This window comes from Cavia porcellus, unplaced genomic scaffold, assembly GCF_034190915.1.
Source record: "Cavia porcellus strain 051 isolate PalLab524CR breed Dunkin Hartley unplaced genomic scaffold, mCavPor4.1 scaffold_18, whole genome shotgun sequence".
Lineage (NCBI taxonomy): Eukaryota > Metazoa > Chordata > Mammalia > Rodentia > Caviidae > Cavia > Cavia porcellus.
Window position 1 is genome coordinate 50650939 of NW_026947501.1, and position 70652 is coordinate 50721590.

Genomic DNA, 70652 nt, shown 5'->3' on the forward strand with positions numbered 1-70652 from the left:
ATATGAGTGAAACTGCCACAGAAATAATCTGTGCTTCAATTATCACACCTGAACATGTTCACACATGAAAACAGCATGTTCTGTACACAAGTGTTGCTTACACTGAAGGTACATGTGTATGGCCTTCCTTTCCTGTCTGGCAGGCCACATTTGTCACTTCTCTTGTCTGCCCCTTTTGTCAGGAGGCTCCCATTATATTAAGTACACTTATCAGGAAAATAGGAATGAAATAAAATAAAATATTAAATATGTACCACGTGTTTAGAATAAACATCAACATTTTGTACATCAATTGTTTGCTTACTAAATCTAAAAGATAACAGAAATAAATTCCTATATGAACTATAATGAAAATACAAATAAAAACGCTACCAAAACGTTCTCTCTCCCTCCCTCTCTCTCTCTCTCTCTCTCTCTCTCTCTCTCTCTCTCTCTCTCTGTCTGTCTTTTGAGGCAGGGTCTCACTGTGCTGTTCAGGCTGGCTTGGAGCTCACTTTATAGCCCAGACTGGTCTCCAACTCACAACGATCCTCCTGCCTCAACCTCCCAAGCGCTGGGATTACAGGCACGCACCACCATGCCCGGCATGGAAATAACCTTTACTTCAGTTCTCACACCTTAGGCACATTGCACACCTGAAGACCATGTGTTCCAAAGTGTAACTTATACCTGTGGCACATGTGTTTTGTTTTCCTTTCTTTTTTGGCAGGACATACTTTACATCTGCCTGGCCTTCCTCTTTTAGGAGGCTTTCAGTGATGTTTCACCTGTGTTCACTGGTCTGCTCCGGAATCCTTTTGTGCGGTGCTTCAGGTAGATACATACTATTTCTCCTCTGTTATAATTGATTATTTATCAATTCTGGTCCCAATCCTCTAAGAAAATTTCTATTTTGTGCATATTATTTTCTTTGTAAACTATAAGATTACATCTTTAGGAGCGAGTAAAACAACCCCTGGCCAATGCTTTGTGTTTTGAGTGACACCATAGTTGCTGATTAACTCATATTTTTATAGCACATTTGGGAGGTTTACTTGGTGTATATTGCCAAAAACTACAATGACCACAAAATCATGCAAGTTTTTCTTAAATTGTCCTGTATTTGGATGGTATATAAATTGCTTGACAGTTTGAAACAAAGCTTTAAAAAAATGAGCAAGCAGCAGCCATATGGTCAGAATTTTTTCCTTCTTGGTGGGTCTTTCTGTAGTCAAGAGGAAGCAATTCTGAAGGAAACCAAATCTCTTGAGTGTCTTTGTTCTAAAATTTTCAACAACACATCTGTCTCTTCTCTATAAATCCTTCAGATTCTGAGGATTAGAATAATAAGTCCTGCCATGAAGGCTTTTAGTTTGGATAGTGATGTGCCATAATGAATATATTTTTGAATATTACTATTGATGCCTATGGAATGTTTTAATTATATTTCATCATTAGAATATTTCATGACGTCTCGCAGCATGTCATCTGTTACAACTTCCAACACTGAATCACAGTGTTGGCATTCTGTCCAGTAGATTTGACCACTGGAAATGACCTAATAATATTTTTTGACCTAGTTCTAATGTTGGATCATGCAGGTTGCCCATTTTGTAGCATTTTTGACTAGTTAAATATTTACTTACATTATCCTTTTCTTCCTTATCTGCACCAAGCTTTTTACCCTGTGCTGTTGGTCATCTCTTGCTAACTTCCTCAACTTACCTGATCCAAGTCATCATCAGTAGCTGAGTCATCTGGTGACTCCCTTTCACCTGCCTCCCCGAGGTGTAAAAATGGGTTTTCATGTGACATTGTACTGAGTTGGGGTAATTCTACAAGAAAAATCAAAAGAAAATATTTAATAAAGCAAATTATAAATACAGAAAAATGTAACATGGAGCATAAGGTGGGAAAACTCACCTGATACTTTGACACATGCGGGTACACCTGGCTATTTGTCTACCAAGCAGGTAAACAGAAAGGTTGCTTCCTGTGTTCCCCAGCACGACCCCTGCAATGCACAGCTGGCCACTGTTACACTTCAGTAAATACTTTCATTAGAAATGTACAGTATTAGTGTCTGTTACCCTGAGTGAGGAACCTGGGATAGAGGGGCTCACGGACGATGGGAGGGTGCTCCTGCCTTTATATCCACGGACGGAAGTAATTCTCCTCTTGAGAAGATGCACCAAAAGGCGCCATGTGGGAAGTAAACAGCAGCCCTCACCAGGCAGTGCCAGCACCTTGGCCTTCCCAGCCTCCACATTGTCTGGTCACAGGTGTTTTGGTATAGCAGCAAAAACAGACTGAGACACAGAGGTAGCTTCTGGCATGTATAAAGGAGGCACCCAGAGAAAGTGTGTACATCTCACAGATGGCTGAGCTACTATCGTCAGTAGAATCGAAGGGAAGAAGGGGATGGGGAAGCCTTGGAGATAGGAAGGGGTCCAGGAAAAGCAAAGAAATCAAGGAAAGGTTTATTTGGCATAGCAAGTCACTGTCTTCCCATTGATAAAGGCTCTAGTGATGCAGAGTCATCCTTCTCTTCCTGCTACAGACAGACGCCCTTCCAAAAGGAGATTTCCTTTATAGATGTGAATTTTCCTTACAAACGGAAAAGTTCTCTATTTTCAGAGCTTCTCCCACGTCTGCTATTTCCCAAAATAATAAACTCAAAATAATCCTTACGCAAAAGAGGCATATTTTGGAGTGGCATATTCTGAGTCCCATCAGCATCTATTTATATAGCAAGCATTCTTAGAAAGGTTTATTTCAGCTTCTGGCTGTCAAGTCCCCAGAAGCTGTTTGCTCTCAGAAGAGGCCAGCCTCCCCCGTCCCACTGGCTAATCTGCTACCCACCCACGTGAAGACACTCTCTTTTCTTCCCATCTTCTGGGCCCAAATCCTGTTATTTCTCTTGACCTTCACATCTACTTTGATTCTGGGCTACTTGGTGACAGGGGATGGGGAAGCTGAGTAATTTCAGGAAAACCAAAGGTACTAAGAGACAGGATCCATGCAAGTATCAACTGCTTGCCTTTTACTATTTATAGTTTCTTTTGTCAAGAGGCATAGATCAGCTGGATGCAACAGTCACTTGCTCTTTAGACCTCAGTTCCATAAACATCTTTCTTTGCTCCTTCTCCTGCAGAGTTTGAAACCAATAAATAAACTCTCTTCCCAGCTGGCTATCAGAGAGCTTCTGTCCATGGAAGAGGAGGTTGGGAGACAAAAGGAAGAACGGGGCCATTTCTTTCTCTGCCTGGGTGACGGCCTCCAGCAGCCGCAGTGTCTATGAAGGACTCAGCTCCCAGGGCTCTGTGTGGGAGGCTCTGCTCCCTGAAGAGGAACAGAGGGCTAATGGCAACAGGGTCCCACTGATCTCTGCGGCTGAGCAAACCTGGGCTCCATGCACATGGCCCTTCCAGCTGTTCCTCCAGCCCTGGCGTTGGGGGGGTCTTTCTGCAGCTGCTAATCCCCAAATTATGTTTCCTTCCATTATTTTGCAATTCCAGCCACCTTCCAGGGAGATTTCTTTCTTTCTTGTCTGATTTTTTGAGACATGGTCTCACTATGTAGTTCAGGCTGGGCTTGAACTCACTAAGTAGCTAATGCTAGCCTTGAATTTGGGATGATCCTCCTATTTCAGCCTCCCCAGTACTGTGATCACAGGCACATGGCACCACATTCAGCAAAATTTCTTTATTTTTTTGTTGAAGCATAATGACATGGACCAAATGGTAAATATATAAATTCAATAACTGGATTAAGCTTTGATGTAAGTATACGCTGATGCCACTGAAGAGGCATGGGAAATTTCCCTGCATTCTCTGAAGTTTTGCTGAAGTGAAACACTAAATAGATTAACAAGGGGGAAAGGCTTGCAGATTCACTCATGGGCATGGAGGGAATCATAGGAAAGGGTCACTCCATACCCGGGTAAGGCACAGATACTCATGGGGAGGGGGTGTAAGCAACTTGGAGGGGTAGTAAGCAATTTTTGGTTTGTAAACCAATTGTTTGTGAACTGTTCACCTTGGAGGAATGAATGGACTGGGGAGATGAACAGCAACTCCCGCCGAAGTCAGCCCAGGTGTGACTGCCTCCTCAGCCTTCCCGCCTGCCATGAGAGTTTAGCTAATGAACCCTGGGGGAGGAGTGCAAAGGGATTGCTGTCCTCTTTGGTGCATCTGGTCTTTTTGTGGGTATGGGAATATCAGAGCGGAGCTTCGAGCCTCTGCCACTCTCCAAATGGCTTTAATTCAAAATAATTAGCGTTCTGGGAGACTACAGTTTGTGTTTCAACCCCACCATCCTCTCAATAACGGTAACAAACATGTCCGCAGCCTTTCAGAGTGTCCTGTGCTCCTCTGCAATCTCCCTCTCTTTCCCTGCTCATTCCTCTGCTTTCTTTTGCAAGTAATTAGAAAGTACCTACCAGGATTAGGACTTCTGTTACCTAGGACTGATGGAAATAAGGCAGTCCTGCCTCAGTAAAAAAAATTTAAATGCAAGGAAGAAAAAATGGAAAGAGAATTTCAAACATTGATCTGAGGTGTGATTACAATCTCTGCATGCGTAGATATGATTTTTGATTTTTAAGCCATCCCTAACCCCCGGGTCAATTCTTTTATATATCTCCCATGAGGTGAGGGCCATGTCACTTAGTGTCACTTGGAGACAGCATCCACCTCGGTACAAGGAAATCCCTCTAGGTGTTACAATGCAAGGCATTACATCTTGCACTTTTTAAAATTTTATAAGTGGAACCATGTAGGATACATCACTCTTCTAAATTTTTAAATCTTTTATGCAGCATAATTAAATTGATCCATGTGGTTGTATATTTCAACCATGTATTCTTTTTATTACTGAGTAATGTTCTGTTATATGTGTGGATCAGATTTTTGCTTGGTTTTTTGCTCCCCCATTCACCTCTTCATGGACTTCTGGGTTATTTTCAGTTTTGAACTATTATAAATAAGGTTATCATGACCACGTGTGTGCAAGTCTCCACACCTGGAGAAGGAAGAACAGGAAGGAAGGTTCTGAAAGCTATGGAGAAGCAGAAGCCAACACGTGAAAGAACCTCCTTTTTAAAAAAATCAATCCCTTGGTGCAGTATCTTCATTGCTTCCTCATGTACTGACACCCAGCTGAGCTTCATTCTCCTTTTACTGTCACTGTAAGCCATCAGCAAGGCCACCTGATACACATAGCTATGACCCGCCTCTGCAGAAACAGGAGGCATAGCTCATAGGCGTCCCCTCTGAGCTGCTTTTCCAACAGTAAAGGTAGAGTGGCAAAGATCCAGCCCTTCTTTCTCACCAGAATCTCTTCAGTGCCAAGGGGGTGGCTCTGCAAGACCCCCAGATAGATTTCAAGGAGCAACCTAAGACTGGAAATGGAGAGACGCTAGACACCTTCTGTGGAAACTGAGAGCTGATCACTAGCTGCATTTTATAAAGATCAGCTGGTCTTGGGGCTCTAACTTTTAGTCTGTTGTTGCTGTAACAAAATACCCTAAGCTGGGAACTTGGAAAAGAAAATAGCTCACATCTAGAGCTCAAGGTCATGGTACTGGCATCAGCTTGGTCTGGCAAGGTCCTCGTGATGGATGGCATGGGATTGTGTGTGGGAATGGGAGGTTGCATTGTGAGACAGGAAGCTGGAAGGTGAAGAAGGCCTGTCTCATTCTTTTGAAAGCCTGCCTCCCACAGGACCTGACAGGTACCTTGAGCAGAGAACAACTCAGTCCCTTCCCAGGGATGTATGTGACTGCCCCTGCCACCCCCCTCCTTTGAAGTCTCCCACTTCCCACATTGAGCACCCAGCTTTCAGCTCAGGAACCCTTGGGGTCCATGTAGGGGATGCAGATTCCTCAGAGTAGATGAGCAAAATCCTGCAGGTCTTCATCTCCAGAGACCCCACAGTCTTGTCTTTCTGCAGTTCTTTTCATGAGCTTGTACCAAAACAACCATCCACCCTTGAGGGAGGGGTTTTCTGAACTGCATTCTCCAGACCACCTGCTTCTGTAGCTCCTGGGCCATGAATAAAAAATGCAGGTCTTTGCTCCCCATCCGAGTTTCCGAATCACAATTGCTGGGTGCAGTTTTGGAGGGGATTCTGCTATAGCCTAAACTTAGAACATGTAGGGGTTTCTGCTATCTTCTGATTTTGAATTTTAGAACCTTTGCCTCCAGCGTCATAGACACCAGGCAAATCATCACAGTGTAAGAGCAGAACCAGGAGATTTCCCTCACTCACTGGACAGCTCATTCCTGACCTGCCCTGGGCCCCTCTATGGACAGCCAGCAGATCCCTGGCTTACATCTCGCCCACAACTTAGGGATGCTTAGGACATAAGAATGTATTTTTTTTTTTTGGATGGTGCTGGAAAAACACCTACAAAGACCAATCTTATGACCAAAATGGATAAATACCAAAAGATTCCCCTGAAACAAAGTGAAATGTGTTGGATGATCTGTGCTGTGACCCAGCTCTGTCACAGTCACTGCCACCTACAGGAGCTGCATAGTCACTGACCACTTCAAATATCATCCAGGCACTTTTCTAAGCAGTCTTGGGGGACAGGAAGTTTCCAGGAGGCTCTAAAGCCCGGGCTCTGTCTCCTTCTGGGTCCTCTATCCCATGCTCATCCTGGCTTTTCCATTTTACAACCTGCCCTAAATCATCTTCACAGTGTTCCATCTGGCTCTTGATCAGATGTCACAGGCTTGTTTCTCCATCCCAGGGCCACCCTGGAATGTCATTTAGCCTATCCTTCAAAGTCCTCTTCTTCACAAATCTGTTTCATTACTTACCAGGATTCCATAGGAGCATGCTTCCCAGAATGCATCAAGGTACACACATTGGCCACTGTGGAAGAAACAATCAGTTCACAGGAAATAAAATTGAACAGTGATAACACATTTATTTTTCCAGCTCTCATGCAATAATTATTTTTTTGGAAAGCATGCAGTCCAATTCATAGGCTGACTCGGTTTCAGTTTCCTAATGTGAAGGACTGGATTGTTGCAATTATAATTACCTAGCTGTAATATCTGACACTATGGTATTCATCAGAAAGCAAAATTTCTACTCTGGAGTCCTTGTCCTAGGATTAGACATCTGTGTAAAAAGACTCAGCTGTCTTATGAATCTTTAAAGATTCAAATGTGTCATCAAATGGAAAATAAGGATTTATTTTTCTTTTGGGTCAGTTAGAAGTATTCAGTCTATTATTTCTTTTGGGCATTTGAGACCCACAGACCAAAATGATGATGGCCAATATTCGAGGTTGTCTAGTTTATATAGATTATCGCATTAGCAATCACGTTCATAAGGGACCCTGGCCTGTGGGGACTTTGGTTCAAGAGATATTAGCAAACATGAGGAGAGACCAAAACCCGAGTGTGAAGAAAATGTAGGTTAACTGTGGGCCTGGGGCCCAGGTTCTCTGGGTTTTTTATTAGGTCCAGAAGAAGCCAGCAACCCAGAAATATAAATGAGTCTCTGACACACGTACTGAAAAAAAAAAAAAAGCCCAAATTATTGTAAGCGTGTAAGACTGACTCAGCATCAGGAAGTTATTCACTGCAGTCTACCATATAAACAGGCTAAATAAAAAGCTCTAGAATTACGTCAATCAATGCATTTAAAAAGCTGGCAAAATTCAACAGGCACCCACGACAAACCAAAAAGACAAAAACAAGAACAAAAAGTAGGAAGAGTGGGGAGCTGCTCAGCCTGTGAAAGACGATCTACAATAAAACTCGCAGTGCACGTTCTGCGGAGTGGTAAAGATTGGAGGCTTTTCTCCCACTGCTTGGGAACACGCCAAGTATGTCTGTTGTTAACTGCTCTTATTTGATCTGGTGTTAGACATTCTCACCACACCAAAAAGGCAAGAATCTGAAATAAAAGACTCACACACTGGTTGAAAAGGAAGAAGTAAAATCTCCCCTGCTTCAGATGAAATGACTGTCTGCTAGAAAATCTCAAGGGGGGAAATTTCCCAGAAATAACTACAGTGGATCTCAAGAGCTTATTCTCGCTTAGCTGAAAGTTTGTACCCTTTGACCACTGCATTGTAAAATAAAAGCAAATACAAAAGAACTTCAGTAAAACATACAGCTTACAGAATTGTACCCATCTAGCAAGTACCGCCCAGGTGAGAGGAGCTTGGCCAGCCCTCTGATTTCCTCCTGGAGCCCCCTCTTAATCTGCATCTCCTAATTCTTTATGATTTATCCCTATCTCAACTCTCAGGGTAATCAATTGCAACTTTGTGGTTTCTTCATTGCTTTCAAACCCAGACTGGTTTTCTTTATTGAAGGTCAACTATGATTGTTCACATGGAAGAAAGGAAATTCAGATGCAAAAGCTCTACTCTGATACAACTGTGGGGGACCGGCAGCATCTGAAAAGATAAGAAGTATGAAATATAGATGACCTTTATTTTGAGAATGCGGGGAGAGTCACCCCCGATCCCCTGGGGCGCGGCATCCCCCCAATCTCTCTGTGGAACACGTGGAGTGGGGGCATATAAGTAGCCTAGGTTTGGGGTGCTGCCTGAGGGGCATTAGGGATGCAGCCCATTGGTATTCTTTTGGTGCCAGAGATAAATTCCTAGGGGTGGGGGAGATAGGAACTCCTTGGTTCTGCCTCTAAGGCTTCACCGGCTATAGTGTCCTGTCTGGGCCAAAACTCTTTCATACTCTAAAATTAAAACTGGGGGCCAGCAATTTAGCACAGTGGCATAAGGGTCTGCCTTGCAAGCATGCAGTCGTGAGTTTGATCCCCCTTACCAAAACTTTTTTTAAAAATTAAATTAAAACTGGAATCTCTAAAGCCACTTGTGAAATACATATATAATGTATTTTTCCTTAGCTTAGCTGAAAAGGCAAAAAGATAATGAGTAATCCATTTCCTAAGAGTCTAGAAATTAGATAATAGTCTTTCAAACTACCATTTATTATTGGAGAAAAAAAGAAATTCAGCTCTTTCTGGAAATATCTTTAAGAAGTACCAGGGTCATATCTGAAGCACCGGGGTTGTGTCTAAAGGACTCAGAGACCAGCTTGAAGAGACTGCAGCAGCCCAAAGATGACAAAGTATACGTTTCAGTGCTGTTGAACACATTATGCTAAAAACCCACTGAATACAACCATAAGCTCCTAATAGCATTTTAAAAATAGATTTTGACACCTTCAGGACACAATGGGGGAATCACTGAAATCTAGTGAGTAAACGGGAGAAAGGTCAAGCACTTCTGCCTTTTCCACATAAACTAGACCACTAGGTCACCAAGTAGCAGAGGGGAGACAGTGTCTCCTGGGAAAGCATCGTAATCAGCACATGCGCATGAGGGTGGTCAGCCCTCCTAGATGAAACCAAAGGCTGGAGCATCCATAAAGCCTGCATCTGGCTTTAGGTATGACTGTGCGGCCAGAGAAGGTGGCATGGGTCAGTGAACTGGTGAACACCCACCCTCAGTGCGGGCAGACAGGACCCCACCCATATGGGCCTGGGAGGAGCAAGAGAACCGAAAAGAGAGACTCACTGGCCCACTCCAAATCTTCCTTTCCTTCCTTCCTTCCTTCCTTCCTTCCTTCCTTCCTTCCTTCCTTCCTTCCTTTCGAGTATGTTTTTGCTGTTGTTGGCCCTGGACTTGAGAGCATGGGTTCTCGAAGCTTTGAACTTGGGGTTGTAGCCTTCCAAGAGATGCTTGTGTCTGCAGCCCCACACTGGGGTTGCATTCTGTGTCTCTTCCTGAGGTGCTTGGCTTCCCAGGCTGAGACCCTGTGTGCTTTTCTTCTTCTCCAGGTTGCGGTGGTCACTGCTGTAGTTTTCAGCATCCTTTGTAAGGGTAGAATTATAGAATAGCAAACTTATAGAATAGCAAACTTGTAGAGCAGAAGTTAAAAGTCAGTTCGTGGCCTGTGACTGTGCTCATGCTGCCCCTCCCAGTTAGACTGCTAAACTCAGTTAGTCTTGACTGTCTGCCTCCAGCTGTAGGGTCTGTGCTTTCCTACCTGAAAAATATATCTATATTCCAACTTTCTTCAAGGTCTTCCTGTCTGGGATGGACTGGCCCAGTTGAGGATGCACTGAACTCTACTTGCTCCACTCAAATCCTTCTCCTTCCCTCCCAGGATGTTCTTGCCTCAATTCTTTTTAAGTAAACCTGCTTGAAACAAGTCTTCTTGACAACGTATGACTCAATTCATGTAACTAATCATATAGTAACCCACTATCAGCCTTGTACTTCCTGCTTATAAAATTATTTAAACTGAACTCTAAGCTAACTCTGGGCTGGTGATTTGGAACAGATGCGCACCAGCCCACTAGCATAATAAAAGTTGCCTTTTAACTCCTTGGTGTGGAGTATCTTCCTTTCAGTTTGGTACGGGGGTGCTGCAACACAGTGATAGTATGAACTAATTTAATGAGTCTACTTTTATATAAAAATATATTCTATTGTTCTGTTTCTCCAGGGAATTGTAATACAATGGACAGAACATACTGAAACTGAATGTATTTTGCAACTCACAAGGAATGGCAACCAGTAAGCATCAATGGCTGAGAAGATCACAAGGGAGGCAGCTAGAAATTCCACACCTGCCAGGCCAAACACAGCCCAGGCACTCCCCAAAGGAACTGAACTGGATTCTAATCCATTCCTCAGAGCAGCCGCCAACTGGCAGAAAATATAAAGCATGGAGAAGATGGCAAACCAGATCATGAATGTATAAGCAGCAACTCTAGTCTGAGAAACTCTGCTGAACACAAGCCCAGGTTCTTAACAGATGCATTGTAGAGAAAGGAAAGGACAGGGTAGGAGCATCAAATTGGAAAAGGCTTAAAGGGACATCAAATGTTTAAGAAATTGTGAGGCACGTATGTGGATGTTTCTCCATTTTATTCTAACTTAAAGCACTGGTATCAAAATGTCTGATGATGATCTAATCTTCTTCCTCATAGAAGTCATTAGACTTTGTTTATTCTTAGAAGCTCAAATAATTTTTCTTTTTCAATAAAATCTAGTACCTTTACCAGAATTGACCTCAGTGTTGATCATATCAGCATGACCATAGGTTATATGGCTCTTTCATATGTAGTTTCCTTTTTTTCCTCTCCATTTTAGCAAAGTTGTCTTGAATTATACTTTTAGTACATGTGTCTCCCTTCCTCCTCCCCCTTGCTTTAGTTTTCTTATTCTAGGATTCTTTATTTTCTTCACTGCAGTTTATTTTTAGTGCTTGCCATTTTCCTTACAAATCCTTTTCTCCTATTTTATTTTATTTTTGAGACAGAACCTCACTGTGTAGTTCAGGCTGGCTTTGAGTTCACTATGTAATCCAGTCTGGCCTTGAACTCATGCCAATCCTCCTACCTCAGCCTCCTGAGTGCTGAGATTACAGCATACACCACCACTCCCAGCCATTTTCTCGCTTTTTAAATTCTCTTGTTTTTTAACTTTGCATTTATCTTTCCAAAGATAGTATATTGTTACCCATGTTCGTATTTTTTTCTACTTTCTTCTTCATTTCTGAAATGATTTTATTTCTAACTCTCTATGGGATTTTGTCTGCTCATTTCTAAGTACGACTAATTCTGATTTGCTTTTCTTTCATGGCTTGTATCAAAAGTATTTTATATCAAAAGTATTTTATGCATTTTAGCTTGCATAAAATACTTTTATTCTATTTTGTGACGCATCTTGTGGCAGTCATTTGTTGTCCGGTGGGATATTATTCAGCATCTTATTTCCCTCCTTCCTTCCTGGTGACTTCCATCTCTTTCTTCCTGTACGGTGCTGCTATACAGTCTGTGATCTGTCCCTGGTCACCTGGGGTGTCTGAGGTTTGCAGCAAACCTTACCATCTAGTTGTGATATAAACATTGTTTGTGGGACTCTGAGTTTTCTATCTAGTTTTTATGTGCATATTTTGAGAAACTCTGAAAATTGCTCTTCCCCCACCTTCATATTCCTGGAATCTTTCTTTTGCTTCTTCTGTTTTGTCAATGCCCACCTGTGGGATCACTTGTAACAGTCCCCCTCACTCCATTCCATGGGAGGACGGAAGTATCTCAGAGGACCCTTTTTCTGGACTTTTCGGCTGCCTCCAATTCTTTCATGCGTGAACAGCCAGGTAGTGAAGCTTGCAGCTGGATCGCAGGGCCCTTGGCTGGGAAGCACCCAGGGAGCTCTCCAGAGAGGCGGCCCCACCTGCCCTGCCCTGCCCGAAGCAGCACAGCACAGGTCTTGCTCCACATCTATGAGATGAAAGCCCTGTTATCTGTCTCAGCCACTGCTGGTATTACAGACCTCTTCTCCCTGGGGTTCTCTCTTCAACCCTCTCCAGCATATTCCCTGACCCCATAACATTCCTTTAAAATCCTTCCCCTCCCTTTGCCCTCTGGGGCTCCTGTTCTGTGACCAGCAAATCTCCCAGGAGGTTTCCAGCTACTTGGTGGTAGAATTATATATCTCAGAATTCCTTTTGCTTTTCTGGGTTAAGACAGGCCATAAGAATCATTCTTCAGCATAGCTTCAGGCATAGAAATGCAGCCAATGTCACCTGGTCCCACACTCATCCTCGCAACCACAGCTTCCCTCAAAATTGGCCACCTTGGCTTCCTTCTAAAGAGCCACACAGAAGTGTCACATGGAGCCTGTGTCATCACGTGGCCTGAGGGTGAGCATGGTGCATGGAACTGCTGCCAACCTTGCTTTCCCTATAGGAACTGGAAATCTGACATCTTCTCTGTGGGTTACATTTCCAAGCTGGGATTTCCCCCAAAGGGTTGGCCAAAAGATGCCAGGTAGCTATCACTGTGATGGATGTCCTCTGTTAATGTTACATGACTGTCATTGCTGCGATGCCACCCAGGCTCTGTCATCTCCTAGTTCAGGGAGGGTTTGGGGAAGTAGGATTTGCCTCTGGAGGATGTAGAGGAAAAAAGAGAAGAACAAGCCACCTGCGTGTCAAATATCTATAAATTCTCACTGCGAGGGTCCATTTTCTTTCATCTCTGAATTGCTTTAAAGCAATTTGCAAAGCAATAACATCTATTTTTCAATATTACAAATACAAGGCATGGATTCTTAAAAAGTTATTTTAAACTGCAGGAACAAAATCCCCTACAATCCCCACTCCACTGTCAACATCCGTTTTTTTATCCTTCCATTCTTTTATCAGGGCAGAAATATATAATATACCATGTGATCTTTTTAAAAAAAGACATATATATATAATATGTAATAGAACATGAATGCTTTCTTACATCATTAAATCTTTAACATCATCTTTCATTCTATCAGATTCTAATGCAGTCAGCTTATATTACCTAAGTGAGAACACTTAGGCTTTGCACAGATGTTGTAGAATTGTAAGCAGCATTTTGACAGTCATTTTTGCATGCAAGTCTTCACACATATAAAAGGTTACTTCCTTAGAATAGTTTCTAGATGTGGACTTCTGGAGTCAAAGTATATACAAAATATTACGACTTCTAAATCAAATGTTTTTATTCCTAACAACCAAAATGATTTCTAGCTCCTTCCTGAAAACATGGTACTGTTGCTAATCACTAAGTAGGTGGTTTTCATCCCACCCTTTGCCATGAGCCAAGAGATGACTGTATAACAAAGTAAAATTAATCTTTAAGGAGATTCCATACTTTCAGAGACCCAGAATTGTAGAGGCAGAATATTATTAGTTCCACATTTCATTTACCCATAATTCATTTCCTCCCTCTTGCCATATGCAGGACTGAATCTCCCTGGCCTGACTTTTACTTCCTTTTTGTGTTTTATTTTGTTTTGAGGTATTAGGGACTGAACCACTGAACCTAGGGCCTTTGCTCTGAGTTCCATCTGTAGCTCTATTTTTTATTTGGACACAGGGTTTTGGGGGTTGCTCAGGCTGCGCTCATGTTTTCTATCTTCCTGCTTCAGCCTCTCAAATGTTGGAATTTCAGGAATATGCCCCCTTGTCCAGCTAGAACCTTCCAACTGTACCTGAAAGACATCTCAGGAAGAAAGGAGAAAGAAGCTTGTTTTCCACCACATCTCTGGGAAATGAGAGTCTGCTTTGCCGTAATAAAGCTGTTCTTACTCACATAACTGGACTTCAGAGAGTGTTACTTTGAAAGTATATTTTTATATACACAGTGTCTATAATTCTGATTGGTTTAATATTTAATATTGCTTTTAATACTTGGTATCTCCATTTTCTGAAAAATTTGAATACTTTGAGTTTATTTATTAAGATAAAGGAGGATCATTGTCACTTTCCTATTTATGCAAATAAATACTGAATAGTTAAGAATAAGTAATAAGTGAGCCAACTCAATCTTCTTCTCTAAGAAAGAAAGAAAGGAAAAAAGGAAGGAAGGAAGAAAGGAAGGAAGAAAGGAAGGAAGGAAGGAAGGAAGGAAGGAAGGAAGGAAGGAAGGAAGGAAAAAAGAAGGCTCAATTTCTCAGAGACTTTATATAAGCTGAGAAGAATCAAAACACATTCTCCTGGTCAAAACCATTTCAATAATCAGTACTAAAAGATGCTCAGTGTTTTGTTATACAGCTCTGAAAGCTGCAAAACTATGCTACCTACTTTTGACCCCACCCAAGAAAACCCCCAAAACTGGACATTGAAAGGAAAAGCTACCAAATTATACAGATCAAGCACTGAGCTGTGACATTACACATTACAGTTATGAGGCACAGCCAAGGTAGCACTACACAGCTTTAAATGGAAGTGTTAGAAAAGAGAGAGGCCGAAGCTTAAATGATCTGAATTTCTCTCTCAAAAAGAACAGCAAAGGGCTGGGGGTTTAGCTCAGCAGTGTAAGAGCCTGCTTGGCAAACGCAAAATCATGAGTTTGACTCAAAACAGCAAACAAACCAAAAAACAGAAAACAAATGAAAAGATAAGTTGAAAGAAACAATAAAGATAACACCAGAAATTAATAAAACAGAGGCAAGTGTGCCATACAGAAAAATCTATAAAACCAAGAGTTTTGCTTTTATATTAACCAAGTTTTAAACTTTTGCAGGACTGGACCAGCAAAAAGACAGAAAATACAAATGTCCATATCAGGGATGAGAAGAGAGACATTAATTCAGATTACATGGATATTAAAAAGATACTAAGATATTATGAATAAATTTGGAAAATAAATTTGAACTACATGAAAGAAAACATTTTCCCAAAACACAATATCTCAAAACAGAATTAAATTAAAAATTCTGAATATTCTTGTATCTGTTCCAGAAATGGAATCCATAATTAAACATTTTCTCATGAAGAAATTTCCAGTTAGGTTTCCCTAGACTAGGGAGCAGGTAAAGAAAAGATAATATTAATCTTATAAAATCTCTATATACATCATGAGATTGTAAGGAGAATTAAAAGATTATATATAATAACATTCTATATATTCATTATATATATTCACAATACATATTCCTCTGGATTTTCTCAATACTCATTCTATCAGTAATTAAAACTCGTGTTACAATTTAGATCCAGAATGTTCCCCCAAAGTCTCATGTGAGTGGAAGGTGACTGGATCAAGGTGGTGCTCTACTCCTCAGCGGATTTATCCCTTACGAGTTCATAGCCGAATGAGATGTTAGGGAGTGGAGAGATAAGAGGTGGGTCCCTTGCTCACTCCTCTATTCTCTCTACTTCGTGAGTGCCAGAGGTGGAGCAGCTGTTCCTCTGCCTTGGAGAGGAACCGAATCCTCCAAACCATGGACCGAATCCTCCAAAACTGTGAATCAAATTAAACTTGTTCCCCCTTAGGTTGTTGATGTTGGGCATATTGGCCCAGTGATGGGAAGGTGACCAATACAGACAGTTTCACTTCTGCTTTCTCATAGACATAGTGATAATATTTAAGTCTTTGATGTGTTTATCCAAAATATCTGGTGGTAGCTGTAAAAGATTTGTGTTTCTTTTTGGTTTATAGGCAAGCGTGGTAGTAATTGTCTGCCAAGAATTTTATCAAGATGAGATTTGAATCCTGTCAGATAGTGATGAACATAGCTGCCTTCAAAACTGGGTATTGACTGCTTTACAGTACTGAAAATGGAACTCAGGGCTTGGACACATGGCAGGTAAGTGCTCCACCACTGTGCTACACCCTAGCAGAGTCTCTTTTATTTATTGCAGTGCTGGGGGTTGAGTCCAGGTCTTCATACACCTTAGGCAAGCACGTTGGCACTGAGCTGTGTTCCCAGAGCGTGTATTGGATTTTATTAAATGCCTTTTCTTCATCTACTGATCAAACTGTTTTGCCCTTTGTGCTTCTGAAATGAATTATACTACTTGTTTTTTAAATATTAATATTCATCCCCCTTGCACTCCTGGAATAAAGTCATGATGTATTACTAGTTTTCTATACAGCAGGATTCAATTTGTTGTTATTTGACTTAGAATTTTCTGTGTTTTTGAGAAATATTGACCTGTAAGTTTCTTTTCCTGTGAGATACATGCTGATTTCTGCAGTTAAAAATGTGAAAACATTGCATATTTATGCTTGTTGTTGAGCCACGTGTGGTGGTGCACTCTGTAATCCCAGCACTCAGGAGGCTGAAGCAGGAAGATAACTAGCAGTTTGAGGCCAGCCTGGGCTACATTGTGAGCTCAGAACCAGACTGGATCACATGGCAAGAACCTGTCTCAAAAAGAAAGAAAAAAAGCTTCCTGAAATAATGGTCTAGCTTATTGGTTTTAAAACTGTTTTGACTCAAACAATAGGAAATACATTGTCTGTATGTATTAAAAAGAAGATTTTTGGGGGGAGTTTTGGGGATGGAACTCACAACCTCATGTTTGCAAGGCAGGTGCTCACACTGCTGAGCTAAATTCCAGCCCCTTAAATAGAAGTTTTATGAAATGATTGTTGTTCTCATTCGAAGGGAAGCACTTTCCTATTTCCTAGTTATTTCCCCCCTGTTTCTCCTGGGTTTACTATTATTATTATTTTGAGACAGGGTTTCACCTTGTAGTACAGACTGACCTTAAACTCATATGTAGCCCAGGCTGGCCTCAATCTTGCAGCGATCCTCTTGCCTCAGCCTCTCAAGTGCTAGGATAACAAGCATGTGCCACTATGCGGGCTCTCTTCTGTTATTTTAATGGTGGTTGTGAAGCACCAAATTGATTTCATGTCCCAGGAATCGTGCTATGCACACCCTGAAAAACTTTGCTTGCATACGCTAGTCCGTCCCTATATTGGTGTTCCTATTGTTGCTGTTATTGTTATAAATTATGTATCTCCAGCACATTGTATAATACCTAGCATGTAGTAAGCATTTGATAGATATCTATAAATGAACAAATTTGGCTGTTAGCGATTTTTAACGAGGTGGTCTAAATAGAAGTTCTGAGGCAACGTCCCCTTTGAGACATTCCTTAGTCTGTTACAAAGAACAAAGGCATCACGTAGATCCATGCTTCCCTCTAATAGTTAATAATGAAATTTCCCAGTCACCAGCAGGGAGAGAGGCTGTCACAGAATTGCCACTGCCTGCACAGGCGCTGACTGGCTTGTGCAGGACCGGTCACCCCACTGTCCCTTCAGTTAGGTAAATTACTTTGGTAGCCCCTTTAGCTTGAATTTGGAGTCCTGAGTTTCCTTAACAAAGGGAAGGCTTAGAACCACAATGCATCATTAAAACCTCCGTCTTTGGGTATTCAAAGCAAGGCAATTTAAAGGCAGCAGTAACCATCAGAGCTCTCCCATCACAGAATGTCCAAAGCCCAGAGCGGGTATCATAGCCACCATTTGCAATGGTCTCTCTCCAAATCCTCCAGCCACTTTGGAAGAAGAGCTTTTGAACGCCCAGTCATGGGATCTAATTAAGAGGCGGCTGGAGAAATAAAAACGGTTTTGGCTAAAAGACAAATGCAGACAAAATGCTGGTACTCTTTCATGTGTTTCAGAGGCACAGAGGCCTGAGAGCCTCTGTGATAAGATCACAGGCTCCGGTTTCCCGCGGCAACCGGTTCCCAAGACACTGCTTGTCACTGCCATGGAATCAGGGCAGTCTTTAGGCTGCACACAAAGAGGACTGAGCCTACGACTTTGAATGCGAATCTAAAAAGAAAGAGTAATGTAAGGGCTGGGAAACATGATGACTGTTTTCACTTAGCAAACAGTTTCAGCACAATGACTACAGTTTCTTTGTTGCTTTCCTGCTTAGGATCTTATGATCACTGATAGCTAAGTACTAAACATATCCTATAATTCAGGACATTGATTAAATCGGTGTTCCCAAAGGAAGTTTACATCCCACTCATGTGAGGAACCCCCTCCTCACTTGGCATTGGGGATTGAGCCCAGGGCTTTGGGCCTGGGGTACTACACTGCCAGCTGTTATGGGTCATACACTGTGTCACCTTGAGAAATTTAGAAGCTTAACTAAGAGATTCAGCAGGGAGCCAGGGTTCTTACTTTGCAAACATCTTCATTCTGTGCAAGGGGAGGGCACAGAGATTTTGTGAGTGCTACACTGACCCTGGAGGTGGGAGGTGGCCTGTGTACAGTATAAGGGAGGAAAGGAGGCTTGCTCTCCCATGTGCTCTGCCTGCTTTTGAGGCTGCTGCCTTGAAGGGCTGCCCCTTAGCTACGCCTCCCTGCCTTGGGACCAGCTGATTAAGAACTGAAGCCTCCACAACTGTAGGCAAAATAAACCTTTTCTTCCTACATCTGGGGTGTCAGGTATTTTGTCCCAGCAATGAGAGAAAAGTAACAGAGACATAAGCCCTTTAACATTTTATTTTGAGACAAAGTCTAGTCTTGAACTCTCTCCTCCTGCTTCAGCCTCCCCAGCAGCTGAAATGCTAAGCTTGTGCATTGTTATCAACTATATCTGGAAACTTGAAAACTAGCATCTCCAGGCTTTGTCTGCTTGAATAAGATTTCCAGGAGATAGAATACAGGGACCTGTATTTTCTGTATGCAACCCAAGTGGTTTCCTTGTGTGTGGAGAATCAATGCACTTTTTTGGAAGCTAAATTATTATGAGGAAGAGATTTGCAGGGTAAAGAAAATAGAATTCATACATGGTGAATTTATGACTTTCTACTCCATGTAGAGCTATGCTGATAAGGGCCCCAAAACAATCTTCAGGCAACAGACAGAAGTCTGTCACTCCTTACGGTCTATTTGCACTTTAATATCAGTTGGCCTTATCTGAGATGGATACATTTTTCCATGCTATGTGAACCCAGTGTTAGAAGAAGGATAGGACCAGTTTTTTCAAATTGCCAACCCAGCAATACATTAGTTTACTGGAAGAACTTGCCCCACTATTGCATCCTGAGCAATATACCCTGTATAAAAACAGAAAATAGTAACTTTAGTTGGATTCACATTCTCTTTACCAGTTAGGAGGCATAAAAGTAGGTCCCATTCTTCCACAAATGGAAAGAAAATAGTAATTTTATTTTCAACCAGTTAGATGGGTATTAATTATCTAACTATATACCCCCCACACGCACACAAAATCAACGTACTTGTTTCTGGTTCCCCTCTTTTCCTCTTTAGTGTTTTCTTCTTAGATAAATGTCTCCTAAATTTCTCCTTCTACACTTTGCTACATTTGAGACCACAATATAAATGTATATTTCCTCCAGCAACTGCCAGTTTTCTCAGAATAGGCATCTGAAGCTGGAAGGACTCACACGACAGTCGTTCAAAATAGCAGGCTGATTTTCTATTAGAAAACTAACTAGGGTCCAAAAGTTAGCTGACTCACCGGCGTCCACAGCAGGGCTAGAATGGCAATCACAGCTCCTGACTTCTAGCAGAACGTTCTCCTTGCCTATCATTCTGTTCACTAGCTACACCAAGATCCAACATTCTCTGGAATGTAGCAGGATCCTGCAGCCATGGGCCACACAGACAGCACAGGGAAAACTGGTGTAGACACATCTAGTCATCCCTGCTAGTGCCAGGTCAGTGGGAGGGAACACAAAGCTCCTTCGTGAAAGAGTTGACGACATCACATTCCGGTGACCCATGCATACCCATGCTCGTAGCAGCACAACTCACGCTTACAGGACAACTTGAGCTTAAAGCTAAATGTTGGAAGTAGCCTGTATGTCCATTGACAGATGCATGGATTAAAAAATGTGTCATTCACAATGCAGCACTGCTCTGCCATAAAGAGAGCTATAGCTGAGACATTTCTAGACAAAGATAAAGAAAGGAAGGCAGGAAGGATCAAAAACAGTGTTCTATGAAAGACCAGTTTGCACTACAAGCAATGACCCAAGAACTTTGACCCCAGATGGCCACCAACTTGTGGTAGGCAGCAGGCGAAATGCGCCCTTCCTGTGTGTCACAAAGCATGGCCGCTTCCTGGAGGACATTCTCAGTGGTACTCTCTTTGCTGCCAGCACATGCATGTAAAGGATGAAGCGGTACTGATGTGGATTTCTTTTGCTGCTGTCATAGGAATTAGTGAGACAGGAATAATTAGGGTTCTGTAAGTTCAGTCACCCCCAGATGGGGTCAGGAAGGCCAAAACAGTCTGCCGAGTCAGGACCCTCCAGGGATCTCACAGGAGCATCACGAGCTGTCCTGCCGCCGTCTGGCGCCTACCCAGAGGAGGAGGAGGAGGAGGACCATCAGCTCCAGGGATATAGACCCTGTGTGGCCCTGTAAGGACGCTGCACGGATTGGACCCTGAGAAGCACATAGACTCCTATGGGGTAGAGATTCTACTGCTTGCACAATGGCCTGAGCTCCCTTCTAAACTCCTTAAAAACTCCTAGTAAAGAGCCTCTTGGAATATCCCACTCAGGACCCCCTTCATGGCTGGCAGGAGATCTGCTGGCTTGCTTTCATATCTATTACTTCCTTGCCCTTACAGATTTCACTTCCTCGCCTTTATAGTTTTTAAATAACTTTGTTTTCTCTCTGTGCCCTCTGCCCGCAGTTTTATTCTTTCACACTGTGGGACACAACCCAGTAACAGGAGTCTTCCTGTCTCACCCATTTTACCCACAGTTACTGCTTTACCAGAAGAGCAAATGTCTAAAAGGAGGATGACATAGAACACCCTGGAGTACCATGAAAGTAGGTTTGTCCATGCAGAACCCCTGAAAGGAATTGGGAGATGGCCCCCCACGAGGTCCCAGGATCACACTTTGAGAGCTACTCCTGCTATTAGAGTCTAAAATGAATCCTTTCCCTATGTGTGGTAGATCATATTGAGGTAAATAATGACCCTGCTTTAAAGGAAAACTTAAAAATAGTTTATTTTGAGCCAACTATAAGTAACCATGGACATGGATTCATGCTCCCCTGAAGGACATGAATGCCACAGTTCTAAAACTCCTGAGGGAGCACAGTGGAGGATGAGGAAAAGAAAAGTCAAGATGCAGAAAGCCACAGTCAGCCGGGCTGCTCCTGATGGGAGAAAGGACCTGCCCAACGCCTGTAGAGCATTTACCTAACGGATCAGCAGAAGACTCATGTTCACAGAGAACTTAAGGGGATAATTTAAGATTCAGAACAGGAAGAACATTTCATCTTCAACCAAACATCATGCCTTGGCCTGGGGAACAAGAGAGGAGCTGTCTGTATTATCGCAGGGGGAGGCCAAGACACTGTGTATGCCTGAGCTGGCATACACGTCTCAAGGGGCCCCACCAAACTCATGAGAAGCAGTGACCTTGTCCTAGATCCTGACACAAGAACTTTCATAGCCACAGAGCAAAAGAAAGTCACAGCCAGTATGTTCAATAAATGCATGGGGGGAACATCAGAGAGGTGGGCAAACAAAGCAGGGAGGTCCTTTCCCTAGGCTTCTGACGTTACCTCACAGCATTGTTCACTTTTGGGCTAGTGGAGGCTGGAGGTCTGCTAAGCTTACGGAAATAGCTCAGAGGTCACCAGGACGCTAGGTCAGATATCCAAGTTGAGAGAAAATGGCAGCTAAAGAGTCCAAGCCCGAGATCATCTGGCTCACAGCTTTCCATCTCTGTACAGTCCCAATGCTGTGGACAGTCACTGTCACAGGGTCTGCAGGATCTCCAATAAGATGCAGCTTGTTTGGAGGATCTGAGTCCATGTGGGCTGATTCGCAGAGCTTGGATCCTGAATAATAGGCTATGCCCCACTGAAGGTCCAAATTTACTTCTCAGTTTTTCTCCCACCTATATTTGTCCATTCAAGTCTGCAAAGAGAAAAAAGAATCTGTCATTCCAGCCACAGTGACCAAAGAAAGGGCTCCACAAACATCTCTGAAAGGAAGGAGGTGGAAAAAAGACTGAGGGAATCACTGAACCAGGATGGTCGGCATGGTGTAAAAAGTGAAGTTTTCAGTGAGCCTACTAATGTTTACTCAATAAAGGAACCAACAGAGGTGACAAAAATGCAAACAAACCTACAAGCTCATTCCTTAGAAGCTTGATGAACATTTTATATTTTCATGCATTTGTGTGTGTAGAGTTGTACCGATTTTATCTGCTCATTAAACAGCTATATAGTTAGGTAGTTAATTAGCATGCAGGTTAGAGCAAAAAAAGTCAGTTTACTTTCATCACAGATATAAACCCCCAGTACTCTAGGCAATGACTTCCTTCACAGGAAGGAAGGAAGTCAGGCTTTCTCCCTTTCAGTAGGTTAGGAAGTTACCAGTCTGTAGAACCATGAACTATTCACCCCTTTATCCGTTGTCATTTGTCACACACAATACCTTGACAGTCATATCTCAGAGTGCTCTGATATCCAGAAGAGATGCCAAAAAAACACCTGTGGGTTCTAAGACTAACCTTTAACAGTGGAAATGCACAGATGATGGCTGAAAATGAGAAAAGAAGAAATATGAGAAACTGGCTGCCCTGGTGATCATCATCCTCCAACCCACTCCAGCTAACCTGGAGGGAAGAAATAAGCTGTCACTGGTGAGGGACCCTGGCCCCCAGCGGAGGACCCATCAGCCATGACCAAAGTTGGGGCAGAACCATGCGTCCTTCACAGACAAGGGCAATGCTGCAGGGGGGAATACCCAAGTGTCCCCAGAGAGGGGACGCTGGGGACCAACCCCAAAGATGGAGGGGGCCAAGGGACCCCATTTGGCTCCCTTTGATATGATCCTGCCTTCCTCTTTGGAGCCCCAAGTTACCTTAGATACAGCTGGTGTTTATTGGATACAAACCACATACTCTGTTGACAACCAAAAAAGGTACTCGAAAGGTTGATTTTGGCTCTCAGTTTGCAGAGGTTTCTGTCCACAGGCAGAGCAGCATATGGCAGAGGGGCATGGAAGACGAAAAACAGCTTCTGACTGGGCAGACAGAAAAAAGGAGAGATGGGGAGGAGGGAGCAGGATACTGCAGAGACCACTGACCTGACCGGGTTTCATCCCCTAACACCACATCTAGCTATAAACTAACTCATTGGACTATAAGCTCCCCAAAGCCCCACCTATGAATGCATGAGGCTTTGGGGGTCATCCAGATGCAAACCATAACACAAGTCATCACATGCCAACAGCTGTCCCTGTGAATGTCCCGCTGTAGCACAGGGCTGCAACCTGTGTCCAAGCATCAGCCGGGAGGAGGAAGCAGTGCCAGGGCTGTAAAGAAGGCCTTAAAACACAGGAACAGCTGTGAAGCACCACCCCAGAGCCCTAGGGCTGGAATCAGGCTGGCAACCTGGGCAGTGCTCAGGCAGTCTCTGTGGATTGTCTCTACTCTCCCATCCCGCTAAGAAACCGGAGGCCTGGAATATGGGTTTGCGCAGTAGGCCCTTCCCCGACCCCTCGTGCAATGTGTCCTGTCTCTAAGAAATAACTGATCTATTTCTTGCGCTTTTCTAAACCAAGGGTTCTGTTTCCCTTGCAGACAGGCAGAGCGCGCTCTTTTGGATGCTGACCCAGCGGGAAGGCGCCAGCTCCGCTAGGCGGAAGGCGCTCTGCGCTGCAGGAAGGGAGGTGCGGTTGCTGCGCGCGGGATTAGCGACCCCTTTGCAGGCGGGGCCTCCTCCTCTGCTCCTCTCCTCCCTCCTCCCCTGCCGGCGGCGCGCACGGAGCTCGGGGGCGCGCACGATCGGGCTCGGGGGCAAGGCAGAGGCGGGAGAGTGAAAGGGGCCGGAAGGTGGTGGCGCCCTCGCCCCCTGCCGGCGTCTCGGCCTCGGCTTTCTCCTTCCTTCCGGCGCTGCCGCCGCGTCCTCTGGGCGCGGTGGCGTCCCCGCAGGCGTGGTCCCCGCACCGCGCGCGCTCAGGCCCAGCGGCGAGCGGAGCCTCCGAGACCTGGGGAGCCCAGCTGCTCCGAGGTGAGCTGGGGGCCAGGGCGGGCCGCGCGCGACCCCAGGTGGACGGGACCGGGGTTGGGAGTAGCCTTCCATCCCGCTGGAGCGACAGAAGGATCTCGCGGATGGAGGGAGGCTCGGGCAGGCTCCATCCCATAATTATGCAATAAGGAGGCGACCTTGTGCGCGATGCTGGGGGGCGGGCGGAACTACTGACCCCGGGCCCTGCCCCCCATTGGCTTCTTTCACGCGAATCGGAAAATGTGTGTTTGTCATTGGGGCGAAGAGAGGAGGAGAAGGCCCCCGTGGGGGTCCAGACAGCTATCAGCAGCCTGCGCGCTTCTCCAGAGCTCCCTCCGCGCAGTGGGCACCCCCCGGGGTTGGAGATGCCAGGTTCCGCGACCTGCCCAGAGTGCCTGACTTTCACAGTTGCTGGGAGACGCGTTAGTCGCTCCGGTCCAGATGCTGTCGGGGGTTTTTGTTATTGTTTTGTTACCCAAGTTTGTTCAAGCCAGGAAAGGGCAGGGCAGTGACTGGAAAGCAGACCGGCCAGGTTCTGGGTCGCTGAGTCGGGGCGGCGCTGACATAAAGGGTTATTTGTGCGCAACACCCAAAGTCTGGAGTTTTGGGCTAGGAGGGATTGGATGATTGCATTGGTCAGTTTTAACCACCAGACCGAGAAGTGTCTCTGTCAAGTCTTAACTTGGTTTAGCTCTGGCTTGCTGATCACCGGCCGCGTACCTCTTCATCTTTTTATGTGATTGGATTAAAGAGACACACAGAGAGAAATTCCTTTTCCCCTTCCCCCCACTATAATTGGGACATAGTCCATGTTAGCTCAGAATTGGAATTTAATAACGGGAAGACAAATCTTTCCATCTTTGCTCTGGACTCAGAAGGATAGAATCTTAAACACCTGAGGGACCATTCTCTCTTTCCCTGACATTAAAAAAAAAAAAAAAATAGGGCTTGCAAAAGTGAACAAAGAAAGCTTTAAAAATGTCCTGGGCAGTTTGCAGTTATATGCAGATCTTTTCAAAGGCTTGAGGAGGTTGCACAACAAGAAGGTGGGAGGGAACTAGAAGTGTGGAGCAGACAGGTGAATGCAAATCCTTAGAGAGCAGAGCCAGGAGAGCCCTCTGGCAGAATAACGTGGGTGAGAGTGCGTACAGCTTGGTCCTTCCAGCTGCTTAACAGGAAACTGCTTTTAATTTTAGCGTGAGTTTTTGGAAGAAAGACAGGTCTAGGCTTATTTTGCCAGCTCCTCCTATCAAATCTGTAATCTAATTTCATGAGTTTGACCTCCTTCCACTTACTCATTCATCATATGACACCTGTCCGGAATCATCTCCTAGGTGGAAAGCTTCAAGAAATACAAAACCAAGAACGTCCTGTATTGGGGTAACTGATAATCTTATGCAAGAATATTGTATCCAACAGCAAACTTGGAAAACAAGTAGAATAGGGTTGGATTATTTTAGCTACAGAAAATGTCACATTAAGCTGCCTGAAGGGCTTTTAAACACATCGCTCTTTTAGCACAGGTAGAATATTTACTTGTTCACCGAGGAACCCTAATATCCTGCTTTGGTGAGAGATTCATCTTACACAATACACTTGTGTGATCAACAGTGGTTAATGGTTTTCCCATTTAGAAACCCAGAGAGCTGACCTCCCTGCTTTGAAAGATTCCTGTTGTTGTGTGTGCAGTGGCAAGAGGAACCAGGACCCTCTGGCAGGGCACATGTGGCAAGGAAATGTGACCTCAGGTCAGAAGGTGTCATGGTTTATGTGGGTGGCCCCCAGGCCTCATGCATCTGCATTATGCATTTGTGATTGGTTCATCGTCTAGTGCTTAGATTGGGGGTGTGAGTGCTACACTGGCCTAGGGGTGGAGCCAGGATATGATTTAGTGGCAGGAAGAAGGTGTGTCTCGAGCTCTTTTGTGGGTTTTTGCCTTGCTGTGAACAGCGGTCCTGCCATGCCAGCCTGCCTTGGAGCCAACTGAGTATGGACTGAAACCTCCATAAACTGTAAGAAATAAACCTTTCCTTTCCCAACTTTGTTTGGGCTTCAGGTATTTTGTCTCAGCAATGAGTAAAAAGTAACTAAGACAGAAAGTAAGGAGGGAGAACGTGAGCTTACCAGGTCCTTGTGTGTGTGCTATTCAGTGTCCTGCTGCCCCTTTTCTTGCTCGTATGTAAATTCTAGGAACTTGGGAGTCAGACAGGAAGGAATATGTACAGAGACACTTGGAGATGTTTCCTTAGCTGCAACAGCAGGGCACGCACTCAGGCCGTACCACTGCAAGGAGGCTGAGTAGGTCTGCAGTTACTGTTCCTCATCTTGAGATTCCATCCTAAACACAAATAGGTTCCTCCCTGGACAGAGCTGTGTTTTTCTTTCTGCTAACCAAGAGTGACCCAGGGTGCCAAGGCAGTAAATGGAAAAGCAGCCATAGAAAAAAACAAAAGAGATTCCTGATCTTAAATTGAGAGAGACCTCTCCTATGAAGGGTTAAAAATCTTAGTGACATGAATTTAAAGAGCTCCAGGTCTGGTTCTTCCTCCCCTGAAGTTTTTGCAGAATGACAGTGTCTTGCACATTACTGAGTTGTTCTGTGCAGAGTCTCCCCTATTATCTAGATGTGTTTTAAAAGCTGAACTGTGGGTGGGAGAGGCCCAGGTCCGTGTGTGTGTGTGTGTGTGTGTGTGTGTGTGTGTGTGTGTGTGTGTGATGTGGGGGTAACGGGTTTCCCTCTTAGTGAGGGGCTGTCCACAGCTCTCCTGCAGTGTCTCCTCCTGAGTTTTGTTCATGCTGCAGGAGGCGTGGTGGCGCCTGTGCCACTGTTGGATCCAGACCAGGTGTTGCATGGTTTGGTTTACTCCCTTGCTCTGTGCCGCCTCTCTCTGTCCTGTCTCCAGGGCTCTGGATAAGCTGCTGCCAAGTGAATGGCTAGCCCAAAGGAGGCCTATTTAGACCGAGTTAGATGAATTGTTTTCCACAGGACTTTTCAAAACCTTTACTAAACCAATGTGGGTCTGAAAAGTAAGGTTCAGCGGCCTCCAACTGTTCAGCACCAAATAGCAGGACAGGCTTAGTGTTTCTGGGTGATAGCTCAAACTGGGGAAAGGACTGCCGGCAAGATCGTTAGACTGCTGAGCAAAATAAATTTACAGCGTCTGTTTCAGAATGCAAGAGTGGGGAGGTTTGCAGCAGAAGGTGGCAGTAGTGCCATAGCCACTGCAGAGTGATACACAGGCCAGTGTTTGCCATTTGCTTTTTCTTGGGGAGACAAGAAAGGTGAGGGCTTCTGATGGGTTCAGTGTCTTCCCCCTGACCCTGCCTTCCCCCTAATCAATCACCAGCTCTGCCTCCAGGGATTTCAAAGAGCCAACCCTCTAGTGGCAGATTGTAACATCTTGACATCCCACTTAGTGACTGAAAGTGGGAGGTTCCGGCAGATGGATGTGACCCCAGTGATGGCAAGGGGTGGGGGGGAGGGCAGAGGGACCTGGTCCAGGCAACACACTGTGACTGGAGGGGTGCTGTAGGCTTGGGGCTGCCGTCTTTGTCTGCTGCTGCTGCAAAAGAGAATTGTCACTGCTACTTCAACAAAGGGAAGTTAATTACAGAAAATGTCAGGCTTTTAAAGAGCCATTTGTCACCTGGCTTTGGGGAGAGCAGTGCCCTATAGCAGATCCCCAGAGAAAGACCTGGGTCTGTCCCTTGCGGAGGGACACAGTGAGTCTTTAGTATGTCACCCCGCAGGCCTCACGGAGAACTTGGCATTCAAGGACACAGGGCAGAGTGGCACGGTGGAGGAGGAGGAGCTGGGGCTGGTGGATTTGGAGCACTTCACTTCTTGTTTATAAAATGAGTCAGAGTATCGTGGAAAGGTTCGACCTGCACAAAGGTGGACAATCCCTAGTTCTATAGTGTAGTTAGTTTCCCCAGGATGGCAGAGGTCGGGGAGAGTGACATAAGGAAAGGGCTGGCAGGGCTTAGGTTCTAATTAAACTCTTTAAGCTGTTTATGCAGAACACATGTGGCCGCTCACTGTGGGCTGGATGTGCTTTTTGCTGCCAGTTCCTCTTTTAGGGAGGGAGGTGGAGGTGGGTGAGTGGCTGTTATGCTGCTGCTTGGCACCTGCACTTTAACTGGTACCCCAGTGGGCTCAGGGGCAGCAGAAGCTGAGAAGGCTGGAGAGCCTGACGGCTATGCCTGGGCAGGGCTCAGGGAGTTCGAGCAGGGAATAAGCTACCCTCCACCCCAGGCATGTGCACAGACTTGGCTGGGGGATCTGGGCTTTGCCATGAGTCTGAAGCTCCCCAGGGGACTGTCACACAGCCCTAGAGCACAGAACTCAGTCAGGCACTGCCAAGCAGATGTTGAGGATCAGCATATGTGCAGAACAGAGCAGATCACTCAGGGTGAGCAGGGCACACCAGTCTTCCAAGCCATCCAGACCCCATGTGTTGTACCCCAAAAATGAGACCTCGAGATGTCATCCAAAAAACAGGGCAAGACGTCTTTTAAAAGAAAAAGGAGGGCTTTATTTAAGCTGACACCAGTGACGCGGTGCAGTTGGGGGTTTGCAAAGCTGTGTAACTGGGTTAAAATTTTGTCAGATTTTTATAGAAGAAAATCACAAAACCGATGATGGGAGGGGAGAACAAAATTGAGGAAGACCTTTGTTCCCTTTTGATCGAGGACAGGGAATTTACGGGAAGTTTCACAGTTGCTGGCCAGCCATTTCCTTCTTTATAGGAATTTGGTGACTTGTGGTCAGCTAATTCCTGGAACAACTGTCTTTCACAAAAGGGGGACAAAGGTTGAGAGGAATATAGGTAACTCGAGGTCCACTGATTCCAGGAACAATTGTCCCTCACAAAGGGAACAAAGGTTATCACAGCAAACAGGTTATCAGTGAGCGCATACAGAAAGTATAGTGGCACTTTTTAGTTAGAGCACAACACCAAAGTCCAGAATCCTCCTTCAGTCTTCCTAGCTTGGTCATTGATGCAGGGTGTGGTCTCCCTGCCACCTGTGCCTGAGCCCAGTTGGAATGTGCCTTCTTCCTCCTGCATGGTACAGGTCACAACAGTCCTCCTGCTTTGGCCTCCCGTGCATTGAGTCTACAGATGTGCTTCCCCATGCTGGGCTGCTCTTTGCATCCTTGGCTGCTGCCAGAGAGGTTCACAGAGAAACTGAAAAGCCGACACCCCACCTCTCCCCTGCTTCCCGCGACACTCCACTCGGCTTCCACATTCCCCGAGAAGACTGCACTACACAGCCAGCCGCGCTCGGGGCCTGGCAATGTCTGACCTGTGCTGAAGCTCCAGCCTCACTGACCCTCCACTTACACAAGGCCTGTACCCTAGACCCCAGTCCCTGCCCCTTCCCCTGAGGGGCATCTGCTGTCCCCGCCCTCTTGCCCGGGTCACACCTCCTTCTGCTGTCTTCTCATGGTGGGGGGTCCCTCTCCAATCCCCATGGACCAAGTCTCAAGTGGGCTTTCTGAGTCTGTAGGTGTCTTTGTGAGGCTTCAGGCTCTGAGGGGTGTGTGTGTGTGTGTGTGTGCAGAGTGGATGCACTGCTGTGCCCTGACCTCTTGGATGCACGAGTGGATGCTTCCTTTCCTGGTGACCCTTTAGGTCATCCTGCCCTAGCCTTGTGTACATCTGTACACCTGCTCGGGTCTGAGAGGAGCATGTGACAGTTGTACAGAGACAGGCCCTGAGGAGTGGGGTTTTGGGTGGGGCTGAGGTACAGTCTTGCTGGTTCTGTTGGGTGAACACCTGTCGCTGGTGACCTAGAGAACAAGCCCTGATTTTGTGAATTTTTGAGTAGGTAACCTCCACAACTTTTTCACATACTCACCTAGATCACGAGGGGAAAAAAACTAAGTGGTTCAGGATCGCCTAACCCTTCATCCTGGGTCTTACCCTGGAGAGGGCCTCTCTGGAGGTAGCCGTGTGTAGCGTTTGCTTGCGGGAGAACTTGCCTTGTACTGTGCCCCGCCCGGCCCTGCCTTTATCTGCCCAGGAAGACTTGCGACTGCTTCTTCAGACATGTGCATCTCTGACAGTGACGGCCTGGCCACCTGATGGGGTGGATAAGTGTGTGGGAACCCCCACACTTAACAACACTCAGGGTCCTTTGAAAAATTCAAGCAGGTGCAGCAGAACCGACATGACAGAGCGCGTGTCGCTGGGTGTTTCTTGTTCTCTGCACTTTATGCTTTAAGTGTAGCATCTACTTTAGAAACTGTGAAATGATGCAGCCAGAGTTGTTCCCACTAAGTCCTGAGATACGTGTTGGCTGGATCAGTTCCCCAGGTCATCCCTGGCTGTGGAAGTCTGTGCCATCCTTTCCCACACTGTAGAAAATGCCAAACCCACGGATGCTTTGAGATTATCTCAAAAGTTGAGCTCAGAATCCCTAACTGGGGCAGGGATATGGTTCGATGGTAGGATGTTCAAATAATAAAATATTCTCCCATTTGTTTACCTCGTGTCTACTTGCATCGGGTAGAATTTCCAAAACAACATTATGTAATAGGGATGCTAATGAGCACTTTCAGCTGGTTTCTGTCTGTAATCGGATTGATGCTGTCATTGGTTTTCACCTTTAAATATAACGCTGATTGTTGGTTTGGAGAATATGGGGCGGGGGTGTTATGTTAAAGGATGAATGTGAATTTCATCAAATGCTCTTTGGGTTTCCATTACAGAATTTTATCTGGCTTTTCTTTCATTTTAGTTACCTTAATGGAAGAAACTGTAGCCCGTGGTCCTGGTTGAAGTGATTAAACAGCAGAAAGAAATGCCAGAGTACATGTATATAGTTTGTATTCTTAAAATGTTGTATTTTTTTATCTCTTTGTGGTCCATCTCTCAGATTGGTTTCTTGAATACATTCCCTCTGGCTTGAACCCCAGTGGAGCATCCACGACCGTCTGAGGGCTGCTTGCATCTGTACCATTTTGGTACAGATGCATCTGATCACTTTTATCAGTCTTCTTGCTAAGAAGCTGAATCAAAAGCCAGCTGATAGGACTTCATGCCGTACCACCGGTGCTTCAAGCCGCCCGGCAGTGAACTTGGAATGACGGCCCTATCACAGCGCTGTGTCAGTCAGCATTGTAAAGCGTGGAAAGCACTGCTGTCTGTCAGCAGAGACTTTGAGACCTAGCCAGAGCGAAGTGCACTGTTTCAGGAATCCTGGTGTTTTAGTTCTATCTTTATTAGCACACGTGTGTGGTGTGTCGTGCTCATGCTCATGCTGGGGAGTGTGTGCATGTGTGTAACACCTCTCAGTTCCTTTTCCAGCCCCTGCCCCTCTCCCTCTCCCTCTCTCTTTCCCTCTCTTTTCTGGGGCGCAGCATACTGCTGTGGTCCTGTCTGGTGACTAAAGTGAGAAGGCCGTAGATGAAACAGGAAGTCACAGAGGTGCCAGGTGACCCCGCTCAGTCACTGAGGGTCTGCTGGAGCCCGTGGTTCTGGGCCTTCCTGTCTCAGGGACCTGTGTACTCCTTCCAGTGCCCCTGGAGGATGGGAGCTTTTGTGTCACTTGGGGGCAAAGTCGAAGAGCCACCAAGTGGTGGAGTGAGGATTTGAACCAATGCTGATCCTCCCCACTTTGTGCTTTGCTCCAGGAGCGACAGAGATGAGGAGTAGGGACAGAGACAAGACAGCTGGCCCTGGCAGGTAGAGGGTGATATTGCATAGGAACCAGATTAGCTGCAGGGCACTCAGTTAAATTTCCATTTCAGAAAAAAACCGCATTTTTAGTGTGTCTCGTGCAGTACTTGGGACAAACTTACACTGAGAAATTGAAATTTAAGCATAACTGGATGTCCCATTTTTTCCTTCTTTAATCTGGCAGTTCCACGTGGGGACCCAGGGAATACTGAGCCTGGTGTGTGGGTACCACAGGTGGCCCTCAAGCCACCTTGCAAGGGCAAAGGTATCCTGGCAGGTGGTGAGCTCCCCGTCATAGGCTATGTTCAGATGAGGCTGGAGAACCACTTTTAGGTGCAGTGGGGGGAGTTCAGGTTCAGACATTGGGTTCCAGTGGATTCTAGAAGAGAGGAGAGAGAGTTACTGCTCTGGGTCCTCCTGAGTCTTCCATGCACAGGTAAGAAACTGTCTCTAAAGTTATCTGCCCTTAGCACTGCATGGAAGACAGTTGTCCTGCCCAGGGGGGTGGCCGGCCTCCATCAGCCAGGGTGACAGTCCTGCCCAGTGGTGTCCTTAGCCGCATGGCCTGACCAGAAGCAGCACTCAGTGGTGACTTTCTGTTTCCTTCTGTGTCTCCTGCAGCTGCGGCAGAGGGTGACTCGTGTGATGAGCTGAGGACCGACCAGGGTGCCCCGCGTCACTCCCGGGCAGGAAGAACATGAAAAGCACCCAAGCCCACCATTTCACCCAGGCCCACGTAGGCAAATGAACAGTGGTGAGAAGCCTAGGTGTCTACATTGTTTTATATTTGGTACTGGGAATTGAATCCAGGTCCTTGGCATTGAGCTACATACTCAGCTCTGTTTTTTGGTTTCTTTTTTTTTGTCTTTTTGAGACAAGGTCTCACTAAGTTTCTGTGTTGCTGGGGCTGGTTTTGAACTTGTCTCAGCCTCCTGGAGTGCCAGGATTACAGGTATGTGTCACCATACCTGGCTGCTTTTTGTTTTTAGATTCTCTAGGGATGTCTGCATCGTGACGCCAGTGAGGGTCTTACACAGCATTTCTTCAGCGTGGATTCTGCCCTCTGTGAGTTATCTCCAGCCACAGTCTAGTCCTCAGCAGACATCCAACGGCCCACTTACCTCTGCCACCCTGAGCTGGGCCATAAGAGAGCCAGGAGGCAAATGTGCAAGAAAAAAAGTCTCATCCTGTGTTGCAGAAACAGGCACAGCCTCCTCTCAAGATCTCTCCTCCACTGACATGTTTCAAATTTGATCTAATTGCTAAATGGATCTTGCAGTATCATTAATGAAATATGAAATGTTAAATTAAACACCAAGCCAAAATACCCACCAGTGTCCAGAGAAGACCATGTACGCCTTTGTGTGGATTCTGCTCATCGGGGTCACCTGTTCTTCCTGTAACCTTTTGCTGAAGCAATTTGCTTGTCAGTAGCAGAGCCATCTCGCTTGTGTTTTCCAGGGAGAATCGTTGGATGTCTGATGTGTGACACCATGCACCATCAGTGGCTCCTGTTGGCCGCATGCTTTTGGGTGATTTTCATGTTCATGGTGGCAAGCAAGTTCATCACGCTGACCTTTAAAGACCCAGATGGTAGGTGTGCTTCCTGGTGCAAGGGGCTCTGGGTAATGAAGTCCTGGCTGTTACACTACTCCCAGGTATGAGTGACAGTGGTCCCATGCTTTACAGAGATACCAGAGGTCACGGATGCCTTGCAGCAGGGTGTAGCCCAGCTCCTGGTTTGGAAATCTGCTCTGCTTCATGCCCTTGAGAGACATGACCATGGTCACTCAGCATGGCTCTGTACCAGATAGCTGTCCCACCTTGGTGGCACACGTTTAATGTTCATTTTCAGTGCTGCGGACGGAGGGTCACTTAAATGTGTGTTGTCCAATTGTCTTAAGGGATTGTCGATTCTGCTTTACAGAGTAGGGCTCCGAGAGGTAGAGGTATGGGAGCAGTGGGTCGAGTCTCGGTGAGCTGCGTCTGTCTCACATTCTTGTCCCTTGCTTACCTGGGTCGTGATATCTTCTCTACCGCCTCCCACCCTCTACTCTGATGGCTCCTGGGGCCTGACCCAGGCATGCTGAGTGCAGGCCACTGGGGCCCTGTGCTCCAGCCCAAGGCAGCACTCTTCCAGGGCTGGGTGGACAGAACGAGGCCATGGGGACATGGGACAGCTCCTTGGCAGGTCCAGACTGGCTGAGTGCTGCAGCCTGGGAGACAGATCCTGGGGTCAGGACCCGGAATGAGGATGGCATCTCTGCCCTATGTGCTGCCTGTTTGAAGATGATTTTGTTTTTGTGAATCTGGGTTTGCAGTACTTGATGGCTGCGTTCACTGTAGGGAGTTGGCGCCTGCGCAGAGCACATCTCGCTTTTGTCCTCCTCCTCTTCCCAGCCTCTCGCTCCGTCTCTGGGGTCCCCTCCCATCTGCAAATGATGTATCTTCCGGCTTCCTGTTATCTTTTACTTTACTCTTTATTTATGCTTTGGGCTTTCCGTGCAGTATTGAAGCTTGTGGGTCTGATGTATTTTACTTTACTTGGTGGTCTCAAGGTATAGCCTACAGATGACTACTTTATGGTGCAGAAGTGTTCCTGGGTGTATAGATACCAATTTTTTTAGTGCATTCATTTGTCCGTGGACCTAAAGGCTGCCTGTAAGGTTTAACTGTTACGAGTCATGCTGCTCTAAGTGTGAGTGTGCAGGGATCACCCTTATGTGATGTCTTAAAGTGTTTCTGGGAGGGAGCTTTGCATATCCTGCTGATATGGCCCTCAGAGGTGTGCTAGGAGTCTGTACCCCACGTTTTTCCAGTGTACTCCTGCACTGTCTGTGTGATCTGTGGACTGCAGGCTCCTGCTACACACTTGGGGCTGTTTATTACCAGGCACATGGCTCTGGGGGTCCTACCTGGCCACCACTGCTGGTTCCTCTGTTGTCTTCCAGGAACTTTTGGGAGAAAATCAGTGTGGTTTGCAGCCTCAAGAATCTGTGTTCCACCTGCTGCATAGGGCGGCAAGTTCACATTGGGGACCAGGGGCTCCACGGGAAGAGCCAGGGTAGAGTCTTGGGGACGGTAGTGGAATTTTGCCATGGCATCAGCGTAGTCACATGCCACCCAAAGTGACCACCCTCGTTAAGACAGCAGTGGTCCTCACCCTGGGGGTGCTTTGGGATCTCCCGGGAGACTGGGTGTGTCACAGTCTGCAGGAGTGAGGCCGGGTGACACACACCGGTAGAGCGTAGCTGAGAATTTGAGCAACACAAAGTGCTGCTAAGCATCAGTAACACGCGTTCCTCAACACTCCCTAAAGGTCCCCTGTGAGGAAGGAAGGCACCGTCCTTGCTTATAAGACTGCTTTGCTTGTGGTTTGTTTCATTTAAAAATAGGGGCATATGGAATGCGTTTTAGTGAGACTTCTTTCTATAGTAGTTAAATAAGGCAGACATGGTGGCGTTCACCTGTAGGCTGCTTAGGAGGCTGAGGCTGGAGGGTCACTTGAGCCCTGGAGTTTGAGACCAGCCTGGGTACCTGGGTAGCAGATTTTGTTACTCATAGTGAGACCCTCATCTCAGAAAACAATTAATAATAGTTAAGTAAAGTGTGCACCCTTGGGTTTTACTGTTCTCTGGTAGGAGAGCTTTTAAACAGGTCTAGTAAACTAAGTGTGTCTGCTAGGATGTGCCAAGGTTTATCTTGGGTGTTTTCACAGAGGTGCGAGTGCCTAAGAAGGCTTTGGAAAAGGAGGCGAAACTTAGACGGGTCTTGGGTGAAAGCAGTGCGGGAAGACGGAGGCTCTGATCTCACCCAGCATCTCTGCCAGGCCGTCCCAGTGACAGGAGGCCTTTCCTCCAGCCTCTGACATTCGGGGCAGCCATGTGGCCCTGGTGGCCTCAGAGTCACAGCCATGTGGCACAGTTGGCCCCGTACCGCTTTTTCCCAGAGCAGGTTCAGGTGAGGATGCTGTGGCCTGCAGTGTTTGAACTTGGAGAGAGCGAGGTCCTAAAACTGTGGGCAGTCACCACGGCGCAGCTGACCTGTCCTGAGCTGAGGGGAAGGACCCATTTGTCCTGAGCTCCCGTTGACAGGATCACTTTTCGTTCTGCACTGCGATGGTTTCCCTTTTGGTCATATTGGAGCCGTGATTTATCCTCAGCACATTGCAGCATCATGTTAAAACGGGAGCGGCTAGACTTTTATTAAGGGAGATTAAATTCTGCCCAGTGATGGGTGTTTGATGGTGTGCTGACGACATCTTGTGGGTCTGGTGTGCCTTTGTAGTCACTGACTGCTGCTGTCTCATGTCTGACATCCTCTTCCCGTCTTGTATCCAGTCCCAGCCCCTTACCTTCCTTGTGAGTCTCTGGTGTACATGGCAACTTGAATGTCCCTGCCTCCCGTCCCCTCACAAGTACATGGGACAGGGCTGCAAGACAGGGTGATCAGTTTCAGTGTTAGGTGAGACAGGATTATGATCACTTTTAGAAAAAACAGAGCAGTGCCCATTTTCATTGGCCAATTTAGACATTTTGTTAAAAAGTAGAAGCAGCGATAGCTATAGCAAAAAGAGGGTGTTTTGGACATACTGTCCACCCCTTGAAGGGCGAAATCCTGTACCTCGAAGGTGGAGAATCACTCAGTGCGAGAGGCAGAGTAGACAAAGGATCTCTGTTGTCACGGTGGTGATAGTGGCATTTGTCATCAGCAAAGAATCAATGGCAAAAGAAAGCCAGACATAATAGCCCATGCTGTAGGTTTTATCTGAATCTAGTTGAGTCATCGTTGGACACATTGGGAAGCAAATGCCAGGAAGCTTCTTATCATAAAAATGTTAATTTGGAGGACAATTGGTCCTCAGGGCTCTGGTAGGTCTTTTCCACCCCTGTTGCACAGGGTAAAAGGCTGTAGGCGGAGGGTGCTGTGTGCCAGGCAGGGGCGTGGGGGGGAGTCTGCTGGCCCGACTACGCAAGTGTGTGGCTGCATATGGGCAGTGTGGATGTTAATGACCCCAGGAGAGGAAGTTTTGTTCTTTTAAAAATAAAACATGTTCTTGTGTAATCAGTTTTGATACCTACTTTTCCTTTCTGATTATGAGACTTTGCAAAATGTTGGAAGTGAATGCTGCTTTGTTCACTGAGAGATGAAGATGACCTTCATGTTCTGCCCCTGCAAAACCCGGAATAAATCATTGTTCCGGGCAAGCACTTCGGATCCTCTGGCCTGATTTTGAACCCCATAACTTTTTAATGGGAAAACACTGACTTGATTGCTGGTTAGTTTTCTGTAAATTAAACTAGTTATTAGATCATTGTAGAGTGCCTTCTGTTGTAAGAAATAGCGCAGAGTGGTCCTGTGTTCCTCTTACCCAGCTTCCCCAATGGTGGCATTCTACAAAAAACACTACATGAAGCAGAGCATCTGCAGGGATACAGCCAAGAGGCGGAGCATGTCTGTCATCCTGGCAATCCATCCTGCTGCCCTCAGCCACGCCCACATCCCCTTTCTCCTGGACCGCTTACAAGCACTAATCCATTCTCCTCTCCATAAGCTTAGCATTTCCAGAATATGATCTTTTGGGATTGGTTTTTTTCAGTCAGTGTAATTCCTTGGTGAGTCACCCAATTTGTTGTTATCTGTAGGTCTTCAGTTTGATGAGTGTATTGTATTCCATGGCTGGTAACTATGCATGTGTTCTTTTTTTTTTTTTTTTTTTTGTCTTTTCATTTTTATCGGTACCGGAGATCGAACTCACGACCACCTGCTTGCAAGGCAGGTGCTTATGCCGCTGAGCTAAATCCCCAGCCCCGACTATGCATGTGTTGAATGAAGGGCGCAGTGGCTGGTTTCAGTTTGGGGCTATTACAGATAAAGCTACTATACTCATTTGTATTTAGGTCTTTGCACAAATCTTAATTTCTCTGAATTAAATCGCAGCAAGTGTGGGTGCTGGGTCCTGGTGCTGGGTGGTCATTGCACACTGGTTTTTTTCCCCAAGTGGCTGGTTTTCCAGAGTAACTGTGCCCTATTTCCTTCCCACAGGTATTACAGAGGGTATCAGGTTTCTCCATATCCATTTTTAATTGGCTTCTGTTTTTAGCCTTTGAGTTTTGACTTTCTATACTGTAAATACAAATCCTTGGTCAGATGCATAGTTTGTAAATATTGTTTTCCTGTCACTTGTTTTTTTCTCCTCCTCAGGAAGAATTTTACATTGCATTTGTTTTTAATGTTAATCAAGTTCAGTGTTTCCCGAGACTTTTCTCCTATACCGTTTAGTGAAACTGTTAGGACTGAACATTTTTAGTGAAATCCACGTTCATTTTGAGTTCATCTTTGACTAAAATGTGAGGCTTAGACAGAGCCTTCTCTTTGGTCTCTAGGTGTCCAGTCACTGCAGCTGAGTGTTCTAGGGAGACTGTCCTCCAGTCAGCTTGCTTTGTTATGTCACCCATGTGTCCTGCTCTGCCCCATCCATCTGCATGCCTGTTCCTGTTCCTCCTTGAGAAGACACCTTACCCTCTGTGTTTTCCAGGGTACAGCGCCAAGCAGGAGTTTCTGTTTCTGACGACGGTGCCGGAAGCGGGGAGGTTCGCAGAAGAGAAGCACTTTCCTGGGGAACTGAAGGTGGGTATGAGCCCAGTGCCCTCTGACATGGGCACAGTTGTCCTCAGGGAGCCCTGCACAGGGTCCCTACTCCCCGCCTGTGCAGCCAGCTGCAGTAGTTCCCATTTGTCACTGTTGCTTGCTCCATGACACAGGTCGAGCACACCCAGAATCCAAAATGCCCCAAAATCCCAGTTTCTAAGTGCTGTCGCAGCCACTGGTGACTGAGTCTACAGCACGATGGCTTTGTAGCGTACATAAAATTATGTCAAATGTCAGATGCAGCTACCTTCGGGCTGTGCCTCTGAGATACACATGAAGCTTAATGAACTCTAGGCTTGTGTAAAGAGCTTATTATGTGTCCATAGATATTTCAAAATCCAAAAGCACTGTGGCATTTGAAGCCCTGTGGTCCCAAGGTGTTGGACAAGGCAAAGTAGCCTGTGGCTGCTTTTGCTACCTGTATATTTATGATCACCTTTTAGCTTCCATCTGGGGAGGGAGGAAGTCATATTTATTTTATATTCCTTGCTCGTGGAGGTGCTGTAAAGGTTTCGCTAAATTCCTGGCCCGCTGAGTGGGAGCCTCAGCCTCACCAGAGGGGGAATGCGCTGGGCAAGGTCAGGAGAAAACCAGGTGAGTGAAAAAGGGTCTCACCCAGAATCCTGGGATTTTGGAGAGCAGGGGCCTTGGACAGCAGAGAGGTGATCTGGCCTCTGGGCTGTGTGGATGGAGGAGCCCATCCTGGAGAAAAGGCTGGGGCTCCTGTCACGTGGAGTCACAGGCAGAGCCAAAGTGGCCACAGTCCCCAGTGCTCACCTGCTGTGACATCGACCCCATGTCCTCCTCATGGGCCCCTTTGGCACATAATTTCTTTGTGGTTCCCTGCCAGAAAGAATGAGAGCTGTGCTCTCATCCTGCTGAACCCCATCCCAAGACTGGACTCTCCCCTGTTGACCCCTGTCCCGAGACTAAAAGGTGGGGGTCATGATTGCACTAAAAGCATCCGTGGGTCAGGGGAGCCCTAAAGATGTTCATCAGCCTGAGTGAAGCCAAGCCGTCCGTGGCTCACAGTGCTAGATGGAGAATCAGAGCCCAGGAGCATGGAAAGCAGTCCCGGTCAGAGTGGAACAGAGCTGGTGAGGGTGAACTTGTCCAGATGTCAATGTGATAGAGACCCAAACTGCAGAGCTCTTGAGAAACCCAGGCATGTTGCTTTGGGTGGCGGCATCCAGGACGAGAGAAGAACTCGGATGGTTTACAGAGACCGGAAATCATGGCACCTGTATAGAATAGGGGGCTTCAATAGAATGGGCTAAGGAAGTCAATGGTTAGCTGCAGGGATAAAGAGCACCCACAAGGGCGCTGCAGCAGCAGCCGTGAGTGGAGCAGAACACTTTATGGTTCACAGAGCTCTTTGCAGGGTTTTAAGTGTGATGGTCTCTTAGTGGAAGCGTCTGAGTCTTAGGTATTTTTTATTCTTGATAGGTAGTGGGAAACCATGAGGCTCAGGGATCTTTGCATACTGGCCCTGTGTACCATGGGTAGGAGCTCGTGGGCCTGGCTCTGAGCCCATGTTCTTTTGCTCCTGGGACTTTGATTCTCCTGCCACCCAGCTTCAGCTTGAAGGAAGAAAGTCACTTCCATGTAAAGTCCACTGGGACCAGGACTTGTTGAACAGTGGTGGAACTCCATGTGTTTCCCACCAGAAAGTGTGATCGATTAAGGGACCAGGTTCCCATGCCTTCCTTTAAGTTTATCTTGCACATCCTGAACCCCCGTGCTTGAATGGAAGAGTGTAAAAAAGTATATCAGTAATTAAAACTTGTTTTATGTATTAGCTGGGAAGGGGCAGAAAATGATGCTGCATGGTAAGCAATTGAATTCGAAGTTTCTTCTTTGCATTTAATGCTTCAGCTTGAAGCAAAGCCCAAGTAACAGAGGCTTTTGTGCTATTTCCAGAGAGCTCATTTGGGGCACCATTCCGGGGGTGGCCACTGCTCATCTGGGCTCAGTTTGGGTTTCAGTCAGTTTGGGAAAGAAGCATTCCAGAAATGCCTGGGCTACAGGCACAGGAGTGAGTTCGCTCCTGGGAGGCTGGGTGGCTCCTGGGGCAGACACGCCACTGCAGTAGGAGCCTCGGAGGAATTGTAACTCACCGAGCATCTGTGTGTTCTGGTGTGGCCCCCTCGCCTCTCTATGCCCTCTGCTTTCCCCTCCAGCCCCCACCCCCACACACAGATGACACATGTGCACACTCATGTGCACACACACACATGCTGTTCGGCTTGGCTGTCCAGGTTTCTGTCTGCCCCAGACCCTGCCAAGACTCAGTGAGCAGCTACAGGCTGAGTGCCAGCCCCAGAGGAGGAGGAGCTGGACTGAGGACCAGCCAGAGTCCCCTCATGTTGGGGACATTCTCCACCACCCTAGGGTGTGTGCTCTGCTTTGGGTGTGTGCTGGGCTTTGGAACTTGAGCTCTCTCAACTTTTCTGGTTTGGAATTCAGCCTTCTCCCTAGAAGCAAGTCACAGGAACCTGCGCATCGCTGCCCTGGCCATGGTGCTGATTTGCCTGTGTCACTTGGTACTGCAGTGGGAGGGGCTGCAGGAAGCCATGAGTAGTGGTTTGGCTCTGTAGAAACAGGAAGGAGGGGACAGGGTGAGCCAGCAGGAGTGGCTCCTATGTCCTCCCTGTATTCCCTTATGCCCTTTCTCCCTCTCCTCCACAGCCAACGGGGAAGATGCTTGGGGACAGCCGGCCTGCCCAGCCCCTGGTCTACCTGGAGCGCCTGGAGCTCATCCGGAACGTGTGCAGGGACGAGGCCCTGAAGAACCTCTCACACACAGCCGTCTCCAAGTTTGTCCTGGACCGGATATTTGTCTGTGACAAGCACAAGATTCTTTTCTGCCAGACTCCTAAAGTGGGCAACACGCAGTGGAAGAAGGTGCTGATGGTGCTCAATGGTGCGTGTACCATGTGCCACTGGGGTAGGGGAGTCAGTCAGGAACCTCAGGGGTCTGCCTGGGAGTGGGGAGAGCGCTCCGAGGAGAGGGCAGGCCTTCCTGTCCTCCTGAAAGGTCCAGCCACTTTCCAGGTGGTTTTTGGGTTTTCCCTACCAGGGTTGCACTTGAAAAGTTGATGGAGTTCTTTTGTTGTCTTTTTTTTTTTTAAACTCTTTTTCCTATTCTTCCTCATCCTCTTTTTCTCTACCTCTTTCTCCTCCTCTTCCTCCTCTTCCTCCTCTTCCATGCAAGGATCAGCCAGGTCTTTGTGCATGTTGGCGGAGGGGCTTTGCCTCTAACCCTGAGCTATACCCCCAGCCCTTGGTGGGGTTCATGCAGACACTGACCATTTTCAAAGATACCCTGCATGGTCAGGTCAGGATCTCTCCACTTCTCGTAGATCCCTGCCTTGGCTAGCCTGCCCATCCCGCTGATCCTTGCTCTGACCCTGTGACTCTGCCTGCTGGTTCTTGTGGCCACAAGCTCTGTCCTGAGAGCATCAGACCAGGACACTGCCTCCCTAGTCCAGAGCCTGGGAGGTGACCCTGCTCCCCTGCTCCGTGGGCTTGGGGTCCTTCACCTACAGAGTGCAGGTTCTGTTCGTACTGGACAGGAAGACATTGCACTCTCTTTTCCACTGTGTTCAGAGGCTTAAATTGGCTCCATTCAGGAAATGTATTTATGGGAAGCCAGTGAGATGATGGAAAAGCGACCTCAGACACCGTAGTTCTGATTACTCAGAGCTCTTTCCAGAGGCCTGGTCGGTTTGTTTAAACTCCAGTTAGTCTGCACTGATCTGGGGTAATCATGGGTTCTGGTAAAGTCTGCTTTAAAAGGAACTTGGCTCCAACCCACTGCAGTAGGACTCTTGCCTGGCACCGCAGGTTGGTGGCCCGGGGATTCCTGTCCCCCAGCTCAGGGTTCCTGAAGCAGCTCGAAGGGTTGCCGGTCAGTGTTGGCTATGTGCCCTCTCCAGATACCGTGGTAGTGAGGAGGAAAATCCGGCAGGCAGCATGCAGGGTTTGTGAATGGAAGAGCAAGGTTACTGATCATTGAAAACAAGGAATATAGGGACAGGCTTGCAGGGCGGCCCTGGCAGCGGGAATGAAAGAGAATGTAAACACCTACGTTCCAAGGTGGGCAGCGGCAGGAGCAGGCTGCCGCGTGTGCGTGGAGATGCCACCTGTCACTCCAGCGAGGAGTACAGATTTGGTTATTTTCACTTCTGGTTAAAAATTAAGCGCTGTGCCATGGCACACACCTATAGTCCCAGCACTCAGGAGGCCGAGACGGGAAGATCGCCGTGAGTTTGAGAGCAGCCTGGGCTACACTGTGAGTTCGAGGCCAGCCTGAAATACTCAGTGTGATCCTTTCTGTTTTTTTAATTTAAAAAAAAAAAAAGGAACCTTCTTCTGTGACTTCAGCACCTGCTGTGTAGTCAGATGCTTGGTGAGAAAATGAAACTCATTCTAAGAGATCCTTGATTGTCCATCTTACCATTTCCTGAAGATTTCTCAGAAATCTTCAGCTGTTTCTAAAACAGCAGGGGCTTTTCTAATCTGCTCCCCTTCTGGTTTCTTAAGGAACAGGCGTGCCCGGTCGCATGCTGAGGTCCCATGTCTTTGGTTTTGTCCCTCAGTGCCCTGCAGCCCCAGATTGCGGGCTCTTCTGCCGCCCCCTTGGCCCTTGTAAAGCTGTCAGCAGCACCAGCAGAGTCCCGGCCTGGGGCTTCACTGTTGGGGAAAGAATGCATGAATAAAACAGGCAAGCCATGGCCACTGCGCAGATGGATGCCCCAAGAGGGGTTCTTTTATGCCAGGATGGCAGGCAGGATGGGCACCGAATAGCAACCCAGGGGCATGGCTGAGCCCCTGGCCCTAGGACAGACACCTCCCCCGAGGTACCCACAGCAGTCCGTGGTTCTGAGTGACAGACCATGGCTGCAGGCGCTGCTGCACCTCCTGTGACACACCTGTCCCCCATTCTGTTTCCTGGAGACTGGGGTGCCCATAGCTACAGCTAGAATCTCCTAGCATCAAACACCTTTGCCACTCGCTAGTCTGGGCTGCCCAGTGGGCTCCTGAGGACCACTGCTAGCCCGGAGCTGGGGTGCTGCAAGAGCCCAGGCTGCCTTTGAGACAGGAACAGTGGCATTTCTGTGGGTGCTGCATCTGGCTCTGCCCCCTGGCATCTCCCTGGGGTCAGAGGAGAATAGTGTTACTAGTTTTAGGAATTCTATTCGCAGGCCTTATGCTTTCTTCCCGTTTTATTTATTTTGTGGTCCTAGGAGTTGAACTCAGGACTTTCACACTGAACCATATCCCCAGCCCTTTTCTTCTTTTTTCATTTGGAGACAAAGTCTTGCTAAATTGCCCAGGCTGGGTTCAAACTTGGGATCTTCCTGTCTCAGCCTCCCAGAGTACCAAGCTTTCTCTAATGGCAGTGTTAGCCCAGGTGCCCTGTTAGGGGTAGCTGCTGTCAGTATTTCTATACTGCTCCCTCCCCTTCTCCCTCCCACCATCCTCTCTCCCTCCACTTGGCTTGAGGGTTACCTCTTGCTGGTCTTTCCCTCTCCTCACTGCCAGCAGGAAGAGCTGGAACTCAGAGACACAGGGCGTGGGTGTTGGGATAGACTGGTACTCAGACCCTGGGGAGCATGGGGATGAAAGTGAGACAGATGACAGCTTCTTTCAAGGCCACGCCAAGGCACCAAGCCATCTTCCCCTGTTTCCCTCCCAGGAGCCTTTCCGTCCATTGAGGAGATCCCGGAGAACGTGGTGCATGACCACGAGAAGAATGGCCTCCCCCGCCTTTCCTCCTTCGGCGAGGCTGAGATCCAGAAGCGGTACGAGCAGGGTCAGCAGCAGGGACCAGGGGGTGCCCGGAGCCCACGGAGAGAGTGTGGTACACCCCTGTCTCAGCTTGTGCTTGCCTTGGACTGGAACCCGCTTCGCTCTAAGGAACACAGATGGGGCTTGGTTGTTGAGCAGCTACCAAGGATGTGCCCAGCATCCCAGGGGTGTAGACCTGAGCCCTCGAGATTCTCAAGCCGTCTTTTCCAGTCTTCCTATCATGTCTCCCATTAGTATTTATCTGTTAATAGGAATGAGTCCAGGTGTGGTGAACAGGCCTATAACGCAGCACTGAGAAGCCAAGCCAGGAGGATCTACCTGTCTCAAAAAAAGAAAGAAAAATGGCTCAGTGCAAAGGCCTGGAACCCTAGTGCTACCAAAAAAAAAAAAAAAAGAGGAACATGTCTCAGAGTAACTTTTGGTGGCCTCTGGCTTGCTCAGAGTTCCACACTTACAAAAATCCTTGAAGGTTTGAATTAATCCAGTCATTAGCAAAACATTGACCATACAGAGTCTTCCCAGGGAGTTCTTAGGAAGAGTATGGTAATCGGGGACTGTTGAGTTTTCTGAGCTTGTTTTCTCACTGCTGTGCCAAAATTGGAGGAGAAGAGATATGGACCCAGCAGGGCTTGCCCTGGTGAGACTTCCACAGTCAAGAATGCTTCACTTTCCCTCTGTCTCAGTTATTTTCTCATTGCTGGGATAAATACCCAACAACCGCAAGTTTAAGGAGGCCAATTTTATTTTAGCTCAAAGTTTATAGAGGTTTTAATAAGGACCTGCCTTGCAAGCGCATGGTCATGAATTTGATTCCCGGTACAGATTTAAAAAAAAAGTTTTAGTCCATAAGTGGCTGGCTTCAAGGCAGGGTGGCTTGTCAGAGGAGCTTGCAGATGAGAACAGTCCATGGCATAGCAGGCAGGAAGAAGCAGGGCTTTCTTTCCCTTTATATTCCATCGAAACTACAAGTCTATTGATTGGTGCCACCCACCCCCACGGTGGGTCTTCCCTCCTCATTAAATCCATCATTCCCACCCGGAACTATGTGAAACCCATCAGTGGACTGATCCAGTGTCACACACCCATGACATCCAGTCGTTCCCCAAAGCCCCATCTATGAGTGCATGTGACTTTGGGGGGGGCCATCTAGAATTAAACTGTTTAACCACTCTGTTGTGGCCTCCAGGAGCATCAAGTTCACCACCTGTTTGTTTTCATTCTTTTCCTTAGATTAAAAACGTACTTCAAGTTTTTCATCGTGCGAGATCCTTTCGAACGACTCATTTCTGCCTTTAAGGACAAATTTGTGCACAATCCCCGGTTTGAACCTTGGTACAGGCATGAGATCGCCCCAGGCATCATCCGAAAGTACAGGAGGAACCGGACGGAGACCCGGGGGATCCAATTTGAAGATTTTGTGCGCTACCTGGGCGACCCGAACCACAGGTGGCTTGACCTTCAGTTTGGGGACCATATCATCCACTGGGTGACCTATGTGGAACTGTGTGCACCCTGTGAGATCAAGTACAGCGTGATCGGACACCACGAGACACTGGAGGAGGACGCCCCATACATCCTACGGGAGGCTGGCATCGACCACCTGGTGTCCTACCCGACCATTCCTGCAGGCATCACTGCGTACAACAGAACCAAGGTCCAGAGCTACTTCCTGGGCATCAGCAAACGGGACATCCGGCGCCTGTACACACGCTTCGAGGGGGACTTCAAGCTCTTTGGGTATCAGAAACCAGATTTTTTGCTAAACTAATGTGTAGGATGTCTGAATGCAGGTGTCTCTGTTGGTACATGGGGTAGCCAGGTAGCGATCTATGCCAGGCCATACCCCTGCTTAAGGAGACTCCCTTGATGTCTGGGCCTGGGAACAAGCAAGGCTGCACCCCAGCATCTCCACCTGGCTTAGGTGTAAGATGCTGAGGGCTCTGCCCTCCTGAGTTATATCATCAGGATGCCGGTGGCCTTTGCCATTTCCCAGAAGAGATGTGACCTAGCGTCAAGAGTTGTGTAAGTGGGCATCACCCCCGTGGATGGCAGGAACAGAGGCCACCAGAGGAGAGATGGAGAAACTGAGGCACAGCAGACCCCTCCCGAGGCTCATGCAGGATCAAATCTGGATCATGAAATGGCACCTCTGACTCCCCTTTGGCACCACCGTGATCATGGAGGCAAACGGCATTCCTGTGATCACTGATCTGTTCCCGTTCCCGTGACGGTCAGTGGTGAGCACAAGGTGGTCCCAGGGGTCCATCTGTTCCCAGCCACTCTGCCTGATGCTCATCCTCATCGCTGTAGCTCTGTCGAGTCCCTCGTGTCAAGCATGGTTTTGGGATGCGAGGGGTGAGTAGATTCCACCTGAAGGGGGACACTGGGGCCTGAGAAGAAGCGTGGTACAGGAGCTGCTGCACGTGGGCCACTGTGGCCTTGCACACTTCCTGTCTTGATCGACCGTCAAAGTGAGCAGCAGGGCTCCCCACATCTCCCTCTGGCATCCCCCTTCTCAGTGGGGAGAAAGAACCCAACATCTGCCATCTGCAGGCCAGCTGGAGGAAACCAATCATTGGGGACAGCGTGGCAGCATTGTGGGACTCACTGGGCTCACCTGTCCCAGCATCTTCCCATCTCCGCGAGGTGGCTGCCCCTAGACCCTTTTCTGATCGTGTCACCGCCCTGGACGAAGCGGCCAGGAATTGGGTAACCAAATTCACCAGCAATAAACCCTCCTGCGAGGTGCACAGAGGCAGCCGGATAAGGATCAGCCACCGTGGCTGTTCCAGCCAGTGTCCCCAAGAGTTGGTGGCGGGCACAGCTGCGCTGTCCGTGAGCCCAGGTGGGGAAGCGGGAGCTGGGCTGCCTCCCCTCTTCTCACAGCGGCTCCTGAATTTGTAAATGTGAAAGTGAAATAAAATTCAAAATACGTGCCAAACCAGACATGTGCAGCTGCTCTAGGGAGCGGTACTCTGGCCGTGTGAGAGTCCCTCACCCCCACCCCCTGCCAGGGCTGGAGACAGGGACAGGGCTGTGGACGGGAAGCAAGACGCAGCCCTTCGTCCTCGTCTTGGGCCCAGGACTCGACTTTGAGTTACTTTTCTGTGAAGTTTCAGCGAAGTCTCATTAAAACCATTTTGGACTTGATGAGCCAATCGAGTACCTCTTTTCCTGTTTGAAAAGTCACAGTGTAAAACATATGTGAATTTAAGGCCTTAAAGTTAGTCCTAATTAAAACAGCCTTGTCTCTCAGAAGCAGAAGCTCGGTGCATGGGTTGGTTTTGATTTTGTGTCTGTTTGTACCTCCAACCGCTGCCATGTGTGTGGATCATTTTCCTGAAATACTTTATCAAAGAAGTAGAGATTCCTACCAAAATACCTTGTGGACATCTCTGTGTCCAGCACAAGGCCACCTCTGCCCTCTGTGGCCACTGGCCCCAAACCTTGCCCCAGACAACATCCCTTGATCTCTGAATTTGCTGTCTTGCTTCTTTTTGTGGTGTGAGCAGGCTGAGAATGTGCCAGATCTTTAGACTCTGGTTTTGTTTTACTTAATAATTCAGCCTTGAAGTCATTTCTTTATTCTTCCATTTTGCTGTCCCAGATGCTTCTCAATGTGCCGTGTAGTTACTGCCTGATAAAGCCATCATAAATTGAAAACAAAAATCCTACATCAAAAATGCGTTTCTTATACCTAACCCACTGAACATGATAGCTTCAAGACACAGATTGCTGTAGTGTCTGGGTTGCTTCGCCTGTGACTGTGTGGCTGGGAGCCACGGTTCACTGTCTCTGCCCAGATCACATATGGCTAAATTGGAAAAAGATCAAATTTCAGAGCCCAGTTTCTGCTGCATGGATCTTGTTTTCACACAATCTTAAAATTTAACAATCTGAAGTTGGATATTTGTAACCATCTGTGCCAGCAGTCGGAAGGAACCAGACACATCTTCCGTACTTTGTCTAGAAATCTCGGCTTCAGATCCCCATGTCTTTACTTGTAAATTCTCTTTTCCACCAAGTGCTAGGACACAAACGCGGTTCATCCAGTTCCTTGCCCAGGAAGAGCGATAATTGCTTTTCCTGTTGCCAAAATCTTGTTCCTGAATCCTCTGCAGAGTAGCCTTTCCCACCCGCCGTTCCACCTGTGCTGTTCAGGATGTGGCCTTCTCCGAGGGGATGGATGCTGCCTCTTCCACCCTTCTCTCTCTATCCTGTCCCCAGAATTAGCTTTTTATGGCCGTATTTCTAGCATGAACCTCAGAACTCCAACCTCTATGCATTGCCCAGTGCCTCTATGCATTGCCCAGTGCCGAAGCTGCTGCTGTGATTTTAGACATTTGTTTTGACATCCTCCCATTTCTCAGGTCCAATTTCTATCCTAGTCTGGTAGTCTTGAGCTGTCATCATACCAGCGACTGAGTCTAAACAATGGAAATGTTATTTCTGACAGTTTCCTTCTGGGATGCCTGAGATGCAGGTGTCAGCAGGCTCAGTTCCTAGCAAAGTCCGTCCTGGCTGGCAGACTGCTGTCCCCTGATCTCCCTTCTTAGAACGATGCTGACCCCTGCCGCACACATGGGGGGCCCAGCCTCAAGATCTCACCTAACCCTGGCTATCTCCCGAAGCCCCCATCTCTATGTACGTACTGGGGATCAGGAGTCTTCTATTTTAGGGCAACACAATTAGTCCCTAACTTAGGTCCACAGGATAGAGATTCTCATTTACCACACAGCTCCCAGGCCTGAAGATGGGGGCACTGCTAGTGTGGCGCTGATTTGGGGTGCATGTTCGGAGCATGCATTTTCTATAGGGACATTTGTCAGCCCCCTTGGCTGCCCTTGTGCTGTCCCATGTGGCTGCAGCAGCCTCTCGTGCTGCCAGCATTCAATGCGGGGAGCTAAGCTATGATCTGAAGCCATCAATACCTCCACTGCACCCTGACTGCTCATGAAAAGACCTATTTTGTCTTCTCTAGCTCAGTTTTGGAAGATGGGGATGCTAAATAAAAGAACATCTCCTTTCCCACACCCATCCACAAAAGTTGCCCATTGCTAAATCCCTCTCTCCTCTTACTGTGTTGCCTTTTTCCTTAGAAAAATGCCCAATGTAAAAAAAAAATAACTTTTCACATTGCCATCTTGCAGGCAGTGGAATGTGACATAAACCTATAATCTTCTGTGTGTTAGTAAACTGATCTTTGAACATTGGGCAGCTCAGCTGATATCAGGTCATGCAGCTGTGGAGATCAGGGCAAAGGATCTTATTGGGAGCTGACCTGAGTCTACTCTGTGTCCCCTTAAGACCAGGAAGCCCCAGATGAGCTGCCCTGGGGCCAAAGACCTGATGAGAAAAATACAGGCCTCCCAACCAAACCCGAATGAGCAGGACAGAAGAAAGGACAAATGGCTGCCCATTAAATGCCACTCCTGTCCAGGAAATCTGGCTGGACACAGACTAGAAGCAGTGCTCTGTGGCTGGCCGAGCATTTCCACTTCAGCGCTGATTCAAAGTCTTTGCAAAACTTGCAGACAACCCAGGTGCCAAGGTAAAGAGCATTCCCTCACCTTCCTCCTGACTCCCCTGTACAGCTTACAGATTTGGAGCACTGAGCTCAGGCACCCTTGGCTTCTTTGTCAGTAGGGAGCTGCATTTCCTAAGTTTGCAGTAATGCTCCTGAACCTTCCGAAGGATACTTGCTTCGGTAGCATTTGGTGGACTTTTGGTATCACAGAACCATAAACCCAGGATTCCCTCTTGTGGTTCTGTGACTGATTCCCTGACTTGTTGCTCAGACCTGAAGTGGGCTGTGCACCTGTGCTTTTCAGAACCCCACACAGTCCTGAAGATGCATCCCAACCCTTCTTACCTGGGTTTTAGATATAATGCAGAACTGGTACCATTTATCCTTTCTTTGCTCTGGCTTTCTGCCGTCTTGGATGTCCTTGCTTTCTCTGGAGCTTTGTAGCATCTGTCACCTTCTGGTCCTCCCTTCACCCTTCCTAGTAGAAGCCTGACTCCAATACCCTCAATAATGCTGTTCCTTTGCTGCCCGGATTTTATCATGAGTGATTTTAACTAGTGTTATGGCTTATATCAGGATGTCCCCCAAAGCCTCATGCATGCATGTGTGGGACTCTGGGGAGGCAATTGGATCAGGGGTTCATGTCACTCTTCAGGGATGGATCCACTGCTGAGTTTATAGCTAAATGGGATGTGGGGAGGAGGGGTCCCTGGGGGAATGGCTTGGAAGGTCCTGTGTCCCTCCCACCCCACGCTTCCTGCCTCAAATCCATGGGCTGTTTTTCCTTAGTGATGCCCCGCTGCCATGCCACTCTGCCTTGGAGCCAGCTGACTACAACTGAAACCTCTACAAATGGTTGAGCCCAAGTAAATCTCCTTTATTTTACAGGTGTCAGATATTGCATCCTAGCAAGGACAAAGTAAGACCACTAGCATGCCAAAATTAAATTCCTAATCTGTAAGTCAACTCAGTAAATGTCAAGGTTAGTTATCAAAATAACTTCCATTTTTTTTTTTTTAGGACAGAATCCTAATGAACATGGAGCTGATATATTTTTTAAAAAAATCTATTTCTGTCTTTTGTTCTTTAATTTACATAATTTACAAACCATAAATTTTATCTTTTGTATACAGTAAGTTAGGTGATTGCTGGTAAAAGAAAAATCATGCAACTATTATGGAAGCTTAATTTTGTCTGTTACCCAAAAAACATTTTCTAAATGCCCTTTTGAGGTCAACCTTTAGCCCAGGCAACTATTGAGCTGTCCCTCTCCATAGTTTTGCCCTTAATAGAATTCCACATAAAGGGAGTCTCATACTACAGTACATAAACTCTCACATATGACTTCTTTGTCTTAGCAGAGTGATAATGAGCCCTTTAGAGACAGGGCCAACAGAGAGGGCCCTGTGTGCCCACTGTGGCACCTATGCTATAGGTTTGCCACCAGCACCTTGGAGCATGCAGTCTTAGGGTCATCGTATTATTAATCTATCACCATCGAGCTCCTTGTGACTACTGATGGGTGTTCCCTGCCAGTGAAATACCACATTTTGTTCCTCCAGTTACAGTCTATGAATACCTGTGCTGTTTTTCATGTTTGACTTTACAAATAATGATGCTGTGTGTACTTGCATATGAGTCTTTGTGTAGACAACTGCTGTTGTTTCAAGTGCATATCTATGTGTGGAATTACCAGGTCCCAGAGTATTTTTAGCAAAAAGAAAACTCAATGTTATGGCTTTGAGAAAATACTTTTTTTTTTTTTTTTGGTGGTACCAGGGATTGAACTCACAACCTCCCGCTTGCCAGATGGGTGCTTACACCACTGAGCCAAATCCCCAGCCCCTCAAGCTTTGAGAAAATTTAGAAGGGGAAAAGTAGCCCCAGCATCTGTGTTCCATAGAGAATAACATAATTATCCACAGGCAAAATGCACTGAGGAATTATCTGGATGATGGTGATAATAATAAAACACCAACACACATTCTGGTTGTGTCACTCAGTGCTTACTAGAGAAACAGGTATAATACAAGTGTACAAATACAAGGATTTGCAGATTGGCTTATAGTGTCATCCATAGAGTCAGGTGTGGGAGTCTAGAAGCTCTGTCTGCACACTGGGGATCTGAAAGATCCAGTCGGAGGCCTGGAGTTCACTGGAGTGGCCCTCATCCACTATTAAAGGTGAAAATGGAAAGTGCCTGTGCAAGTCTGTCTCAGGAGGTCCAGGGGTCTGTGGCCAAAGGCTGGAGATTCTGCACCAGAAGCCAAGTACAGGCATCCTTTGTTCCTTCTTCGTTCTCTTTCATAGCATCTGGTGACAGTCCTCACACTAGAACTGGAAGACCCCAGCCTAGGGCCTTCCACACCTAGAGTTTTGCTGAGCCCATCTAGTTGGGTGTTAATTTATGCAAGTTGACACAGTCAAATAACTGCCACACGGGTCTGCAGCCTGTGATACTACATAATTAGGACCGAAACCTATAGGCTTGTAGGCCTGGGCCCACCCCTGAAAAGGCACAGCGTCCTTGCCCAGGCGTGGCCCCCAGGACATCTGGTCTCAGATGAGAAGTGTGACTGCCCTTTTCCTCCCCACCGAATAGCTGCATAAAACCTCATGGTTTAGTTGAATTCATCACCGGATGTGTCGCGACTGTAGCGTTCCTATTAACGGCATCTTTGGCTGATCTTAAAAAGAGCCATGTGTGGAAATGGGTAAAAATGTGATAAAAATGATTCTTACAGGGGAAAGCATTGTGGTCGTCAAATCTGCCTTCTATTTTAGACTTCATCCTCACATCCAAGGGAAAGGGAGGTCTAGGCACTGGTTCATTCCTCTGTTGTCCTCATGGGAGCACTGCTCTCCCTGTCCTGGCCCTTGCTAAATTGATTCCTTTTTGTAAACCCCCTGAGCAGGAGCTCACCGAGGTAGTATTTTTAGAAGCTACCATGATGATAGTTACACAACGCTCCTGCACTGGGATTAGGCTGAACCTATGGAGTCAGATTTTCTCTGCAGAAGAGCAGATAGGAAATAAGAAAACCAACCAAGTCTACAGAGAGATTGTTGGAAATCTCTGAGCTGTGAAAATGGAAATTTTGTCTGTTTTATGAAGTCCTAAGCTTTCAAGCAAACAGTGCAAATCTTCCCTTCTTAGAAGGCAATTCATAGCACAATTCTGCTAAAGCCTGCAGGATTTTGTTGGTGGTAAGGAGGGGTGTCTTGATTAAAATCTGGAAGCCCGTGCTTTGGTGTCTGTATGATTTTATTGGAGTTGTGCTAACCATAGCTTGCTCTAAAAAAGACCTACTGTAGGTCCACAAAAGCTGTTCTGTTTGCAAAAGGCAGTCTTCACCTGCAGAGAAAAAAAGCCACTGTCCACCCCGCATGGGGCAGTCTGCCTCAGGTGGAAGACACTTCTTCCAGGCTTGCTGAGAACTTCAAAAGAAGAGACCTCTCTGTGCTTGTTTAGAATTATACAACAGTCCACATCAAGAAAGCCCACCCAACCAACAGCGTGCAGTAGACAAGCATGTCATGATATGCCGTGAGCAACTTTTCTATTCAAAATAATCCTCCATCAAACAGTAAAATCTATGGTGACATTGCTGGCTTGGCATTAGGAGGTGGGGTTTGGTCTCAAGAGAACAGTCACTGGGCGTGGCCTGGAAGGGTGCATCTCCCTCTTGTACCTGGGGTCAAACTCATGACTGCGTGCTTACTGAGCTAAATCCCCTGCCCCAAACAGTAAAATCAAGATACACAGAAAAAGCTGTGTGTTTGCATATTATGTATGTGTGCATATGTAATTTAGGTGATTTGACTGTGCCTATACCTACAGCTTCCATTCTTGGCAAAGAGATACAACATCTCCATGAACTTTGTTTTCATGTCATGCAGTGAGGCTTCCCTTTTTTGAAAGCTTTGAGTGTGTATATGAACTGTTTTCTCATCAGCCTGTGTCACCTGAGACATTTGTCTCCTTTGTAAGGAAGCCCAAACATCCTGCTCATTCTCCCTTCACGGACTTCAGGGCAATTGCTTTAAAAATGCATGTAGGACCCTCGTGTGGATATGGTAACCTAGAATATGGTAACCCAGCCCTGTAATGCCAAGATTAAAAGGCAGGAAAGACATCTCAGTCTCTTTCCTCCTGGCAGGGACAAAACGCCTGACATCTTCACTTTGAAGGAGGACAGGTTTGTTTGGGCTCTTGTTTTAGTAATCTCAGCCCGTGTGTAGTCACCTGGCTCCATGGCATGGCACATGGGCTTGGCAAAGAGAGCAGCTCATGGAATGTGTCCAGGAGTGAAGAGAAAGAAAAAAAGGGGAAAGAGGGAGACACACCCTTCCAGGCCGCGCCCAGTGACTGTTCTCTTAAGACCAAACCCCACCTTCTAATGCCAACCCAACAGTGTCACCATAATCCAGTCACTAGCAAAGCCCCACCTATGATCACATGAGGCTTTGGGGACATCCACATCTAAAGCACAGACAAGAGACTGCTCAGGAAACCCTGCACAGTGAACTCCAGGTGCAGAAAGAGGTGTGTATGCCAGGCAGAAATACAGGTCTAGGGGCTGGGGATTTAGCTCAGCAGCATAAGTGCCTGCCTTGCAAGCAGGCAGTCGTGAGTTCTATCCTTGGTACTGATAAAAAAAAACAAAAACAAAAAGAAATACAGGTCTGACTGCTCGAAGTCTGCTTTCTTTTCAGCCTGATTTCTTTTCCCCAGATGATTCTGGAGAAAGGAAACCAAGATCTAAGAGGTCTGTGAAACTGAGCGGTGCAGGTAGGGACTTCTTGATGAAGAGGACTTGCCAGGACATTGTGGAATAAGTCCTTGAGAGAGATCTGCACTGTAATATTGTGCACACTCAGGTTCAGGGGGCTCCAGAGGGACAAAGGCCATTGAGCTTTGGTCTAATTGATCACCTCATTATCTCTCAGCCAATATTCCATTAACAGGAACGAGGGCCCGCACCTGCTCCTGGAAGGAAGCCCTGCATGTGGGAGCCCATGCCATCTCCCGGGCACCGTGCACCTGTATCACGCATGGGTCACATGTTTCCCTAGTTGTTTTTGTTCCTTGTGAGCCCTATAAAACCTGCACCTAATTTTAAAATACAGGCAGTGATGGGAGTTGGTAACCATGACGACTGCTTCCACATTGTCATCTTCTAGGGACTCCTCCCTCGTCCACTATTAAAGGGTCCTTGTTTCTAGGATAAAACGGTAGTGTGCATGTGATTGTGAAAATGGAAAGTGAGCATTCCCAGTGCTCACCAAGGGGCTGCCACCAGAGTCTGCTGGATAGGACGGGTTGCGTTCAGTGTCATGGGTATGAGTAATTACTTCATCCTGGCATGTTCCTTATTGTTTTGTTTTAAAGAAATAATAATACCAGCTACCATCTTGGGAGGTTATGCTATAAAAACTAATGACACTTCCTCAAATTTTGATATTTAAGAGTTGATATTGGTTGAAAGTATTCCTAAGATATTAGGGGCCTCAGTGAACAATAAAGATAATAGAATGTAATAATGAAAATAAAATAAAATTTTTTGGTTTTCTTCTTCATGTTTGGATCCTGTCCTAGTCACTTGTTTCATTGCTGTGACAAAATACCTGACACCCACAAGTCAGAGAAGGAAAAGTTTCTTTCAGCTCACAGTTTGTAGAAGTATCAGTTCACAGTCACCGGCTCTGAGACAGGGCAGCATGGCAGAGGGGCACCCCAGAGGAGAAACGGTCATAGCAGGCAGTGTAGCAGGCAGCATCGAGGGCAGCAGCTGGTGTAGAACAGACCTGGCTCGCCTCTCTCCCCTTTTATCACCCAGCCTGTAGACTGATTGGTGCCACTTACACCCGAAGTAGCAGTATTCCTTATGCTACTATTGTTTAAGTAACGTGTCAGAGGCATCTACATCATCAGTCCATGAAAGTTAGTTGGCTATTTGAGGGCACAACATGTAATTCATAACCCAAAGCATTATATAGTCTGTGGTGGAATAAAGTTAAGGTAGTTGAAATGAGAGGATATAAAGATTGGATCAATGGGTATGGTGGCACATGTCTGTGACTCATTGCTCAGGAGGCTGAGGCAGGATTTCCACAAATTTGAGGCTAGCCTGGGCTACATACTGAGTTCAAGGCCAGCCTGGATTATGCAGTGAGACCCTGTCTCAGAAGACAAGAAAAAATTATGATCAGATCAAGAGAACTGGCTGAACACACACCTGTCGCTCCTCTCTGCTTTCATTATTTCTTTCCAACTTCCTTTCTTCTCACATCCCTAGCCAGCAAATCATTCTCTTTCCCCCAACACACTGAAGCCAGGGGACACAGCAAACCGAAGAGCAGCTACCACTGTGTGAACAGGGCTTCTCAAACTTCCTGATAAGTGACACACAGTCAAAATCATCAAAGCCTCTGGGGGAAGCCGCACAATGAAGCAGAAAAAAATTAATTTTCTACCCCCATCGTTTAAAAATTATTCAGTATTTTGATCAGACACACATTTTAAACTACCCAAGATATTTTTATTTCAGTTCTATTACATTATTTTAATACTACTTTTATTTGTACATTATCATACAGAATTAAATAGCAATTTGTTGTGTGTATTAAATAAACAATTTTTGTGCTTTCTAGAGCAGACTGCAGTGGTCAGGGATGAACAGGGTGGTTTCCCTCGCTGCATGGCTCCAAGACTTCTGCGGCTGCTGCCAGCAGAAATGAATGAAAGCAAATTGCACCTGCATTTCTCAGCATGGGAGCCGCAGTTTTTACTGGCTCCACCTGGCTTCGCTAGCAGTAGCTTTCCTTGTGGGGTGTGTTGTTCTTCCAGGTGGGAGGTTCTGCTGAGGGCTCACCCGCCCTGGTCTCCATGTGGTCTCCAGCACTCACATCCGTACAGTAGAGGCATTTCCCCTGTGCCACCTGCTCTCCTCCAGGTAGTGTAGACCTTGCACGGGACATTTGCAGAGGCCCCGCTGTGAACAGACGGGTAGTTCGATCTATCCATACTTTGGGTCTTGTGGGACATCTCACCACTGAGTTTTGTGGAACATGTGGTCCTTGGAATTTTCTTTTTTCCTGGCCTAATTTTTTTATGTCCATCTTTAAGAAGAAATTTAAGAAACAACTAGAAAACTGTGACATCATCATGGTTTTGCCCCACCTGGGAATCCCTCCCTTTACAGTTTTCCTCCAAACTATTCCTATGAATTCAGCCTTGACTCAGAGGTCATGACTCAGATTTAAACCTTGATCCTAGCTCTGGTCTCCAATGAAGCATCTGAGTTGCCTGGCTGTGACTGTGATTTCCCTGTCCACTTAATTACATGTCCGTGGCCCTCCAGCCTTGTGAGAAAATTCAACCCTCAGAGGTCAGTTTGTCTATCCGCCTAATTCTGCAGATGAGAAAACATAGGTTTAATAGGGGCAATAAGCCAGAATCCCAGGACTTTTTTCATCCAATCTGAACTAATCTACAGGTTATCTCAGATGATCAGGACAGAATCTTCCTGAACCCCAGGTGTGTAAGTCCCTTCCACAAGCTCCTCTGGATCAGTATCATGCTCCTGTGAACACACCCATCCCTTTTCCCCTCCTCACCATGGCAGCAGATACAGTATCTTGAATTTTGTGTCATTCATTATGAGCTCTACACTCTTCCCTCCTATCTCAAGCAGAGGAGATTTCCACTTGTGGCTTAGTTTTTCTCCTGTTCCTCTTTCTCTTTCTGCTTGAGATTATTTGGTTCCCCAATATTTATTGATTTTTTTGTGAGAATTTTCTCCAAAATCTCTCTCTCTGTTTTTCTCTTCTTTCTTTCTTTGTTTTTAATTCTGTTCTTTTTTTCTCCTTCTCCTTCTTCCTCTTCTTTTTGTACTGGAAATTGAACTCAGGGCCTTGACACTAGGTTACATTTCCAGTCATTTTATATTTTATTTTCAGACATTAAATTGCCCAGACCCTGGGATCAAATTTGTGAGCCTCCCAGAGTTCTGGGATTACACCCATGCATCACCACACTCAGCCTTCCTCAACCATTTTTTAAAAAAGTGATGGATTTAGAGGAGGAAAGAATTTAAAATAAGTGAGTACAAAATTGCCCACCAACTGTGTGAACAGATCAGCACATTTGCTTGCAGGGCACTGCATGGAACCTTTGATCACCTCTTGAGCAAGGCATTGAAGGCTGTGATGCCCTTGCTGCCCTGTCCAGACACAGTGTTTATCAGACTGCACAGCTTCACACTCCTGCATCTCTCCTCCACATGGTCCAGCAGAGGAGAGGTTTTAATGTTTTATTCATGCCTCACACACCTGAGCCTGGGCCGTGCTGCTGTAATAGCTGAGTCTTCAGTTGGCTCAGCCTGCAGAGTAATGAAATCCTCTACCTGAAAGGTTTATTTTGGAACCAACACTCTTTTCAGTAGTTTTAATTCCAGTTTACTCTTCTCCTTTCCACTTTCCTCAAGACTGAAAATAATAGATATGCATTTTCTAGCCAACTGACATACCTGATGTCTTCTGTCTTCTTAGTGTCTACTAGGACTTGCTGTACGTATCAGAATGCTCTGACTGGCTTTTATAAAAGCAAATTAATTGTAAAATATGATTGCAAGAATGATACTAGTCTTAGTTACTTTTCTCTCATTGCTGAGACAAAACACCTGACATTCAAAACTAAAGGAGAAAAGTTTTATTTGTTTATAGAAGTTTCAATCCAGAATCAGCTGGCTCCAAGGCAGGGTGGCATGGTAGAGGGGCATCACAGGGGAGAAACAGTCCACAGCTAGCAGGCAGGTGACAGCATGTCTTCCCTCTTTCTGCCCTTTATATTTCATGCAGACTACCTGCCCTAGGGCATGCTTAGCACTCATATCCTTATCCTAGAGAGTGCTATGCCAATCCAATCAGTAGAGATTTAGTAACCACATAGCCTTGATCCCATCACCACACACTCTAGATCCAGCCACCTCTGAAAAGCCCCACCACCACCCTGTGGCTGCATGAAGCTTTGGAGGACCTCTGGACACAGCCATAACAATAACTACGTCTTCTTGGGCTGAGTGAAAGAAAGCCTTGGGTGTGGAGCAAAGCTGCTGAAAGTATCCAGACACACAGTGCACGGGCAAAGCTGCCCACAGCATATAGGTGAGTACTGTGGCTGAACTTTGTATCTTGCAGTCTTGGATAGGAGAGGGGATTATTGCTATGCTGTACATCTTCTGGCCAGTGCAAGGGCCAAGATGGCCTCATGTACCACAGCTCCACTAAAGACCTGAAAATGATTCCTGTCTGGAGAGAACATCTGACCCACGAGGGGGAAACTGATCCTCCAACCTCTTCCTACCATCAGCTCCACCTTCATCCCCAGATGCTGCCCAGGGGCTGCTGACTCAGCATCCAAACCCAGCGTCATTGAAGGTTGAGGAGCAAAGGATGGAGACATCTTTCTGTACTTTCTCTATAGAGCAAACTCGGTATCGTGTGATGTGTACCAAAACCTGGGGCTAATGTTTAAATTTTTAAAAACTATTACAGAGAAAGAAACATCGCCATGACCCCCCAAACCTGTCCCCTCACTTTGAATACACTGACCCTGTCCTTCTTGCCGGTTTCTCAGGAAGTTTGGGAGTCCATTTTCATTTTCATCATTACAGAAAGGCAGCTTGTAAAAACATAACTATGTATTCGCCCACCTTAGTCACTGTGTGGCTTCTTGCTCTTCCCCAGAGTCAAAATTTTGAATGGATTTGGGACACTGAAGCAGCCACAAATCCATAATTAAGACACTCATGAAGGACTTCCAGAAGGGCTTCAGAGAAGGGCAAGAATAATGGGAAGAGTGTTTGTCACTATGGTGCAGTTTTAAATTAAAAATCATCGTTTCCTGTTACGACCTGCAAATCTCCTTCATTTAACTTGTTTTGGGTCTCAGATTCGGCCTCTTTTATCTGCTTGGTTGCTTGTTTTTTGATGCAAATCCTTGGTTTTTTCTGCCCTATTAGTTTTGGCCTGGTTAAGTTGTGTTCATGTGAGCGTTGCTGTGTTGAAATTCGGCTTATCTGGAAGGCAGGCTTCTGCCTACTTGTATACCTTCAGATTTTACTTAGATGAGCTGTGTACTGCCTCACTCAAATTGCAATTGCTCGTGCTCCAGTTAAAATCCATGTCCCATCTGTCTGTCTTAGTTACTTTTCTCACTGCTGAGACAGCATACCTGACACTCAAAGAAGTAAGGTTTATTGTAACTCACAGTTTGTAGAGGTTGCAGTTCATAGTTGGCTAGATCCAGGGCAGAGCAACATGGCAGAGGGGCATCGCAGGGGAGAAATCCTCCTTTGACAAGCAGAGACCCTCTTTCTGCCCTTCATATCTTATCCAGGGTACCCACCCCAGGTAGGGTAACCTTAATCCTGGCATCGCATCCTTGATCCCTTTAGCACACACCCTAGATCTAGCCACCTCTGGAAAGCCCAACCTGTGATGAGGCTTTGGGGGACATCTAGATATAACTCTAACACTCTCCCAAGGAGAACCTGAGATAGTTCTCTCCTAATCAGGTCCTGGTGATATCAGTAGTAGTGGCTGATAGATTTCCTGTGAGCAGCAAGGTCTGGGGAACCTTCCCTCTGTGCCTTTCCCACCCTATAGTACCAGTGATGCCTGGTGACCCAGGATCACCAGGACACCCAGGGTAACCGAGCGGGAGCCAACTTGCAGATAACCAAGAACACAGTCCTGACTCTCCTGGAAGAAGTTGCTTTGGTTGGAAAAACTCACACTGAAACTTAATTACTGTTGTAACAAGGATTGTAAATAAGAGGGCTATGGTTAGGCTCCTGGGTACCTTCAGGAATGGGTTGACTGTGTTCTCACAGGAATGAATTAGTTATTACAGAAGTGGGTTTCTGATGAAAAGGTTGAGCTCAGACCCCTTCCTCCTTGTTTGCCCTTCTTCTGGCTTACAATGCCTTAGAAATGCTTCATCCAATACTGGTGCTCTGCTCCCAGACTTCCCAAGCTCCAGAGCTGTGTGCCAAATAAAACTCAGTTTTTTATAAATTACCCAGTCTCAGGTGTTCAGTTATAGCTACAGAAAAGAGACTGAGCCACAAATTAACCATGACAGGTACAGCAGGAACCTGGCATGGAGGGCTCAGATTTTGCAGCAGATGCTCTTAATTAGGTTGACAATTAGGCGGATATTAATTAGAATGGACTTGGAACTGTACAGAGGAAAGCCAGCTGGCTGGGTGGGAGGCAGGGTGATGTCACTTCTCTAGGGGTGTTGGGAGGGATGAGGAGGGAGATCTGGAGCCCGGCCAGCTCTGGTGGTTCCAGGAGTGGCTGGGACTGGGCATGAGTGCTTACCAGGAAGGATGGCATCTCCCAGGGCCTGCAGGGCTTCTGTCCACCACAGGCGACTTAAAACAGCACCTAGGTGACAGTACTCAGAGTGATCCCTAAAGGGAGCCTTGGTGGGCCCCAGCATGACAAAACGGGGCTCCCACGAACTGGCCCTGGAGTACTGACCCAAAGATCAGCCCAGACACTATGTGGAGGGGTCACCCTGCTTACTCCCCAGCCTGACTTCTGGTACAGGCGGGAACATCCACCCCCGAATGAGACGCAGTTGTCATCTTAACAGTGATATTCCCACCTGAGCCTTTATCCTTTATGTAGCCTTTCCATGTCCCCTGGCTCTTTCAGTCCTGAAAATACTTCTGGGGATGCAGAAGAGCATCGTGGCTGCTGCATGTGTAGGAACTGGTGTTTCCAGTCACTCAGTGACACAATCAAAGTGGAATCCATGATTCCTTACCCCAACCCTGTCATCTGTCCTTTGCCACACCTTGGGGCACTGGGATCATTTTAGTGAATCCTGCTGAGTGATGCGTCTCAGGAAAACTGGGAGAATATCTGTTTTCTTTGCTTTTGGAATAACCAGAGATAGGAGATGAGGCAGCACCTGTTTGTTTCAGCGTCGTCTTCCGAGCCTTTACTTCCTATGTTAACCAGATTAAGTTTACACTGATCCTGGGATGTGGAAGGATTGTTTTTGTTTCAGTAATAAATTCCACATATTTGGGAGTCCATGAGAGAATTTGCTCTCTCTTATTCTATGCATTTGGAAGTTACACACTTCTCCCCACTACAACCTTCACGCCATCCTCCTGTCTGGAGGCTCGTGTTGGACCATGGAGGAGAGAGGGAATCCCAGACACAGGGCAGAATTCCCACTGAGTTAAGAGACAGAGTGGAGTGTGGGCATCTGGAGGCCAGATGGAAGGGGTGGAGCACGACAAGAGAGAGATGCAGAGTAAAAAGGAGATGTCTCCTTGAGACTTTCCAGATTATAAAATGTGCTTGGATGGAATAAAACTTCACGGGGTGAAAAAGCAGGCTCATGTGCTGAATGGTTCTTGGAGTTTCCACACTCCAGGCAAATAACCCAATGTCACCATAGCCAGAGTTCCGGGCCTCCTCGACCACATAGGAGATTCAGCAGAAAGCCCAAGGGGCCACCCTCGAAGTGGGGCCACATGGTCTTTAAAATAAAAGCAGCCCCAGATCTTTCATAATAAAGCTGTAAAAGAAACCTAAACATGAACTTAGAGTAATTTAATCTACTGCCAGAACAATCCCCTACCCCTACTTAAAGAGAAAATCATTCAGATAGAAAGTGAGATCGAATCTTACAGTGAATGTTTAAATTAAACTTTCTGTTACAGTAGAAGATACACTGCCACTAATCCTCCTCGGAATATTCTTGTGTTGTTGCAGTCACACGTACCCCATTGTTCTTGCCACTTTCCTTTACTTATTAGTATGCTTGCAATGCATAATAAATACGTGTGCACTGGGCAGTTAGTACATTATAAAGTCGTTCTGGAAGTGCTCTGTCCTGTTTTTATAAGGCATCATCAAAACTATGGTGAGCGGTGCCGCCGAGCGCCCTCTGATGGAAAGGCAGGCCCATAACAGCATGGCGGCGCACCCTCCCCTACCTCGGCCGGATATGGCTCCCTGCGACTTCCGGCTCCTTCCCAAAGTCAAAATGCCCGAGAAAGGAAGATGTTTTGGATCAATTCGGGACACTGAGGTAGCCAGGACAGAGCAACTGCAAACTCTCATACCCACAGCCATGTCTTTGTCGTGCCTTCTCTTCAGCCAAGCTTATTTTTATGCTCTAAAGACACCAAACTAAAGATTTATGGTTGAAAGCTATAGAACCTATTGTCAAGTATGGATAAAATGAAGTTGAAAAAATTTACATTAAAATAAGGAAAATCAGGCCAGGCCTGATGGAACATTCCTGTAATCCCAGCACTCAGGAGTTTGAGGTCAACCTGAACTGCATAGCAACACCCTGTCGAAGGAAAAAAAGAGAAAGAAAGAAAGAAAGAAAGAAAGAAAGAAAGAAAGAAAGAAGAAAGAAAGAGAAAATCAATCATACTGTGTTTTAGAGACTTACAGAAAGAAGATGCCAAGATAATTATTTCATTACCATGCTTAATGTCCAGACAATGTTTTAGTTTTCCCTGAGCATTTGCTAGATTTCCTGTGAATACAATCTTGCCTATGGGAATGTATTATCACCCAGGTAGATTTTATAAAAACCAGAAAATAATCACACAGATTTCTACTTCAGAGATTCTTAGATATTTCTGTGAGGAAAAAAAAATGTATGTCAATAATATTCCAGAAAATGGGGGCTGAGGATTTAATTCAACTGCATAAGCGCCTGCCTTGCAAGTGCATAGTCATGAGTCAATCCAGAAAATGGTTGAAAGTAAATCTATTTGAGTAAAACCCATAAACCCGTACTGGCCTAGGTAAGGCAGAGGAGCTCAATGGACCCTGACCATAGAGCACATTTGTCAAAAAATCTTCCAGCATGGCTGAAATAGTTCGCTTTTCTTCCCCATCACTTTGCTAAAGAAGGTTGGGTAGACAGCTCCTCAGTGTCAGCAGGATCATCTATATATGCTCAAAAATAATACCCACTCTTATATATTCAGGGCTTCTTTTCTCTCAAGACTTGTTTTACCTCTCTGTTTCTGTCTCTGTCTCTGTCTCTGTCTCTGTCTCTGTCTCTGTCTCTCCCTCTGTTTCTGTTTTTGTTTCTTTCCCAGGGCTGAGGTTTGGATCCAGGGCTTCAAGAATGCTATGCAAACCCTCTACCACTGGGCTCTACCTCCAGAACCTTCCTTTTCTTTTAATTCCTGTTTTTATTCAGTAACAGCTGCTAATGACTCTCTTCTGGAGCATGTCTCTGTTTTATTTCTGATGATTTATAAAGCATGAATTTAATTAAAACCTCTGAGAATTATAAGTAGGAGCAATTTCAAAGTTTCTTGTAATGTAAGAAATTAAACGTGTTTCAGGCTTCCGAGGGTGCCCCTAATTCAAACATTCCAGCATTTACTAATTAATTCACAGTCCTCTTTTACCTCTCCATAAATTTATTCATGCTGATCCAAAGCACTTTTATGTCTCACTTTATGTTTAAGCACGAGGCTCTCCTACATGACTGAATGCCGAGGAAAGTTGCTCAGTTTTATAGCAGCCACTGTAATTAATGTGTTATTTGAAAATATTCCATCATAATATTTCTTTCCATGTCTAACTTTATTTTCCACTGGGCATGAGATGGCAGTTTTTTCTTAAATGCATTTGGTTGCTAGCTCAGTCTTGCTGGTCTGCAGAAATCATGAACTAAGACAACATTTTTCATGTGCAGCAGTCAAGTTGTTACCCTGGGAAGAAGACTTTCACAGATGAAGACATTTTCTAAATATTTCTAAAGGTAAAGGTGTTGCTTTATAGGTCAGGGCTACCAAATCTAAAAACTGTGTAAAAAGAAAGCACTTAGGAAAACATTTTCATAGGAAGGGCATTTCATTCCAAAGCAGAATGGAAGAAGTTCAGGGCCAGAGAACTTTGTGACTAAACTTGCATTCAGTTTTCAGCTCTGGCCTTTCCTGATCTCAATTGAGGTACCAAACCCCTCATGCCTTGGTCTCCTCATTTTAATTTTTACCATAAAATAAGAGAAATACAGGAGGCTAGGGGAGTTAATGTCATTTAGGAGGAACATCAGGGTTGAGCCTTGATCTTTTCTCTTGTCAGGAGTGGGAGCATCTCAGCACCTGGGTTGCCCAGGTACATATGCAGACACCTTCGATTTGGGCTATGAGCTTTGGAAACAGTCCGGAAGTGGATACTGGTGCTGCCCCGTTCCATCTGCTCATGTGACATCGGGAGCTTCCTGCCTGCAGCTGCTGTAGACCCAGTGTGCTGCCAGCTGGCGTCCTGGATGCTTGAATTTGGAACCCTAGGTGTCTCCCCATGAGCACTGTCCCAGGAAGGAGAGCCAAGGAGCTTGGCTGTTGTGCCAGAGCAGCTCCTCCCAGCCCCGTAGTGCCTGAGCATGATGGACCTCTTGCTCTAGATGGTCATGTATGATGTTAAACAGGAGACAGTGGAAAACTCATGCTTGTGTCTGAACCACTAAACATAACGAGACATCACCTGGATAGCAAATGGATTTCCTTGCCATGCTGCAAGGTTTTGAAGTCAAATGCACACACATTGCTCCATGTGTGTTTGTGTTTGTCTGTCTGTCTACCTGTCTGTCTGGTGAGGTATCAGAGGTAGGTTGATCAAGTTCCAAGTATGGATTCTTCCAGTCACCCCATGAAGCCCATCATGGGAATCTTTGGCTTGTGGCTTTGTGGACCTGGTAGAGGTGAGATATGTTCATCCCTCAGAGGTCTCCTAAGCACAAGCTGCTGGTTACCTCATATCAGGTGTTGTTGGGGCCGCCTTCACAGCTTCTCTGAGCTCCCAGACTCGGGAGAGGAAGCAAGCACACAAAAGACCTTATCCACAGGGCTGGTGGTGACAAAGGACACCATGGTCTGTCATCCTCCAGTTGTGCAGATGCATGTGGCTCATTGTGTCTGTAATAATGAATAACTTCAGCAGCTCCAGGGTACGGATTTGTTTAAATTTCAGCCCCAAAGTTAGCTGCATGGTGTGTTTCACCTGTCTTAGCCTGTGAGGGTTCTGTGATGAAGACCAAAGGTTGTGGCCTTGCTCCAGTTTAGATCTGACTGAGATCAGGGTAGATCTGGGTGGCAGCTGCAGGGTGTATATGTCTTGCTACTTGACAGGAGAAGTGATGGGGTGAACTCCAGCTGCTGGGCACAAGTGGGTTTCCAAGTGCCAAGAGAATGCGTGCTTTGGGAATTAACCAGCTTTGGTTTTGAAATGTTAGTGTCCTCCTGTAGGATTAAGTCCAATGGATGATCATAAATCACTGCGGTCACTAATCCTCCACACTCCTCAGTGAGTGGATGTCAGTATGTTGACATTTCTGTATCTGAAGAAGAGGCTTTGGGAGAGAAGATGGCCAGCCTGTTAGCAGTGAGCTAATGTCATAAAGCTCTGCCTAGGGATTCACCAAACAATTCACCCAGCAGGGAGCTCCCTCCTCTCCTCTCAGAGCCTGAGGTGCATGATTGAACCCACCTGCTCTTCCCTTATGCCTCACCAACTCAGTGAACTGTTGATCAGATGTCCCAGAGAGGAAAAGAACAGGCATCGAGAATTCCAATCCAATTAATCTCTATAAAGAGACTGGAATCTTCAAATTGGAGGGAAAATGGTGCGGATTTATGTTTCTTTTTTTAAAAATTTTTTTGGTACCAGGGATCAAACTCATAACCACTCTCTTACAAGGCAGGTTATACCACTGAGCTAAATCGCTGGTCTGGGGATTTCTGTTTCTGTTAGTCAAACTATCTAATTCCCAACCACTCCAGACAAATGCTTGCATAAAACACAGTAAGGTGAACTACTAGAAACAAATGAAAGGAAATAGCCAACAACGTATAAAATACGAATCTAGATTTTTATTGATTGAATGATTTTCAGTATTAGTAAGTTCAACATAAGGTTACACTTTGATAAATATAATCAACACAAACATAATATTAGAAAAAAGTTATAAAAACTACGGGTACATTGAAATATATGTATCTGGGTAGATGATTAATGTGTATACTAACTTTATCCTAGTACTTTAACCAAGTGCAGCATCATGTGTACGATATCCATATGAAATGCCCATGTTCACCCTCTCAGTTGATGGCACATGTATTGATAAGCAAGGTATATGGAGGTAAATGAGTTTGTCTGTTGCTTGCTGATGAATCTCACCCACATTAGACTGTCAGAGTGTTGACAAGAATTTTAATTTAAATTTTTACATTTTAAGGAAATTTCAAAGCAGTTTCAGTGAACTTGTGATGATCATTTGAAATTTTTTCCAAAATGAAGCAAAGTGGTACTATATTGGATTTTCAAAATTCATCTTCATTCTTTATCAGTAACCAGTTTTAACAACTTGTCCTATAAATTATAGTCGAATTTAAATTACCTTTAATGAAAGAAATCATTCCTAATCTATTTTTTGTACTGGGAATTGAACTCATGGCCTTTGACCTGAGCTACTTCTCCAACACTTTTTAAATTTCTTTTCTTCACTTTCTTCTTCTTTTTATTCTTTATTTTTATAGGCATGGCTTTGCTAAGTTACTCAGGTTGGTTTTGTACTTTTGATCTTCTAGTCTCAGCCTCCCAGAGTGCTGAGATTACAAGCGTGTGTCACCCGAGTTTGGCTAATCTATGGATTTCTCCTGAGAAGTTCTTCAGATAAAAAAGTAAGTTCAAGACGTGGATCTAGTGCAGTGGCAGAACACCTGCCCGATATGCACAATTGCCAACACTTCTAAGCCAATTAAATTCAAGCGTGATAACTTTTTGCCCATGTGTAGTATCAAGAGTATCACCAAACAACTGAACACGGTAGTTGGTTTATGGGATGTGTTCTGCTTTGATGTGCTTTAATGTCCACTTCTGCCTTGATCTTATGTGGCACTGACATTCTGTTGCATTTTTTGCTTGAGTGGAAGCATTAATAGCATTAAAACTACAAAGATGCCAGACAAGCAAACTAATATGATGGTCAGGTGCAGGTGCAAAAGCTGGGATCAATCACCCTACAGCTCCTACAAGCTCAGCACTTTCCCCTTTAATGTACTGCAACACCCAAGGACCTAGTACTTGTGACAGGCTCTCCTGGTTTCACATATTCATCACAATAATCTTGGAGTTAACATGTTTTACAATGATACCTAGGAATCTTTGGCTAAGCTGTTTTTTCTGATAGTGAGAGTTTATCCTTAAATTCACAGAGCCTTGTTTTATATTTTAGTTCAAGCTCCTTAAGAACTATGATAACTCCAGGATATTTTCTGGTTGGTATGAGAAATTCATGTGTGTTGGTTACTTTTCTTTCACTGCTGAGTCAAAATACCCAACACCCAAAGTTAAGGAAAGAAAGGTTTGTTTAACTCACAGTTTATAGAGATTTCAGTCTGTAATATACTGGGTGGCTCATGGCAGAGGGTCACAGTTCATGGCGACAGAAGATAGCAAAAGCATCAAGAGGAAAAAGGCAGGAGCATGGAGAGAAGACTTTCTGTTCCTTATATTGTATGTAGGCCACATCCACCCTAGGGTGGGTATAGCACTCATACCCATAATCCCAGCATTTGACCACAAATCAATCACAACTCTACAAGCTGCCCCCATGCCTGCATGAGGCTTTGGGAGGATAGCCAGACTCAAACCGTAACAACATATCTATTGAAAACCTAAAATTCAAAATCCTTTTCTGTAAACTTTCATAGGCAATACTAGTGGTGTACTATTCAGGATCACACTGCTGAGTCTGTTGCCTGTGATACCATAACAAGAGATTTACTTATCAGCTTCATGTTGAAATTGTACTGAAAGAATTGGTATGTTAGCTTTGTCTGTATATTCACTTAAGTTGAAAAAAACTAATGATTTGATAGTTTCATCTGTTCTATGAGTTGATATTCCATAATACTTGTCAGTTCTTGAACACCCAGCATGACATATCATTGGGAAATTGTTCTTGAGCTATTTCTTTGTCTCAGGATCACCTAATATTTTAAACAAACACATTTGACATAATTTTCATGTGTGTGGCCTTATTTCCAAGCATTATTTTATAAGATGCTCTTGGGTTACTGTCATAACTCCATGTCCTTTAAAAAATAAATTTCTAAATTAAATGACAATGAGAGAATTATGAAGTCACCAGACACCTGTTGATATTAAATGTTTTTTTATAGAAAGATGTGATGAAAGGTATGGTAGTTTCTGTAAAATCATCCAGCATGCTTGGAGTCATACACTGGTTGTTAACAGGTAAAGAGCATCCTGCCTGTCTGTGGAAAGATGCACAAGAACAGAAAAGCAAGATGGGCCATAGCTGTGAAGCCAGGACTTGGATACACAGAGCATTATTATTTCTATCTTTCTGCTCTTGTATGTCATCTAATATGCAGTGACGAGGTTTCTTCATCTTTGCCATGTAGTTCAGAGCTTCCACCTCCTTCTTTCTGGTTGGTGTTGTGAATTTGCTGAAGAAGCAACTTAAAAACACAAGTGGATTGATTTTTTTTTTATAAAACAGCTTTTGAAAAAATCAGAGTTATTTAAAAAGTGTTGGAATAATTCAGTGAAGGGAAGGAGACCAAAACTTATTTTGACAGTGGCTGTTACCAGTCAAGGTAAATCAGCAGTGAGGTGGTAGCGTACTCATGGAAGGGCTGGAGTTTGCTCCATATCTGGTTCTTGGTCAAAGGACTAGAACTGGCTGAAATTGTCTCTTTTCCCCCTATAAGTATAGGTCTAAAATATTCTCTCCCTCCATAATGAGATGTATTCCCCTTTCCCTAACTCACTTTGCTCAAAGCATTTTATATTTTCTTTAGCTAGCAGGTATAGATGTAGAAAAACATCGCATATTTAGAATAAATTTCCTCTCGAAATGTTGAACACTAATAGATTCTGGAATAGAGTAACGTGCTCTCCTGAATTCCAGCACAAGGTGTAGTAGAGATGGGGCAACAGCTGGAAGAGCAAGCTAAACCCTGTGGAACCCCCAACCTGGTTAGGGGCACCAGGTTTAATCTCCGCTTACGTAGCTGTGACTTTTCCTCCCTTTCCCCACAGTCTCTCTCTCTGCAGTTTTCTAACATAGGATACATTTAAAAAATCGGATCTCCCTTGCCTGATCAAGGGTGCATAGTTGTCCAAGCTCTCAAATTCCTGCTCCTTCTGGACCCTGAGTCTGCATCACACGGTGGGTTCTGAATCATCTCCTGTTTAGAGTTCTGCCAAAAAAAGCCAGATGGGCCCTCGCTGTCTGTGTGGTACCCTGGCTGGAGAAGCGGGCACAGGCTGGGGGGATCAGGCACAGTTGGCAGCAGCTCCAGGCCATGTTGCACAGGTGCCACTACACCTGAGACCCCAGTGAGTTGACCTGGGAGGCGGCCAGTGGTCTAAGGTTTGGGAGAGCATTGTTCAAGCTTGGGGTCATGCTGCTCTCTGGAGGTGGTAAGTTCAAAGGTGGTGAGAGCCACTCCCTGCAGAGGGGTGCCCATGGGCACCTGGCTGCTCATGTTCTTCCCGGGACCATTTTAGCTTTCTGTGGCTCTCGTAGACTTCACCTGCCCTTCAGCGCCTCCTTGGCTGCTAGTGAGTGCAAAAAGGCAGTGTCCTCC

General features: G+C 46.0%; 2 protein-coding genes across 8 annotated transcripts; one reads left to right on the top strand and one right to left on the bottom strand.

Moving 5' to 3' along the window:
• Positions 1–21240: 21240 nt before the first annotated feature.
• Positions 21241–24725, bottom strand: LOC101789194 (nascent polypeptide-associated complex subunit alpha, muscle-specific form-like). Of its 4 annotated transcripts, none has more exons than XR_002791663.2 (4): positions 23890–24725; positions 23178–23299; positions 22709–22813; positions 21241–22186 (listed from the first exon to the last, which is right to left on the bottom strand). XR_002791663.2 is itself a non-coding variant. In XM_063229838.1 (4 exons), exons 1-4 carry the CDS (start codon positions 24358–24360, stop codon positions 22167–22169), a joined length of 642 nt encoding a protein of 213 aa, XP_063085908.1. In that variant the 5' UTR covers positions 24361–24725; the 3' UTR covers positions 21241–22166. The 4 variants fall into 4 exon arrangements, 2 of the variants coding, with proteins under 2 accessions (XP_063085908.1, XP_063085909.1); XR_010040765.1 differs by having other exon boundaries at positions 23171–23299; XM_063229838.1 differs by having other exon boundaries at positions 22785–22813.
• Chst10 (carbohydrate sulfotransferase 10) lies at positions 24147–47699 on the top strand. 4 transcript variants are annotated; one of them, XM_063229837.1, is made up of 8 exons: positions 24147–24288; positions 32592–32737; positions 33432–33563; positions 38509–38600; positions 39120–39215; positions 41310–41544; positions 44323–44428; positions 45666–47699. In XM_063229837.1, the coding sequence occupies exons 5-8, from the start codon at positions 39186–39188 to the stop codon at positions 46201–46203; spliced, it is 909 nt and encodes a 302-aa protein (XP_063085907.1). In that variant the 5' UTR covers positions 24147–24288; positions 32592–32737; positions 33432–33563; positions 38509–38600; positions 39120–39185; the 3' UTR covers positions 46204–47699. The 4 variants fall into 4 exon arrangements, with proteins under 4 accessions (XP_063085907.1, XP_013009879.1, XP_003471635.2 ...); XM_013154425.3 differs by lacking the exon at positions 39120–39215; XM_003471587.5 differs by lacking the exon at positions 39120–39215 and having other exon boundaries at positions 32592–32724.
• The last annotated feature ends 22953 nt before the right edge of the window (positions 47700–70652 follow it).

Bases quoted from the DNA above. Each gene is read 5' to 3' on its own strand.
- LOC101789194 (XM_063229838.1), bottom strand. From the start codon at position 24,360: ATGGAAGGCTACTCCCAACCCCGGTCCCGTCCACCTGGGGTCGCGCGC. The intron at 23,300-23,889 runs GTCAGCATCCAA...CTGTCTGCCCAG, and splicing joins AGCTGGCGCCTTCCCGCTGG to TCAGAAGCTGTTTTTCGTCT. The intron at 22,187-22,784 runs GTTAGTCTTAGA...TTCTCTTTGCAG, and splicing joins GTGCATTTCCACTGTTAAAG to ACTTGAATGGACAAATATAG.
- Chst10 (XM_003471587.5), top strand. The intron at 41,545-44,322 runs GTGCGTGTACCA...TTTCCCTCCCAG, and splicing joins GGTGCTGATGGTGCTCAATG to GAGCCTTTCCGTCCATTGAG. The intron at 44,429-45,665 runs GTACGAGCAGGG...TCTTTTCCTTAG, and splicing joins GAGGCTGAGATCCAGAAGCG to ATTAAAAACGTACTTCAAGT.